At 38.9% G+C, this 70,372-nt stretch overlaps 7 protein-coding genes and 1 long non-coding RNA gene across 12 annotated transcripts; 4 read left to right on the top strand and 4 right to left on the bottom strand.

The window, feature by feature from the left end:
• Window positions 1–6,994: 6,994 nt before the first annotated feature.
• LOC131307678 (plastoglobulin-1, chloroplastic) lies at window positions 6,995–12,033 on the top strand. Its single transcript, XM_058334311.1, has 3 exons — window positions 6,995–7,653; window positions 10,662–10,857; window positions 11,429–12,033. The coding sequence occupies exons 1-3, from the start codon at window positions 7,085–7,087 to the stop codon at window positions 11,738–11,740; spliced, it is 1,077 nt and encodes a 358-aa protein (XP_058190294.1). The 5' UTR covers window positions 6,995–7,084; the 3' UTR covers window positions 11,741–12,033.
• On the bottom strand, window positions 7,036–11,440 carry LOC131307679 (uncharacterized). Its single transcript, XR_009194195.1, has 2 exons — window positions 11,301–11,440; window positions 7,036–11,165 (listed from the first exon to the last, which is right to left on the bottom strand). It is a non-coding gene; the product is annotated as an uncharacterized LOC131307679 (long non-coding RNA).
• Window positions 12,034–15,550: 3,517 nt separating the features above from the next.
• Window positions 15,551–18,717, top strand: LOC131307677 (probable calcium-binding protein CML18). Its single transcript, XM_058334310.1, has 2 exons — window positions 15,551–16,712; window positions 18,331–18,717. The coding sequence occupies exon 1, from the start codon at window positions 16,204–16,206 to the stop codon at window positions 16,690–16,692; it is 489 nt and encodes a 162-aa protein (XP_058190293.1). The 5' UTR covers window positions 15,551–16,203; the 3' UTR covers window positions 16,693–16,712; window positions 18,331–18,717.
• Window positions 18,718–37,027: 18,310 nt separating this feature from the next.
• LOC131306903 (uncharacterized) lies at window positions 37,028–38,803 on the bottom strand. Its single transcript, XM_058333332.1, has 2 exons — window positions 38,249–38,803; window positions 37,028–37,822 (listed from the first exon to the last, which is right to left on the bottom strand). The coding sequence occupies exons 1-2, from the start codon at window positions 38,801–38,803 to the stop codon at window positions 37,028–37,030; spliced, it is 1,350 nt and encodes a 449-aa protein (XP_058189315.1).
• Window positions 38,804–51,668: 12,865 nt separating this feature from the next.
• Window positions 51,669–55,900, top strand: LOC131307657 (F-box protein CPR1-like). 5 transcript variants are annotated; one of them, XR_009194190.1, is made up of 4 exons: window positions 51,710–53,072; window positions 53,476–53,554; window positions 54,465–54,588; window positions 55,311–55,900. XR_009194190.1 is itself a non-coding variant. In XM_058334280.1 (3 exons), the coding sequence occupies exons 1-2, from the start codon at window positions 51,937–51,939 to the stop codon at window positions 53,513–53,515; spliced, it is 1,176 nt and encodes a 391-aa protein (XP_058190263.1). In that variant the 5' UTR covers window positions 51,669–51,936; the 3' UTR covers window positions 53,516–53,554; window positions 54,465–55,900. The 5 variants fall into 5 exon arrangements, 3 of the variants coding, with proteins under 3 accessions (XP_058190263.1, XP_058190264.1, XP_058190266.1); XR_009194191.1 differs by having other exon boundaries at window positions 54,465–54,664; XM_058334280.1 differs by having other exon boundaries at window positions 51,669–53,072; window positions 54,465–55,900.
• A 456-nt stretch (window positions 55,901–56,356) lies between these two features.
• LOC131308334 (uncharacterized) lies at window positions 56,357–61,712 on the bottom strand. Its single transcript, XM_058335249.1, has 2 exons — window positions 61,306–61,712; window positions 56,357–57,152 (listed from the first exon to the last, which is right to left on the bottom strand). The coding sequence occupies exons 1-2, from the start codon at window positions 61,434–61,436 to the stop codon at window positions 56,693–56,695; spliced, it is 591 nt and encodes a 196-aa protein (XP_058191232.1). The 5' UTR covers window positions 61,437–61,712; the 3' UTR covers window positions 56,357–56,692.
• Window positions 61,713–63,479: 1,767 nt separating this feature from the next.
• LOC131308446 (uncharacterized) lies at window positions 63,480–65,127 on the top strand. The gene is made up of 3 exons (XM_058335382.1): window positions 63,480–63,589; window positions 63,691–63,916; window positions 64,005–65,127. The coding sequence occupies exons 1-3, from the start codon at window positions 63,524–63,526 to the stop codon at window positions 64,481–64,483; spliced, it is 771 nt and encodes a 256-aa protein (XP_058191365.1). The 5' UTR covers window positions 63,480–63,523; the 3' UTR covers window positions 64,484–65,127.
• Window positions 65,128–69,391: 4,264 nt separating this feature from the next.
• Window positions 69,392–70,122, bottom strand: LOC131306902 (uncharacterized). Its single transcript, XM_058333331.1, has 2 exons — window positions 69,597–70,122; window positions 69,392–69,517 (listed from the first exon to the last, which is right to left on the bottom strand). Exons 1-2 carry the CDS (start codon window positions 69,921–69,923, stop codon window positions 69,392–69,394), a joined length of 453 nt encoding a protein of 150 aa, XP_058189314.1. The 5' UTR covers window positions 69,924–70,122.
• Window positions 70,123–70,372: the final 250 nt, after the last annotated feature.

The raw sequence follows: 70,372 nt of genomic DNA, 5'->3' as shown, positions 1-70,372 counted from the left end.
CATCCCACATGTATTAGTACAATCGAATATTTTTCTATATATTTGCAATCATGTTATCTTTTAATCATCCCAACAATGCAAGGTAAATATTAAAGGAGAAAGCTATGGTACACAGAGTATATCGTATGTCTAAATTATGACAATTTGTTATTTCATTATGCCGATTTTTCGTTTTCTAATGCATATTTATGATGCTAGTTACGGCTTGTACTTTAAAATTTACCTGTTAAACAGGTCATTCGCAGGTTTTTCATAATTAAAATATATTATTATTATGTAACCATAATTATTTTTACCAGAATTCATAATATTTGTACCCCAACCAAATATATGCGTACAATATCAAAAATTTTATAATGCTACCTACAAATGTTATAACAACACCATAGATTGGCATTATCTTATCACAATGAGTCGTATCAAAAATTCTTTTGACTCGTATGATATTCCGTAACAAAATCAAAATATGTCGTACCAGAATCAACAATTGTTATACCAAAGCCAAAAATATTTGTAAAATACCACAAATTTTATAAAATAACCACAATTGTTATAACAACACCTTGTCATTTTCTTACCACAACGTGTTGTATCAAAAGAAAACATATGTAAATACAACAAATTATATAACAAACCGCAATTATTATGACAATACCATAAATTGACATTTTCTTACCATGACATGTCATACCAAAGAAAATCGATTAAAATATTCGGTAATAAGACCAAAATATGTCGTACCCAAATCAATAATAATTATATCCAAGCAAAATACATGTCTAAAAAAGCACAAATTCAATAACAATACCATACATTATCGTTACCTTAGCCCAATGTGTTTTTTGAAATTTAAACTAAAATTATTTTTAATTTCCGCCACATTATTTTTTAAATTTTTAAAAATTTTGCCATATTATCTTAATTTTAAATTCCATCCATTTTTTTTTTTGAAATTTTAATTTTTCCCTATATAATACCTCAAAATTTTAAAATAAAAATGAAATTCTCGCTCAAAATTTTCATCCAAGAAATTCACCAAAAAATAAGTACTATACCCAAATTTTTTAATACAATTGCAATTTCCTCTCAAAATATTTCTCCAAACCAAATTCTCTCTCTAAAAAAATTAATCCAAAAAATCAAAATCCCTCCAATTTTTCGTGGATAAATGTGTAACAACTCAAAAAATACACTATTTTTATTGGAATGAGATAATTATATTGATATTTTAAGTGAGAAAATAGAGTTAAAATTGAAAACTAGTAGTGCATGTGTGCTGCAACGTGTAGGCTAGAAAGGGTTTGATAAGCAAAATGTGGACCTAGTCATCTTTGGTTGTACACATGGTAGTCTAAAAAGACTAGTTCACTGGACTTTGGTTTAAATAGGGTTATTTGTATGAATAATCCATAATGCATGCTTTGGAGAAATTCGAAAACGTGAGGGGCAGTAGGTTTTGTAGCATGGCAAGTTCTTCATAGTAGCTTTTGTGAGAAATTCCACGGCGAGGTGATATTCAGGCATAATTTGAGGTACCGGGTAGTGTGCAATACATTTCTAGCTAAATCTCTTTGCAAAGAGTATTCTTTGATTCTCTCATATTTGTACTCATTTGATGTCTAAGCTTGTTGATTCAGTTATTGTCACTTCTTGTTTTGTGACACAGAAAATATTTGGCTAAAAGCCATGGAACAAATTGATACATGTTTAAGCCCACCGGGTCATAGAGTTATGAAAGATGTACGATGGACTGCCCCACGGGGAGTCCAGTATGTTTATGGGGCCCATGTGCCCAATACAGAGTTTTGACCTAGGTGGTGCTTGGCATGTTATCGAAATGAGCCGGGTATGAGGCTACAAATGAAAAGCGTTCAGAATGATCCTACTTGATTTGTTATCCTCGTTTATTGAGCATATTCTTATTGCTAGCCATGTTATTGCCCTCGTATTGCATATATTATCCGGACGTTTTATATTTTTCAGGTGCAGAGAAAAGTTAGTGGGGACCTGAGTTGGAGTATTTGAAGGATTAAGCTCTATAGAGACTTTTAGAAAATCTGTATAATTTTTGTAGGTTTTTAGGCCCACCATGTATATTTATATTGAGGACTTGTAATTATTGGAGATGTATTTGTTTTAAGGCAATGTAAAAAAATTCGGGTCATCACAAAATGAGAGTTCACTAAAAAATTAATTATTCAACTGTCTCAAGACAATGATTTGGGTTCGACCTTTCAGGTGAAATGGATTGAGTATGACTATCAAAAGTATGACCAATTTTAACTTAAGTTTTTTAATTTTTTTATTAGGATATATGATCGATCTAAACCGTTAGGATATCAAGTCTTACGATATTCAACATTGTTACTAAAATCAAAGATTATCGGATATTAGCAATTACGTATCAGAAGACATTATTATTTAATAATGTCATGTTGATCAAATTGGACTAAAAAATTGATCATATCGAACAGTCTAACTTTATTGGTTTATTAAATTAGTTTTAAATTATTTTATTATTTTCATAATTTTAAATTTAATAGTTTAGAAAGTAAAAAAAAAAATTCCTAAAAACCCCAATTTCTAGTCCACCCAAATTGATATTGGACCGCATTTGAAAGCCCATTAAAGATAGAAGAGAAATAAACTCAACAATAGAGTAAGTGATGATCGATTAGACAGGTTGCCCTTTTCTAATTAAAAAATTGAACGGTTAAAATTAGATTATCTCAAATCCAAGGGAATATATAGATGATGCGTTTGGTACATACTTATTAAGAGGTGTGTACCATAGGTCTCCCCAATATTAAAAACTCATAAAAGGATTTATTTGAAACTTATCCAATTAGTGATCTAATTATTATGACTATGATTTTTGTTCCTTGCAAAGCCCATTTAATTCCACCGCGTGTATACTTGAATTCGTATTGAATCACATGTGATGTACAAACATTTAATCATGTGTACTTAAATTTGTCTCGTGCTATGCTTTATGCTAGTAAAAGGATTTATTTGAAACTTATCCAATCAGTATTCAAACCAATTTGTTCCAAAAATTCGAGAATCCAAATTTGGTTATCAGGTTGTGCTTAGAGCATCCACAGTGGACTAATCAAAATTGGATAATCAAAAGTTGTCACATCACCTTTTGATTATTCATTTAAAGGGTTGCTAAGGTTAGTAATGTAGATATCCACAGTGGCATAATCGAACATTGAATAATCAAAACTTGCCGCATCACCATTTCAACCTATAAAAATCTAAAATTTGTCACCATATAAAATATTTTTTTTCAAATAGTTTTCAAACTAATAAAATCATGTTATTAGAAATAGAAAATATTTTTTTTGAAAAACACTTTTCCAAAAAAGTTTTTGAAAAAAAGACAGTTTTTCTTTTTAAAATAACAGTTTTTGAAAAATGGATTAACTATTTTTGAAAAAAAAAAACTTCTTTTAAAAATATTTTTCTTAGAAACATTGTTGAGAGATTGTGTGTGTGTGTGTGTGTGTGTGAGAGAGAGAGAGAGAGAGAGAGAGAGAAGGTTTTAGTTATTGGCAAAAAGTTGCAAGTTTTGATTATTCAAAGCTAAAATTTGATGAATTGCTAAGATGTTGTTAAGTTTGGTTATGCTACTGTGAGCACTTTTTTGAGGGAACATTGCTAACTTTAACAACCTTATGATTTTGGTTATTCCACAATGGATGCTCTTAGAGATCACTGTAGAATAAGCAAATGTGAATAATCAAAACATGCCACATCAGATTTTGATTATCCATTTAGAGGTCGCTAAAGTTAATAATATCAATTTCCACATTTGTTAGTTTTTGCCCATATTCAAAACCAACACTTTTTTTCTTCATTTCATGCATACTTTTTGAAAAAAACAGTTTATTAAATAGTTTTTGAAGAAAAACAAAACAATTGTATTAAAAAAAATTCAAAAACAAAATGCAGTTGTTGTGTAAAAAACATTCGAAACAAAAAATAATTTTTCAAAAAACACACTTTGTTCACTTAAAAAACTGTAAATGCAATTTTGAGAAATTTTGAAAGAAATGTAGTTACGCAATCAGTTTTGAAAATTTAAAAAATATAAATACAATTTTTTAAAAAGAATTTTTTGTAAAAAATAGTATTTTAAAAAGAATTTGGTGTAAAAGAGTTTTGAAATTTCAAAAACAGTTTTTTAAAAACACACTTTATTTACTTATACTTTTTAAAAATTTTGAAAAAAAAAAGTTTTTTGTAAAAAAAGTTTCTGAAAAAAACAGAAAAAATATCTGAAAAAGGCAGTTTTTTAAAATTAGTTTTTGAAAACATTGTTGAGAAAGAGAAAAAAGAGAAGAAAGTGAAAGTTTTTGTATAATGACGGTGTACTTGATTGAGAAGGAGAAAATTTGGTTATTGATAAAAGGTGGTTAGTTTTAATTATTCAAAAGCCAAAATTTGATAAATTGCTGAGAGGTTATTAGGTTTGGTTATTGCAATGTGAGTACTCTTTTGAGTAAACATTGCTAAGTGCTAACCTTAATAACATTTTGGTTTTGATTATTTCACTCTGAATGCTCTTATAAGCTATAAATATTAATGAGCAGGAATCATAGAGGTATTTGTGTGAACAAAGAAAGAAACAAAAAAAAGAAAGATAAGAAACGTTTTTGGGGGAATTGCATTTCAGTGGAGAGAGGGGCAAAAAATGCCCAACTCATGGATCACTTTTTTGGAATTGCTCAGTCATGAGAAGGAAAACAATAATTCCCAAGACATGGAATTGAAAACCTAAAATACCCCTCCCTCCTGTCATGAATCAGGAGCAACTTAGGTTCATACACGGGGCAATTTAGATTCATACACGGGGCAACTTAGAGGGCAACTTGGGTTCATACACGGAGCAACTTGGGTTCATACACGGGGCAACTTGGGTAGCAACTTAGGTTCATACATGGGGCAATTTAGATTCATACACGGGGCAACTTAGAGGGCAACTTAGGCTCATACACGGGACAACTTAGAGGGCAATTTAGGCTCATATACAGGGCAACTTAGGCTTATACACGGGGCAACTTAGAGGGCAATTTAGATTCATACATGGGGCAACTTAGAGGGCAACTTAGGTTCATACATGAGGCAATTTAGATTCATACACGAGGCAACTTAGAGGGCAACTTAGGTTCATACACGGGGCAAGTTAGATTCATACATGGGGCAATTTAAATTAACACAGCTTGATAATTTCTTTCTTTATTTAATTACTTTTATTTTAGTTATTTAATTTCTATAAATACACCACATCTATATTAAAAAATATAATTCAAGAATTAAGTGTTTCAATTTTCAATTCAGTTGAACCGGGGCGAAAATCGTATTTTTTTGATCATTTTATTCTAAATGGTCATAATGGATTTTTTTGTTGTAAGACCTTTCAACAAACACCCTAAGACTCATTATTTAGTTTTAAGGCTCTCTTAGGATGTTCATTGAAAGGCATTGGAGCCAAAAAATTTATTACGACCATTTAGAATGAAATGATCAGAAAAATAATATCTTTGCATTGGTTCAAACGGATTGAAAATTGAAACACTTATTTTTTTAACTATATTTTTTAATATGTATATGGGAAAAAAAACAGTCGGATTCATTAGAGACAATACTTACACCCCATGCTTAGAGTGTTGATTCGTGTGCCAAAAATGTTATTTCTGAAGGCTATAAAAAGAGGATTTTGTATTTCAACTATATTTTTTAGCTAAAAATTTGAAATACATAATTTTTAACTGTATTTTTTAATATATAAATAATGTAAAAAAATAAGTGTTTCAAATTTTAATCCGTTTGAACCGGTACAAAGATGTTATTTTTATGATCATTTCATCCTAAATGGTTGTAGTAAATTTTTGGCTCTAAAGTTTCAACGAGTACCCTAAAATTTCTTATTTAGTTTTATAGTTCTCTTAAGATGTACATTGAAAGGCCTTAGAACGAAAAATTTATTACGATAATTTATGATGAAATGATCAAAAAAGTAATATCTTTGCACAGGTTCAAATGGATTGAAAATTGAAACACTTATTTTTGTAACTATATTTTTTAATCTATAAATGACAAAAAAAAAAAGAAAAGAAAACAGTCGGATAGAAAGAGAGAAAATGAAATAAAGAGAAAAAAAAACAAAAAGAAGAAGAAGATTCAAACTGGAAAGAAAGAAAATGAAATAAAGAGAAAAAAAACCCAGGTAAACTAGAAAGAAACGGGTATAAGCCTAAGTTGTCCCATATATGAGCCTAAGTTGTCCTTTAAGTTGTCCCATGTATGAGCCTAAGTTGTCCTCTAAGTTGCCCCGTGTATGAATCTAAATTGCCACATGTATGAATCTAAGTTGCCCTCTAAGTTGCCCCGTGTATGAACCTAAGTTGCCCTCTAAATTGTCCCGTGTATGAATCAAAATTGCCCCGTGTATGAATCTAAGTTGCCCTTGATTCATGACAGGAGGGAAGGGTATTTTTGACTTTCAATTTCATGTCTTGGGAATTATTGTTTTTCTTCCCATAATTGAGCAATTTCAAAAAAATGGTTCATGAGTTGGGCATTTTTTGCCCCTCCCTCCACTGAAATGCAATTCCCCCAAGGTTTTTACTCCATCCTTTGTTTGGATCTTTATCTCAAATCAAAATAAGACCAAAACAATGAAAGACATGAATCTCTCCTTTTCATCTTTTTATCTGAACCACATAAAAAGTACTCCTAAGTATATTTTTTTTAGGATCCGGCTAATCTCTATTTATTAAGTGGAGGATAATAAATATATTGATAAACATATTTGGATATCTACTTTCACGATTATCAATATATTATTTTTTAGCTAAAAAAAAAATAAAGAAAAGTGAAATTGAAATTCACTGATTTTGATTTTAAAGCGTTTGTATCAATTTTCATAGTGTCAATATCATTTTTTTACTTTCTACGCTATCATTCACGTAACGCTCTCTCTCTCTCTCTCTCTATATCTGACTCCTAATTATACTTGTATCACACAATTTCCCCTCACAGCCGGCAGCCCTGAGACCGTCTCCACCTCCAGAGTATGGCTCTGCTCCTCACTTCACCTCCTTCTCTCCCCTTCAAAAACCCTAACCCTAACCCTAACCCTAACCCTAACCCAACTCACTCCTCCCTCCTCCGCACCCCCAACCCCCATTCCCTCTCTTTCTCTCTCCTCCCCAAAACCACCACCACCTGCTCTAACCCCAGATTTCCCTCTTTCCGCTTCTACGCCACCGGAGAATCAACGGGATTTGTAGACGAGTGGGGCGAGAAGTCCGAGCCGGATACCGAGCCCCCAACAAAGTTATCGGACGCTGACCCTCCAAAAGACGAGGATGAGTGGGGAGGGGTCGGAAGTGGTGGTTCCGATGGCTACGTTTTATCCGGTAACGGCAGTGCGCCAGCTTCGGCTGTCGAGGGTGAAGACGATAAGCTGGTGGAGCTGAAGAGGTGTCTGGCGGATACGGTTTACGGGACGGATTTAGGGTTTGGGGCTTCGCCGGAGGTGAGGGCGGAGGTGTCGGAGTTGGTTAATCAGCTGGAGGCGGCGAATCCCACCCCTGCCCCGATGGAGGCCGTGGAGGTTCTTGACGGGAATTGGGTCTTGTTGTAAGTTTGTCGTTACTGTGTTGTTTTATTATATTTGTTGTCTGTGTTGGTTAATGCTTGGTGGTTGTGTTGATGGGAATGCACATGGTACCAGAGTGGGGGCTGTTTTACCCCACTTTTTAACAAATTTACAATCATCCCACGATGACAACATTATGTTAAGTTAAGTGATCACCCATTCTACTCCCAGGCAATATGGGATTATATTTCCTTAACAGGCAACGTAGTTGAAAGATAAGGTAGTGTTTGTTTCGCGAGAATGATTATGGGAAGATAAAAAATGATCATTTCTTGCCCGTTCACCTGAATTGGATGGCTACATTTCTAATGTATGGTTCCCTGCAACGAAACAAAACTCTCTCCGTCCCATTTTGTTTGTCCACTTTTCGACTATTTCACGTCCCAAATTGTATGTCCACTTTAGAAATTCAAAGTGCAAATTTGAAATTTGCATGAGTTTCCTCTTTCGCCCTTCTTTCAAAGAGCTGAACATGTCTAATTTGAATGGAAGGACATTTTTTGCAAAGTTCAAAACTTTGAAGTTAAGTGATTGTGTTCCCTTTTAAGTTGGATGGTCTAAAGCAAACAAATAAAATGGGACGGAGGCAGTATTAGATTTGTCATTCCTTGAAAAGCTCATTCAGCTTAATTCCAGGGAACCTAGAAAAATTGCTTGGTATATTGGGTGAATCTGTTGTGTTCAGTCAAAGGCTACCTTTGAAGAACTTATCACAATTAAGTCATCTAGGTTAGTAGCAGAGATGTTTCGAGCTTATTGGAAATTAGCACCTAAAGACTTTAGATAGTAGACAATTTGGAAACTTCCATTGGCCATTATTGAGGGAGTTTTAGTTGGTGGTAGTTCTATATGAAACAATAAGACTGGTAAAACCTGAGGGCTTGCGAGGTAAGAGGCACACTGATGACATGATTGATTTGACAAAATGTGAAGAAACAGGACATACTTATGGGTCAGTTTACGAAGGTCAGTTTGCATGTTTGTGCATCCTCTGATGTATAAGTGTTGGATTCATTGTCACAAATTGAAGCCAGTGTTGAATGTCTTGGTTCTTAGAATCAATGTTCTCAGAAGCTAAGTTTGAGTCTTGCAACGATGCTCACATCAAGGCTTGGCTTCCAAATAGCGCCTCAAGGCTTTCGATTTTATTCTTTAACCTCCAAAGGCATACACCAGTCTGCGGGATAATTATGCAAGGTGTGTGGTTTGCGCTTTTTTACGCATTTCATGTGAGGCTTATGCTTCTTTGGGACAAATGGCCAATGGATCTTTATACTTTCTCCCTCTCTCAACCTATCAATCTGTACTCGAAATGAGAGGGAGTTCCTATTTGGTTACTTATATAGATTATGCTAGAGAGAGTGAGAGAGAGGGTAACTAAGGCCATCCACGCACATTGATAGAAATATCATTTAACATGTAGTATGGATATGCCTGTTTTTTGTTGGAAAAAAATAGTTTATGAAATAGAGGTTACATAGAGACATAGCTTTTGGGTTGTTAAGAGAAAATGAGCTTTGCTCATATAGTGATATTCTCATGTATACATCTAGGTTTATTAAAGCTTTGATAATTCTAATTAAGGGTTGTTATTATTGTCTCTGTTTTTGTATAGTTTTTAGTTAATTTTACGTTCTTATTGATTTTAAAATTAAGATTTTAAATGCTTACAGTACAACCTCTAGGCCTAGATGCCGTAAAAGTGCATAAATCCAATAACTAAGTAAATCAAGCGGTTACAAGAGACACTGCTACAGACCACCTGTAAATCCACACTCCACAGACTTGAGCTTTTCTCGCCGAAGTAATGTACACCGCAACTTGTGTTCCAGTGTTAATCAGCCTTGGAGATTTTTAATTCATCTCGATGGCCGACAGATCTATGGTAGCTCTTGAAGCATACAAATGATTGTTTCTCTAACTTCTATCTTGCTTGAAGCTTAAGTCCATGGGAGTGACACAAAATAAGCCAAATGAACCTACGTAGACAGTTCTACTTATAGGATATTGAGTACAACTCAAGTGTGTGAAATGACTTTTCCAACTGTGTAGCAGGAATCTATGTCCTAACGTGTTTTCTGATCATGGATGTTAAAGTTGGGAAAGAAGGTTTTTCATGGGCAGAGTCATGAATATGAACCCAGTGTTCTGTGGCGACCTCAAGAAGTTTGAAATGAACTAAACAATACAAGTTTGCAAACTACGTAAATGTTGTACTTTGTAGTGTTAATGCATGAACTTGCCGAAAAATTTATAGTTAGCGTATGAATTTTTACGGATATTGAGCATTGGATGCTGTTTTAAAAAGTTAAGGTAATGGTAACATCTCTATAAAAGGTTGACGAGACACTTATAATCATCTATACATGTGGATGCCAATTTGTAGTTGAATCAGAGAGAAGTTGCAGCAATCAATTGATACCTTTTTCTGTTGCGTGAAGCAAAGTGTAGCTACAAAGATGTTTGGTGGAATAGGACACACTCTAGTAAGCATTGAAACAGATCCCTAGACAGACCAATTCTCAAAATCTGTTTTGATGAAAACACGTGTAGCGGTCTTTTGACTAAACGTCCTTGCTAAGGCTCGTGATAATTAGGATTATCTACTGAAGGATACAGACAATTTTTAGGTGAAATGGCACTACTTGGCTATCATCTCTGCATGTGGAGCTGGGTCAACTGCAGTGCAGACATCAGAAATGAGAAAACTAGAGTAGTGAGCTGTCTAATATGTATTATTAATAAGATGCCTTCTGCCACCGGCATGGACCACAGGGAGTATTTGGTATCAGTCGGGGGATTGAGTTTCATTAAAAAGTCATCATATGTGACATTGTGACGAAGTGATGTTTGTATGATTGGCAAATGTTAATTGATCCTGGATGGTGTGCGATGAATGTGCAGCAGAAACTTGATGATACTATCTTTGAAATATCTCTTATATGTTAATTTAGTTGAGCTTGTCCTTATATTATATTCTGATCATCAGGTACACAGCATCTTCTGAGTTGTTGCCCCTTTTGGCAGTAGGCACCACACCTTTCTTGAAGGTTGAAAGGATTTGCCAAACAATTAACACTAGCATTGGTTCCATAGAGAATGCTGTCACATTTTCCAGCCCTTTTGCCACTTTCTCCTTCAGTGCCTCTGCCAGCTTTGAAGTTCGGACTCCTTCAAGAATACAGGTACTCCTCAATCCTTGTTACAAGAATGATGGTATGTTTTTTCTTCCCTCATGTTTGAATTATCAAAGGCAGCTCCCCAGATGATCTATAAGAAAAGGGAGAAACAATTAGTGTCTAGTTCTTTCCCAAAAAAAAGGGTAAGACTTACCCCCCCCAAAAAAAAAAAAAATAAAATAAAATTACAGACTCTAGTTGGGAAACCTGGAAGATCATTTTGGGGTGCTTATGTTATTGATGAGAAGTGACAAGTTTGGATGAAAAGTAACAATTGGAATTTGACACAAAAAAAAAAAAAAAAACAGATTGCTCTGGAAAATCTTGAACAAAATGGGTGAAGTGGAACGAATATTTAAGTTGTTTCTAGCATGTTGTTATTGTGAATTATTGTGGAATTCTCCAATTCATTTAGAAATAGGATCTCCCTTAAGAGAATAATTTTTAACTGATAAAAAAGCTTTTTATCTTACAAATCATTGGGAACTAGAAATCAATTCATGATTTTTTATTGGATGGCAATGAATGAAGAAATCACATCAAATCAGTAGGTTAAGTTTTCAGCAAAATTTTGCAGGTTGAATTTAAGGAAGGGACACTTCAGCCTCCAGTGATCAAGTCAAGCATCGATCTGCCAGAGAATGTCGATATATTTGGGCAGAGTATCAATTTGTCTCCTCTGCAACAGTCTCTTAGTCCTCTGCAAGATGCTGTGGTAGGTGTCGTTCGTGCTATTTCTGGTCAGCCTCCTTTGAAGGTTCCCATTCCGGGTGAGCGAACAAAATCGTGGCTTCTTACAACATACCTTGACAAGGATCTTCGGATTTCAAGAGGGGATGGTGGCCTTTTTGTGCTTGCTAAAGAAGGGAGTCATCTTATAGAAAAGTAACCCAGGTAGTTACATTGACGTTCTTTTCTAAAGATTAAAATTGATCTGTTGTATAACCTGTTTGTATTATTGTAGTCTCGTATATCCTCTGGTTTTGTACCTTGTTTATTTTTTCGGATCGGAAAGAGAGATTCAACTTTTAGTGTCGTTATTCATGATGTTCTATCTTCAGATACCGAGTTGTCAAAAAAATATTCCTTTTCTGGTTGTGATACAATTGAGTGAAAGTTGAATTAGGGATTGTAATTGTGAAACAATAAATCCAATATATGTCAATTGTGGAATTCCTTTTCTCTCTCCCTTTCCTAGGGCAATATATGGTGCGTAATGCACACTGCATTTTGTCTTTCCTTTTTCCGAATTTTCATTAGAGTTAAAGTTGAAAAATGATGCTCCATTTTTAGTCTTGTAGACACCCCTTTTCATCAATTGTTTCTCTTAAGTTTTCAGCAATTCACTTCTTCGCTTGTCTTTGCTAGTACATTGTAAAAATCCTCATCTGTCTAACCCTTAAAGCCTCCCTACCGCTGGCAGAAGATGGCCTACTCGTTTCTGACCAGCGGTCTCTGTTCTAAATGGCGGCCGCCTAGGCGCTTGGAGGTACCCTGCCGCCACGCCAATACCCCTTGGCGTTTGATTTGGAGCCCAAGGAGGTTTGGCGGTGTTTGGCGGCCGCCTAGGCGGCCATGGTGGTCTCGGCGATTTGGCGCCCAGGGAGGTTTGGCGGCCGCCTTGGCGGCATCATCGACGTCTTTGGAGGCTTTTGGCGGCCTAAAATGTATAGAATTAAACTCATGTAGATCAAGTTTTGGAAGGGTATGGAGGAGAAGAGTTAAAGAAAGGAGATGAACTTTTAACTTGGCATTAGGGATCTCCGATCTCGTTTATTTCTACTTATTGTCTTATTCAACTTATTTGCTAGTTGCTACTACTTAATTTCATTTGGGTTTGTACATTAAACTTTGCATTATGGTTATGTAGAACTTTGAACTTGTATTATGGATACATAGAATATAATTTGATTGGATAATGGTTTGTTAAAAAAAAAAAAAAAACGCCGAATTGCTTGGCGGCGCCTAGGCAGCCGCCTAGGCGGCTTGGCGCTTGGAGGTGGGTCTCCGCCCTACTAGCGCCATTTAGAACATTGCCAGCGGTGCCTGCTTGCGTTGGATTGTGGCACTAATAACCGAAACTAGCATCATTTTTATTTATGCTTTCTGCAGCTCGCCCTTGTCGTCTAGATCTTGCTGAAAATATTTGCTCGCAGCTTGCCTTTTGTTACGCAATCACACTAAGAATTTGAAGCAATCCGGCAGAACTTTTTTACGATACCTTAGCACGCCGCATATGGGGATCTTTCCATTGATGGATGAGGCGGGCCCCCCTGCCCAAACGGAAGAGGTGTAATTTGTAGGTTCTTTTAAACGGAAGACAGGACGTCAAAGCAGACTCCATAGCGGGAAGTGCAGGCAAAGGCCACCTGTATGAATCCCACACAACCCGAAGCAGCCACTCCACATGAGTCTCGGCGAAATCTGAGCCGAGTTACACTAGGTTATTTACTGATGCTGAACAGAGTTGCATGAAGTTCCTAATGATTGGTGTCCATTACCGATGATGTGATACAAAATTTGACTAGAATTCCTTGTTGCGCAAGGAGGACTCGCACGAATGGTGTAACATTGTGGTTGGAAGGACCGCGAAGTGATGCATTTGTAATTACCTGAATTACCCTTTCCTTGAAGTTGACGACGTTACTGGAACAGTGAGGAGGGGCGGCAGGCGGCTCATGGTGGGAATGGCTCGTGGTGAGTATAGAGAAAAGTAGACTCAACTGTCTTGCATACGAGGGTACTTTGTGATTAACTTTAATTTTATATTCCATCAATCTCAAAATGTTTGTCTGATCTGTAAAACGAGGACTTTACAATAATTCAAATTTTTCAAGAAAATTCAACAATGTATTATGTACTAGTTATCAATGAGTTATTTTAATTTATGAAAAAAAAGTGAATTTTATCTTCCAAAAAATGTGTTATTTTGGAGTCTTCGTTTTGTGGATTGGACAAACATTTTGGGGATGAGGGGAGTAACTTATTAGTGTGAAGCTTGTGCTTAGAGAGTGTTTTTTTAGTTGAAATAGAATCACATAAAAGTTCTAGAGTAATAGATACTGAAATATTTAGCCTTGGTCAAAATTTGAAAGTCAAGATTTGTAAGCACAATTATATATAGGCGAGTTTGGTTGAACTTCAAATATACTTGTCAAAGGAAAAAAAAAACTTCAAATACAGTAGGCAATTAATTTTTAAGTAATTAATAGTTCGCCTTCTCAGTAAAAATTCTTCCAATTAATTTGTAGTATTGATTGAAGAAAAAAATTGATTATGCTAGTATAATTACTAATTTAGCTGCTAAAAATTGCAAGAATGGTGATATTTAAGTGATACTTTTAAGTTCTTGCATTATTTTTAATTATTTTATTTCCTTGAGTATATGATATTTTAATTTTCAAAATTAAATTTTCTATTAATTTTTTGGCTTGTAAAAATACGCAAACGGTTCCAACTTTGAACTTTGAAGACAACCTGTTTGTTAAACATACCTTGTACATCCTTATTTTTCATAGATAAAAATAAAAAATAAAAAAAATAAACTATAAGCACATGATATGAACCCCTCTGTCCCAATTTAAATATTGCATATGGGAGACCGTATAATTTTGATCTAAAAAATAAAGTATGTTTGGAATAAATTTTTAATTTTTTTTTGCACCGTTCAAAGGATCTTAGTGAGTACTTTCCAATGATGCAAAAAAGTCTAAAAATATATTACAAAAGATTCAACTTTTTGAGGTCAAAGTTACACGGTCTCACATAGAGTGCATTTAGATTGGAACGGAGTGAATACTATACTCATCCTACGATGAAGTTGCCTCAGTGGTGGACGTGGCAATGCACATTTCGTTTTGTGAAAGTTCAAATCCCAACCGCCACCCCTTTTTCCCAAGAATAATAAAGCATAAGATTTTCTTCAATAAATATAAAAAAATTTATGATAACCCTTATCAACTCTCAAACTTCTTATCCCCGGGGATTGAATTGTCCACCAATCATAAATATATTTCACTTTCGGTCCACAGCCCATATATCCTATGTCTTCGGAAATTGTTAATGCCGGCACGACGACACCGTTCTCCTCAACCTACCTCTAGACTTCTCTGCGAAACCCTCTTTTAACTACTTCCTGCACCCTCCAATCTACAGCCAACCATTCCACACCGTCACTTTTCTCCACGTCAACCGTACCATGACGTGGCAACGAATCATTAATGGAAACAATCCAGTTGTAACACCGTAAATAAGACTCGATCATAGAGGATACTACCCACTTCTCCCAAAATTTAAATGACGGTTGACAAAGTCTTATAGCAGCGGTGATAGACCCACGAGATTGGCGCCACTTTTGACTCGGTATTTTTGCCCTTTCGAAATTTTTCTCAAGAAATATTTGGACTTGAAAAAAAATATTTTAGTGTGTGGGTTCTTAATAGGCCTGTAAACGAATCAAAAATTTGAGCTCGAGCTCGATACGAGTCTTAACGAGCTGAATTTAGTCAATTACTAAACGAGCCTTTTAAATCGAGTCGAGCCTCCATTAACAAGCTGAACTTTTGTCGAACGAGCCGAAAACTCGAACTCAAGCTCGAGTCCTTTATTAAACTAGTCGAGCCGAATTCGCGAGCTGCGTGATTCGTTTACGGTTCTAATTCTAATACTCCTATAAGAAAAATAATTCAGTTTGTATCAACTCATTGTTGTTGATGTAATGGTGTCGGTGTTGACTACGCAAACAAATGCCCAACCGTAGGAGTAGTAGTACTATTAATTTGTCTGAAGCTCCCAACTGAATTGATCAGAGTAGAAAAAGACGCATCAAATTGCTGTGCCCGATCCGAGTAGTTAGTAGATTTGTTCAAATTCCACTCTCAAATCGGATCTGGTGAGGAGAAATAATTACTAAGAGCAATCTCAAAAACACAGAGAGAGAGAGAGAGAGAGAGAGAGAGAGAGAGAGAGAGAGAGAGAGAGAGAGAATTGGAATGAATGTTGGGCGATCAACGGATCCAATTGGGGAAAAGAAAGGAAAATATTACGAATTTCTTGGATCGGCTCCCCGAACGAGAAAGCAGAGCTAAACTTGCATATTTTCCCTCATATTCGTGCAAAAGTCAACATTGTTAGAATTTGTTGTTATAGTCTCGATCTTGCATTGAATAACTCGATATAACTACCATTACATATTTGCTGCCGTAATATTTTTTATAGGCGAAAGCCAGTATTATTAGAATAGCTAGATTTATTGTTGTACTTTGGATTTTGCATTCAAATCGACTTTTAAAACCCGATATAATTAGATTTCATATATACTGAGGGAGGGGTATATAGAGGTAGCTGTTTAGAATGAGCAAGGAACCTGTGAAACTAGACGACGAGCAGCTGGCAGAGTTGCGAGAAATCTTCCGGTCGTTCGACCGGAACAACGATGGTAGCCTAACTCAGCTCGAACTCGGATCCCTACTCAGATCACTGGGTCTGAAACCGAGTCCCGACCAGCTCGAAACCCTGATACAGAAAGCGGACACCAACAGCAACGGCCTGGTGGAGTTCTCGGAGTTCGTGTCGCTGGTGGCGCCAGAGCTCCTCCCGGCCAAGTCCCCCTACACGGAGGAGCAACTGGTGCAGCTGTTTCGGATGTTCGACCGCGACGGGAACGGGTACATCACCGCGGCGGAGCTGGCTCACTCGATGGCGAAGCTGGGGCACGCTTTGAATGCGGAGGAGCTGACGGGGATGATCAGAGAGGCGGATACGGATGGGGATGGTCGGATTAGCTTTCAGGAGTTTTCTCAGGCGATTACTTCTGCTGCTTTTGATAATTCTTGGGCTTGAACTACTATTGGAATCCTCAGGTACCTTTATTAGCTTTCACATGGACCAATTTTCTGTGTTTTCTGGAGTAGTAGTATCTTTTATCAGTCGAGTCGTTCTGAATTGAACTACTCCATATATTAGGAGTAGTTCACAAGACAAGTTCCAATTGTTTTAAAATTATTGAACAGCTCGGATTATTCGTGTGGGACCCAGAGTGGACCTCGCATGCCGGTATGTGCACAATCGGTCCTCATTTTGATCGGTGTTTATAGCTTTTTTGTTGAAAATTTTATGAGATTTAATTAAAATGCTTTAACCTTTGTCTGTTTAGTTAACGAGCCTATATCAAATAAGCTTTTGTATGCATATTGTAGAGCTCTTATTGGTAGGTATAAATTTAGGTACATTATTACATGCATATCATTTCTCTTGGGTCCGGGAGCCAATTGTTATTTGGAATTTTCTTTTATACAGTATTTGTGTTGTGACATACTCTTGGCAAAGGTACTGGGTGTACAATTTGATTGTATCGTTTAGAAGGGTATTGGGGTGGGTACTGGGCGGGTGAAATTGAATATGTTCATACAAAACAAAACCTTTCTAAGAGTGTTTCTTGGTCTCTTTGTCAATATTCTGTGTGTTTCTAGTGTGATCTGTATTCTGTCTGGTTGGTTAACCTGCTTCTAAACTTTTAAGAGTTTTGCAATATTCCTGTTGTTATAGTTTGACAAATTAATTAATAAACCTAATCCGGGGAAAAAGAAAAAAAAAAAAATTGCTTTGCTGCTTCTCTTTTGAATTAAAATACCAACTCCTTTGGGGCCAGTCCATATCAAGCATTTGCTCCGGTTTCAAGTGGTGCTCCTGCTAGGAGACGGTAAGTTTATGGTCCCCATGATTACTCGATGTGCGCGTAAGTTAGCCACCTGTTATCAAAAAGTACCAATGCTAAAAACGTTGAACGGCAATTCTGAGAAAGTTGAAGTTTTCCAGGTGTAATGACTAGTGAATATCCCCTTGAAAAGTTGAATTCTTTCTGATAAATTTGAATAAATGGAGTGCTTATTAGTGCTGATGTCAAGGTTTAAAATATCTCTAATACTATGCGATATAGCAGCAGGCTATACAAACGTGGTATAATGATAAGTTAGTCGTAAAATACTAGATATATCGTCGATATAATCAGTGTATATATGGGGGTTAGGTTAGTTCAAATGTATCAATGAGTACATCAATCGCAAATTTTGTACTAGCACTAAATATCATAGTAGTAGTTTTTTTTAGTACTTCTGTGTCCTCACCAAATTAACCAAACTCCATGGATACAAATTTTACATCGATGAACGACCTACTTGTGAGAGGGGTATGTCCAAACTTGCATTTGCAAGGCGTGGTTCTTTTTGCCCCCTGTATTCCACAGCATTCAGAAGAGTGGAGGTGGAAGAAGGCGTAGTAGGAAAGTATGATAGATTCGCATATTTACGTTGTACAAACTTGCATTTCGGGTCTTTCGATTTCTTTGCACAGCAAGGACATCCTGGCAAATAAACTTCTAATTGATCCTGACATTAATATTGTGATTGTGAATTGAGAATTCCGTAAACGACTCAGTGGTGAAACAAATTCCTGACTTGATGTTTATTTGTTCTTTTACAGGTTAGACCATATCATGGTCCCAAGTCTGTTGGCCGGTATATATATCGTTCAAGCACATAAAAATGCATAAAGTCTTGACATTGTTAGTGCTCATTCTACTCAAAGCCACAAACCCAATTTTGCATCTTAGAAATTGCAAGAGCTAAACGTTCATGGGGATACTGTTCTTGTTCTCCTCGGTGTGAGATTTGAGGGTTTTTTTTTTTTTTTTTTTCCCTTCATGGTAGTTCAATTTTCTTATAAGAGCATCAGTGTACTTGATCTCTTCAGTGATTTGAATGTCTCAGCCACCATTTCATAGAAACACACTGCTGCTCCTTTGGTTGGTTGATGATTTTCTTGACGACAAACCTATTTTGATATTTTGGCAGGGCATATTTGATATTTGGTTTGGTATCCAGTGAAGCCATGTTTACTCGATAACTTAATTTGAGTGGAGTCTCACCTCTACAAGCTGCCATCTGATCTTCGCCAGCTACTGATCTCCTCTTACTGATTTCTTAGGGGGGGAAATTAAAACAAACAAAAAAACTCAGCGTTTTCAAGGCAAGGACTTTGATCTACAATAATGATCAATAAATCTAAGCTAATCCCCCAAAAACAAGGAAGAGATATAAGAGCCCTATGAAGAATGTGATCAGAACTCCAAATGCGGGATCAAGTTGAATGAAAAAAAAAGTTGGAGTTAATGGTATTGTTATGTGATAAAGATGTAAACGGTAGAGCTCAAATTTGTGAGTTAAGTTGTGGCTAGTGTAATCATGTAGTTGTGCTTCATGTTGTAATTAGTGTTGTGTAATCTTGATGTGCAAAGTCATCCAAAAGTGGGATGAAGATTTTGGAATAGATGATGACTCTCTTCCGCTAAGAAAAATAAGTAAAAATGAGTACTTATTCTTTGAATTAAAAGTGATGTATATATTGTGAGAGAATGACATATCTCGTAAAATAGAAAATAAGTACTTAAAATATAAGAACCTTAGCGGAACGGCTCTAGCAAAGCATGAACAATAGAAGTAGAGCAACAGGCGCAGCGTATGTGAAGTCGAAAAACCCACAACAGTGATGATTTAAATTTGCATGCTTTTTTTTTGCCAAAATGGTATGAGTTGTATTATATCAGAAAACCGCCGAATACATCGAAGTTGGGTTTCGTCCCAAGGGGAGTAAATAACCAAACAAGAGGCCTAGCTACCCAAAATCACCCACAAGAGCCTCGCAACGGCTTTGCCAGCTAATCGGCCATGACCGACTTCTAAACAAAGAGAGCAACACAGACCTTCGACTATGACAAAGATAGTCAAAAGAACACCAGAAACCCCACACGGGGGAAGAAAACTCCCATTAGCACACAGTTGACCCAACACCTCTTCTGACAAACATTAGCAAGTTAACTGCACGCTACTGGAAACAGAACAAAATAGGGGAGTTAATTAATTAGCAGGCCTAATTTCTGAACTATGGGCTTGTGTAACTACTGGATATGGGCTCTTTAACTTATGACTCTTGAGTCTTAACCAACCCACAAATCTGCTTGTGAGCATCCCCACGCACTCTTCTTACTTTTACACCAAACATAGTTTTTGTTGACCTATGCTGCAATTTGATTTTTTTTTTTGTAATTGTTTTTAAAGTTGTGACTCAACCCATTCTTCAAACTTTATTAATTTATTAGGTTTTTTTAAAACCTTTTTGCTACGGTACCCTTGAATGGATCAAGCCTAAAAAATGTGAAGTTTAAAATCATGAACCATACACGTACAATCACTTATCTACTAGGAAATTTTCAAACACCGTTATGATTATTTAAGTCTAAAATCATCTACAGAATATGCGTAGCTATATTCAATCACTTATTCATTCAAATCTCGAAAAAAAGTGATTACATTGAAACTACTAAAATATGAAGAAGAGATATATGTTGTTTTCCATCACTTATCGAAGATGGTGGTTGCAACTGCTTCACAAGAAGACCAATATGATAATTGATTAAAAAATAAATTATTAATTATACTTAATGGAGGGACCTACTAATTGATGAGTGTGTTCAATCACCATATTCGAAGCACGACAAAGGCTCATCAAATTTGGTGCTCTCATTTGGTGTGTCTGTGAGGGTTAGAGCATCATATCCTTTCTAAACATTGTTCTTAAAAAAAAAAAACTTGAAAATTATGAACTTAACTTAAATATGAAAATTTTGCCCTTATTTGAATTTTTTTCGCATTTGTTAGTTTTGCATCAAACTTTTGTGAGTTATTTATTCATCTCGACAAAAAGAATTGGAAAAGTATTTTTTTTTTACTTTTACCCAAGTATTTTGAGAAATAACCACGTTTTAAAAGAAAAAAATAAAAAAGTAGTTATTTCTCAAAATACTTGGGTAAAAGTAAAAAAAAAAATTACTTTTTCGATTCCTCTTGTCGAGACGAGTCAATAACTCTTAAAAGTTTGGCGCAAAACTAACAAATGCGATAAAAATTTAAATAAGAACAAAATTTTCAGATTTAAGTTAAGTTCATCCGCATAGTTTAATGATTGAAAACTCTATTGACACAGATAACTTATGCACAGGTTGTGCACAGATTTTTGTGGAGCCCACTTTGACGTCCCACAAAAATAATTCCACTCGTTCATTAATTTACAAATATTTTTTCGAGTGACCCTAAAAAAAATAGGTCAATGGGATAACTTTAAGTGTTTGATCCACTCTTACGACTTTTCATTCATAATATTGGTTCATTTAAAATATCAGTTCCGGTTTTAAATTGGATGTTCCAAAGTGTATGATGGTTGTTTGGTCAAGATTAGAGTTGCGGGAACCCGTTTTCTGTCCGTTAGTTGAAGACGGGACTTTTCTTGTTCAGAGATGGCATGTCTCATGGCTAGGCTATGCACATGCAGATATTTTAGGATACTTATCTGTGACGCCCCTATTTTCGGAAATAAAATCGGAGACAAAATATTAATTTTTGAAAATTAGTTAAATTAAATTCAAAATTCAAAACGGATAATTCATCATAAAGATTCATCTATTACAAACCATAGTAGAAATACTGAAATTAGTCTTTGTAGTAATAAACTAAACAAAATAATCGAGCCGTCTTCTAGGTTTGATACGGATCCCAAGCATATTCTGGCTCGACTCCCACCTCTGGATTCTCCTCTGCATAGAATTGCTCACTTTCGGCATTCTGTGTCTCTTCCTGATTTTCTGCAAAATCTGGCACGGAAGCCAGGCAATCCGTACCTGAGTGAAAGAGTTCACCCCGTAGTATAATCCAACCCAACTACCCCTCTTACTTTATAGTTAGCAAGCAGCAGGATAATAGTAATGCGAAAAAGTAAAACAGAGTTTATTCCACATAAACAGTTTATTACTATCCATTAACTTGACGTGTAATTTAAGATCTCCTCCGCGGGATCTTTCCTCCCCAACCGCTAGCTATGCCCTGTCCCATGAGCTCACTTTCTTTTGCTGTCGCGGATTGCACCTAAGTTATGTACCCAGTGTGTATCCCTCTCATTACAACAAAAGAAAGCTTATCATGCCCGAATAATAATTAGGGTTCGCCTATCTTATTGCATCACATCACAATCATCATATTCATCACTGGGCTTACTTTGCCAGTATCAATTCATCACTGGGCTTACTTTGCCAGTTTCAAACCATCACATCCAACTCATCACATCTCAAAATCCCGCTTGCAGACATTCTAAAGAAAATAAAACTTTCCAATTCATCCATTACCTAGCATCGTCTAAGTGAACTCTATTCGCATACCACCCCATGTCTCTAGGGTCCATTCTAACATTCAAATCAAGTGTCGGTGCAATATACAATTAAATCAAATAATAATTAAAATAATTAACGAGCAATGCAATCACACAACTTTTTATGAATGGGTCGTTACCCTTATTCTTGTATGGTACAATGTCAATAATGAAGTGGAATTTTTATAAAAAAATTAATAAAATATTTTCTAGGCTCACATTAATTATTTCTAAGTAATTAGATTTATTAAAAACTAATTAAATACATTAATTAAATAAAAATATTAGAATAATTAACATGACCTTAATAAGAGTCTTAAAGGTCCTATGCAACCAGTTGCGTGTAAAAAAGTTGGGTTCGGAGAGTCGTGGAATTAATTTAAATGAAAGCGTTAAATAAAGTGACCGAAAGTGAAGTAAATAGATAATAAATAATTTACTATTAAAAATATGCTGAGATTAACAAAGTTTCATCTTCAGGATGTATGGAGTCTAAATAAAATTACTCGGGCGTTAATAATAAGGTTTATAAGGTCGTAAAGTAATTTCGATTGGAAATACTATAAAAATAACAATAAATAATAAATTAAAAAAATTATTAAATTAACAAATTATCATCTTTGAGATGCAGGGAGTCTAGAAAAAAATAGTTTGGGTGTTAATGCCTTGTTTGGAAGGTCGTAACTATTTTTCGTTTGTAAACTTTGAAAGATAACTAATAAATAATTTAATAAATAGATAATTAAATAAAAAAAATATGACCTTAACAAGTTATGATCTTTGAGATATAAAAAGTCTAGAAAAAATAGTTTGGGGGTCAAAAATAGTATTCGGAAGGTCGCAAAATCGATTCGAACCAAAACAACAGTTGCCGCAAGGTCTGACCGAGTCAACCTTGCGGCTAAGCATCTAACCGCAAACTCAGGCCTGGTTCTTGCGGCCCGAAGGTTGCGGCCGCAAGGTCGCGTCCAGATTTCATTTTTTCGTCATGGTTTCGATGCATGGGTCCATTCGGGGCATAGGGTTAAGCATAAAAATACTTAATATACTTAGAGGAGAGGTTGGAATGGATTATAATACCTAGTGTAGGGAGGTATTCCCGAACAGATACATCTAGTTGCCGAACACGTGATATTTGGGATCACGCGGTAAGTATGACAGGACTTATCACCGGGCAGTGTGGTGAACGGCGATATGAACCAATGATATGGAAAGTCATTGATCCATGCAGTCTTTTCAGCTGATAAAGACAGAAGACATGTGAGGTCATTTGTCCAAAACACAACGATAAAAACCAGTTGCATGTGAAGTGACTGGTCTATACAGTCTGTTCGGCGATGAGACAGCCGAACAGGGAAAGAAATCCAATCAGATGTTGGAGAAAAGGAAACACTCTGGAAGGGTCCAGAAACGGTGGTATTCCGTTAAGGAATAAGATCCCGAGAGAGTAGGATTTAGAAAAGATACTCAACGGGAATGGGATGTTCGGCCCGTTATGGAAAAGAGTCCTACAAGGATTAAAGTAATGAACTGGTTAAGGAACGAGAGTCCTTGATATCCAGGGTTTCCTATACGAAATAGGAATCCTAGGGCAACAGGAAAGCTTCGACAGCAAGCATCCATGAATCTATAAATATAAGGTAAACCTAAATGTGAAAGGTACGCAATACGTTACATTATTTGATATTTCCTACTGATAATTAGGGTTTATTGAAAAATACGTGATACTAACTTTGCCATTGAAGGGCCTTTGCCACGAGAGGCAGAGGTGCACTCACCCCCCATCTATTTTGCAGATTAGGGTTCTGACGACGAATTAGGGTTCCGGTGAAAAGGCACGAATAAGCCGTTGCAATCCAAGGTGATCCGAAACATCAATTGTTTTCATCCCCCTACAATTGGCGCCGTCTGTGGGAAACGAACCAATTTTTTTAAAAATAATCATGATGGAAGAAGATTCAGTTACTCCGTTTAGTCCAAAGGACCAGTTGGATGGGGGAAGAGATAAATCCCCACCAAGTGCTCCGAGAAAGCCCACTGGTAGACATGGCAGAGATAACTCCAAAGAAAAAGGAGACAAAACTGCTACTGACTCCACGAGAAGGAGTAAATCTCATCGAAGAGAAGAGTCAGTCACCCATTCAAGAAGTATACACAATGATAATGATGTCCTTGATAAAAAGAGAAGGAAAATCGAGGAGTACGCTCGTTTGATTAGAAAACGAGAGTACGAGATACAGGAATTGCAACGGGTACGAGAGCACCCAGAAGACTCCGGACTTTCTCGAAGGAATTCCCAAAAGGACAGACGGACTTTGGTAGTCCATAAGCAGGCTCATTCACGAGGGAGAAGGAGCAGGAGTCCTATCATTGGGCAATACGAAGCTTCTCCACGAAAAAGGAGAAGCAGAAGTAAAAGCCGAACACCGGAAAGAAGGGCTTCTTCACAAAAAAGGAGGAGCAGAAACCAAAGTTCCACCCCAGAAGAGGAGGAAACAAGGAAGCATCATCGGGACAGGTACGAGAGGCCAAATGCTGATTGGGTCAAGACTACGGTTCACAAGTCAAAGGAGCTCGAGGATGGGACAGTAACTGCACGAGAAGCAGCGCGGAAGGCCCTAAGTAATATTGCAGCCTCCCTCTTTGCAAGGAGGCTACAGGAGGCTAGGTTGCCGAGCAGAGTGAAGCACGGTGCGTTCGTACTTTACGAGACAAATACGGATCCCGTAGCTCACATACAGCACTATCAACAGGCTATGTTCATGCATGAGGGGGATGATGCCATCTTATGCAAGATGTTCCCCTTCAGTCTTGGCAAGGTGGCATTAGCTTGGTTTCATAAACTGGCCCCACGATCCATACGAGGATGGAGGCAATTGGCTGAGGAATTCACTGCTCGGTTCTTGACTAGCAGAAAAGCCCCAAAGACTTTTGAAAGTCTTTCCACCATGAAGCAGGAGGAAAATGAGCAGATCAGGGATTATGCAAAGAAGTACTGGGAAACTTTCAACGAGATTGAAAGCTGCAGTGAGGAGTATGCAATTGCCACCTTCAAGACTGGTTTGCCAGTTCGGGGAGAGCTGCGTCGCTCATTGAATAAACATCCAGTAGCTACGTTGGCTAAACTGATGGAACGCATAGAGCAATACGCCAGAATGGAGGATGACATACTCCGTGAGGATGGCAGGACTGTTGCCGAACAGTCGAAGGCACCTGTCAAAAAATTGGATAAGCCAGAGCCCAAAACTTATAGAGAGAGAAGGGAGTATGGGCAGGCTAAGAAAGAGCCGTACAAGGATAAGCAAGCTCCTGACCCCAAATCTTTCTTTTCTATCACTACGGCTTGGAAGGAACCAATTTATAGGATTCTTTATCGAATAAAGAATCAGCCATATTTTAAATGGCCCCCGAGTTTAGACGGAGACAAGGATGCAAAACGTGCTACGAATCAGCACTGCAGTTACCATAAAGATTGGGGCCATATGACTGAGGATTGTGAGATGTACAAGAGACACCTTGATGATTTGGTCTCTCGGGGCTATCTCAAGGAATTTATCCAGGAGGATCCAAAGGAGAAAAGGAAAGCCATGGAACTGGGTTACGAGCAAAATCCTAAAGGAGTAATCCACATGATACATGGGTTGGCCACACCTTATACGAGAAATGAAGTTAGGCTGTTACAAAGGCAAGTCAAGCACGACCAGCATGTAATGCGACTGGGAAACAAGAGAGGGCGAGAGAATGATGTGTGCAATGATAGCATAGCATTCACAGATGATGACCTGGGAGAAGTCCAAATACCCCACAATGATGCTTTGGTCATAACCCTGCGAGTTGGGGAATATGACATTGAGAGGATTCTAGTGGACTCAGGAAGTTGTACAGAGGTGATGTACTACGATGCGTTCAAAAAGCTGGGGCTGACCCAAACAGACTTAGAGCAATCTACGACACCTTTGATTGGGTTCGGTGCAGGAGCAGTCTGGCCTCTTGGAAAGGTAACACTACCTGTTCGGGCTGGATCAGTGGTATTAAGGACAAATTTTTTAGTTATCGATGTTCCTTCTTCCTATAACGCGATTATAGGGAGGACATGGTTGCACAAGATGAGAGCAGTCTCCTTGACTTATCACCAGATGGTTAAATTTCTAGGATCGAATGGGGTTGAGGTACTTAGAGGCAATCAGAAAGTGGCCCAACAATGTTTAATTTCCATCATTAAAGAGCCCCAAAGGCCCACCACATTCATACATTAGAAATACCAGATCAACCAACTATCGAGGATGTTGGAAGAAGTCCGGCTGAAAAGGTGGTTGAAGGCTTGGAGAAAATTCAGATCAACGAGACTGATCCTGAAAGATATTTCTTAATCAGAGAATCATTACCAGCGGACGAAAAGGCTGAATCAATAAGATTTCTGAAAGAATATGTTGATGTATTTGCATGGGTACCAGAGGAAATGCCCGGAGTAGATGCAGGTGTGATTTGTCATCATTTAAACATTGATCCTCAGCATAAGCCGATCATTCAGAAAAAATGGAGGGCAGCCGTGCAGCATTTGGATGCAGTAATTGAAGAGGTCGATCGTTTACTGGAGGCCAAAGCAATACGTGAAGTCTACTACCTAGAGTGGTTATCCAACATCGTTGTGGTGAAGAAAAAGAATGGGAAGTGGCGTGTCTGCGTAGACTTCACAGACCTAAACAAGGCATGTACAAAAGATAGTTTTCCTCTTCCAAGGATTGACCAGTTGGTTGACTCAACCGCTGGTTATGAGCGAATGAGTTTTCTCAATGCATATCGAGGATATCATCAGATTGCTATGTTTGGGCCTGATCAAGAGAAGACTTCATTTATCACACCACGAGGGTTGTACTGCTATAGTATTATGCCGTTTGGGCTAAAGAATGCTGGGGCAACATACCAAAGACTTGCAACCATTATGTTCAAAAGGCTTCTTGGAAAGACTATGGAAGTTTACATAGATGATATGGTGGTGAAAAGTCAAGATAAACGGGGGCATATAGCTGATTTAAAAGAAGCTTTTGAAATTCTGAGGGAGTACAAACTGAAACTCAACGCCTCGAAATGTGCGTTTGGAGTCGGTTCTGGAAAGTTCCTGGGCCATTTGGTGACCATGAGAGGGATTGAGGCTAACGCTGATCAAATTGCAGCCCTACAAAGGCTACAAAGTCCCAAAGCCACTAAGGAAGTCCAGAGGTTGACTGGAATGGCTGCAACACTTAATAGATTTATCAGCAGGTCAAGTGACAAGTGCATACCCTTCTTTCAATTATTAAAAAAGAGGGAGGGATTCGAATGGGGAGCAGAGTGTGAACATGCCTTCCAGGACCTAAAAAAGTATTTGGCCGAGCCCCCACTTTTGTCAACTCCACAGCCAGGTGAGTCTTTAATTTTGTACTTAGCTGTTTCTGAGCATGCAGTAAGTGCAGTCCTGTTGAGGGATTTGGGAATCGAACAAATCCCTATTTATTATGTTAGCAAGACGCTACTGGATGCAGAGACGAGATATCTGCCCTTAGAAAAACTTGTCCTGGCACTTAGAACAGCCACAAGGAAACTGCCACACTACTTCCAAAGCCACAAGGTTGTGGTTTATACTGAGTTTCCATTGAAATCACTACTACGAAAAGCAGACTTTTCGGGAAGGATCTCGACGTGGTCCGTCGAGTTAAGTCAGTACGATCTCGATTACCAGCCACGCACAGCAATCAAAGGCCAAGTATTGGCAGATTTTGTGGCAGAGTTTTCTCCTACGGTGGCTCCCCTACCTCCTACGAGAAAGGAACAGGCGACTAAGACATCACCCATGAAGATTCAACCCTCAGCCGAACAGGACCCTATGGAATGGAAGTTATTTGTTGATGGATCAGCATATAATACTGGTTCAGGAATTGGGGTTGTCCTTTTTCCTCCTGAAGGAGTACTGATCGAACTATCTGTTCGACTCGATTTTAGTGCATCAAACAATGTGGCGGAGTACGAGGCACTTTTAGCTGGCTTGAGGAGTGCAAAAACCCTAAAAGCAGAACGGGTTAGGGTGTATTGTGATTCACAACTTGTGGTTAATCAGCTGTCCGGGGAATATGAAACCCGAAGTGAAAAGATGGAAGCCTACGTACAGGCAGCCAAAGACCTGCTTGATACCTTCGAAAGGGCATACATTGAACAGATAAGTTCCGGACAAAATGCTCAAGCAGATTCGTTAGCTTGGTTGGCTACAGCTGTACCAACTGAGTTCAAAAGGAAGGTGGCAGTAGAATATTTGAGTGAGTCGAGCATTGGGAGAAGTGTGGACTTGGTCTTGGATGTGAACCAAGGACCAAGTTGGATGGACCCAATCATAGAGTTCTTACGAGACGAGATACTCCCTTCTGACAAAAAGGAGGCTCATAAGATAAAGATCAAATCTGCTAGGTTTTGGCTGTCCCCAGAGGGTAAGTTATACAGAAAATCCTTTACAGGCCCGTATTTGCTATGCGTACATCCTGAGATGGTGCAGAAATTTCTTCATGAAATCCACGAGGGAACATGTGGGAGCCATGCTGGAGGCAGATCCATTGCCCACCAAGCAATTACCCAAGGCTACTGGTGGCCATACATGCAGGAAGATGCAAAGGTGTATGTGAAAATTTGTGAAAAATGTCAAAAATTCTCACCAATGATTCGAACACCAGCCGAGGATCTGGTGCCTTTGACAAGTCCTTGGCCATTTGCTCAATGGGGAATGGACATCGTGGGTCCCCTACACAAAGCAACTGGGAATCAAAAATTCCTGCTAGTTGCAACAGACTATTTCACTAAGTGGATTGAGGCAGAACCATTGGCCAAAATCACTAAACCTATGATAGAAAGGTTCGTGTGGAAGAGCATCATCACTCGCTTTGGGGTCCCTTACTCATTAATTACAGACAATGGATCCCAATTTCAGAAGAAATTTAAGGCTTTTTGTGTCCAGTACGGAATACGAAATTATTATTCAACCCCAACTTGCCCTCAGAGTAATGGGCAGACAGAGGCGTCTAATAAAACTATCCTTGACGGGATCAAGAAGAGGCTGGACAAAGCCAAAGGGAAGTGGCCTGACGAGTTACCATTAGTACTATGGGCTCACCGAACAACGCCTAGAAGGTCTACGGGAGAGACCCCCTATTCATTGGCATATGGAACAGAGGCTGTCATACCTCTGGAAGTTGGTCTTCTGACCAATAGGACCGCATTAGTCGCAAGCGGGGCAATGATAAGGCCCTTGAAATTGAGCTTGACCTCGCCGAGGAGAGGAGGGAAAGTGCCTTGGTCCATCTGGCGTCCTACTAGGAACAGTTGATGAAGAGCTATAATAAGCACGTTCATCCTCGAGAATTTGGTGTTGGAGACCTAGTACTACGAAAGATGCTCGGCAACACCAAGGTGGCCAACGAAGGCAAGTTGGGGGCAAACTGGGAAGGCCCATATCGAGTAACCGAGATTGTAGGCATAGGGGCCTATAAATTGGCAGATTTGGATGGTAATCCAATTCCGAGGCCTTGGAATGTCCATAATCTACGAAAATTCTTTATTTAGAAGCATTAAGTTCTGTTTTAGATCGCACTACGTGCTTATGTGGGAGTTACGAATATAATTCCCTTGTTCTAGTTTTGTTATTTTAGTTGCAAGGGGTACGAATAACGCCCTCTTGAGTTTGGCAGATTATGAATAAAATCACTTTTTAAATATTGCGTTCTTGGTTTTTGTCTAAAAAATACGAACTACGGGCTTGGTTTCCCTCATTCGTATTGGGGAGCAGGGAACAGACAACTCCGTTCAAAAGAAGTACGAGAAACTTAGAAAGATTTTAAGTACGTAAAACTTACAATCAGTTCAAAAGTACGTGACATTCAGAAAGTTTTTAAGTACAAGAAACTTAGAACTTTTTTAAGTACGTGCAACTTAAATTCAGTTCAAACAAACACCTATACATTTAAGTACGTGAAACTTAAATGGTGTACGAATACAAGTATGAAAAACTTGTATGATTTTTAAGTACGTGAAACTTAACGAGTACAAGTATGAAAACTTGTATGATTTTTAAGTACGTGCAACTTAAAAAGTTAAACACATACAAGTATACAACACTTGTATGGTTTTTAAGTACGTGAAACTTGAAAGTACAAGAGACTTAGAAAAGCATTTAAGTACGAGAAACTTAGAAAGAACAAAAAGTGGAATGATGTTCACAATATTTGCTAAATACTGAATGCTTATATGCAAGCAAACATGTGATTACACGGATCCAAGTACGAAATACTTAGATAAAACTATTTGCATCCGAACAGATGCAAAAACGAGGGGAACCGAGCAAATGATATAGTTATGCCACAAGGGGCCGAATACCTGTGTCATGCAAAGTATCAAATAGTATTGATGCCACGCAGGGCTCGAATATCATGGTCACGTAGGACCAGCCAACATTGTTTAAAGTTCTTTATGCAGACTTACCAAGTCAATCTAAATTTTGGATTTCTGAACGAGTTACATTTGGAACCTCTCCACTGGCTCCCGCAGTTGTATCACCTTCAGTTGCATTCTCCTCCAAATTAATGGGTTCAAGGGTTGATTCCCGAGCAGGTGATTGTATGGGATGAATGTCAGTTGGCGTATCCTCCCTCGCATTAACAAAATCTTCAATCTCCTGCTCAACATCAACCTCTGGGGACTCCTTTTATTCCTGAGAAGCTGCTGCAGAATGTCTACTCGGCAGATCATTTTCCACCCAGAGAGGAGAGTCTTCAGCGATACCAACTTTTGTCAGACAAGCCTTCCAGCTGGCAACCCAGATCTGGTCCTGTATGGCTGGCATCTGTTCGACATAACTTGCTGTTATGGCGTCGAAGCCCTTCTGGTATCCATCTTCATAGGCCGCCTTTTTGGTACTATCAATTTCGGACAGTGCTTGGCTGAGACTCTCCTCAGCAGTTTCAAGCTTTTCCTTAGTACCTGCTGCTTCCAGTTTTGCCTTGTCTCTCTCTCTCTCCAGTCTTGTCATTGTTTGAAGCTGCCTTGTGTTATCTTTCAAAAGCCTATTGCGCTCTTGCTCGATCTCTTAAAGTTTTTGTCCCAATACGACCATTTTTTGAATGAACAATGGAATACCAAAAGAGTTAATGATCAAGTATAACACAAGGGTTGAAACTTGTTTAAGGAAAAGTTTTTGTTATTACCTTAATACCACTGACGAGACCAGTGGCTACAAGGCGATCAGGTGGGGATCCGAATTCTTTCTGCATATCAACTGGGAGTAACAACCCTTGAGCCAGGGCAAGTGCTGTTTCTGACGAACTAGCACTGTCTCCAACGTGAACGGGACGGTCTCCCCTACTGAATGGAGGAGTCCATGTCTGGGGAAGTAATTGAGTAGTTGGCGACGTGGGGTGATGGGTTTCTATATCTGCTTGAGAAGCAGTACTAGCTGGGTCTTCGGATCTAGGCCTTTTATCTCGATGAGCGTCACCAGCATCGAGAGCAGAATCCGCTCCTTGGGTAGATGAAGGGGAGCAGGTAGAACCTCCTCTGTTGCGACGGGGTACGGGAGGAGCGTTCCCAGTAGAAGCTACCCGACCAGATCCACGTCCCCGAGAAGAGACGGTGAGAAAGGAGCTGAGGTTTAAGGGCTGACGTGTCATAGTGCTTGAGTGTGGAGGAGATGGAGAATAACCTGAAGAGGAGGATTGGCTGGTCACGCGGCTGGGAGCTGACTGTTCGGGCTGTGGTTGATAGGCAGCCTGTCTCAGCAAGGGTCTTCGAACTCTTACCCGAGGTAGCGGAACGCCTTCTGAAATAGGGACTTCACCCAACTGCCCGGCGATTGTCACTCCACCACTAGATCTTAGACTCCTCGGCTGTGGAATGGTCGAAGTTGAGGCAGCACTGGTACTTGGGTTTGCAAGTCTTATATCGATAACACCTCTGTAATAGGGATCGTATCCCAAAAGCACGTCAGCGTTCCGACCCCGACCAGCTGTTGAGGTGCTGGGTTCACCTGAATACTTCAAAACCCTGTTAATCTCAGCTGTTCGGATGTAGCTTGGTTCACGTCTTGGACGCCTATTAGCATTCTCCGCTGTAGGTCAAGGCATAAACAGAGGTTAAAATAAGCAGAAGTACAATAACAAGGGAAAATGCAAAATGCATAAATGAAAAATGAGAAGCATACGTGGGTATCCCCATATGTGGGGGCAATAGAGGCCCATCACCTGACCATCCTCTCCTAGTGGCTCAAAGCCTCCAGTGACGTAGAGGAAATCGATTTCATGATCCCGAGCAGAGTCTGGCAGGTTTAGCACGAGACGTTTTTCTGCCCTTCTAACTTTGAAGTAGTAAGTATTGTATTCAGGGTTTAGTACAATGCTGTACCACCACTGAATGTCCCAAATTCCTAGCTGGGTCCCCAGAATCCTATTCAAAGCTACTACTCCCATTATCAGCCTAAAAACGTTTGTTGATACTTGCATGGGGGTGAGACGGTACCAGTTTAGGATCTGGCGGAGTAATGGGTGAAGAGGAAATCGGACTCCACCTTCAACAATGGCCACAATAGGGATACACATTCTATCCCATAAGCCACCATCCCTATCTGCTCCTAGAGGGGCAAGTTCGAGCCCCACATTATCAAGAATGCTATACTCAGTCCTAAATGCCGCCATGGCAGTTGGGGTTTCACAGAGTTTCCTAAACTTACTGGGTTTTGGAAGATTTTCATCCGCCATGGATACGAAAGAAATGAGCAGGATAGAATCGGAAACTAGGTGCAATCGAAACCCTAAAAAACCAAAAATTTGGATCGAATCTCAGAATAAGACACAAGAAGGAGCAAGAATAAGAAGTCTTACGAAACTATTGCAGTGGTTCCCTGGAACGCAATCGAATTTGCAGACGACGGCGATGGCGGATGTGAGGCGGGATATATTCGCCTGGTTTTAGAGAGAGAAAGAGAAGGCTCAAGCTTTGGAGAAAAATCCAAAAAACATCCTCTTTGGGATTTAAGTGAAAGAGACGGAGACGAAACCATCTCGTTTCACGCCGTTACAAGTAAAAGTAACGGAAAGCAAATGTCGTTCTGACGCCGTTCGAAAGAACGTCAGTTCGAAATTAATGTTAGGCATACAAAACGTGCCACGTGGAGTCATTACCCCGAAATGGTATAATGACAGAGGCGCCAAAAGCATCAATGAAGTATTAAATACAATGACTGCACGGGATCAGAAGACTTTGGTCTAAACATTCGTTTCTAAGCTTCATATATTGCCCCCGAACAGTGGCAGATAAATGAAGCTAGGGAGCAATTGTAGGGAGGTATTCCCGAACAGATACATCTAGTTGCCGAACACGTGATATTTGGGATCACACGGTAAGTATGACAGGACTTATCACCGGGCAATGTGGTGAACGGCGATATGAACCAATGATATGGGAAGTCATTGATCCATGCAGTCTATTCGGCTGATAAAGACAGAAGACATGTGAGGTCATTTGTCCAAAACACAACGATAAAAACCAGTTGCATGTGAAGTGACTGGTCTATACAGTCTGTTTGGCGATGAGACAGCCGAACAGGGAAAGAAATCCAATCAGATGTTGGAGTAAAGGAAACACTCTGGAAGGGTCCAGAAACGGTGGTATTCCGTTAAGGAATAAGATCCCGAGAGAGTAGGATCTAGAAAAGATACCCAACGGGAATGGGATGTTCGGCCCGTTATGGAAAAGAGTCCTACAAGGATTAAAGTAATGAACTAGTTAAGGAACGAGAGTCCTTGATATCCAGGGTTTCCTATACGAAATAGGAATCCTAGGGCAACAGGAAAAATTGGGCAGCAAGCATCCATGAATCTATAAATATAAGGTAAACCTAAAGGTGAAAGGTACGCAATACGTTGCATTATTTGATATTTCCTACTGATAATTAGGGTTTATTGACAAGTACGTGATACTAACTTTGCCATTGGAAGGCCTTTGCCACAAGAGGCAGAGGTGCATTCACCCCCCGTCTATTTTGCAGATTAGGGTTCCGACGACGAATTAGGGTTCCGATGAAAAGGCACGAATAAGCCGTTGCAATCCAAGGTGATCCGAAGCATCAATTGTTTTCATCCCCCTACACCTAGAATTGGATCAGATTGAATTAAAAACGAATCTTGAATTTTGGGGAAGAAGACTTCGGGTTCTTTGATCGGGGGACCTTAGGATTGAATTGGACGATGCTTGGTGATGCTACGGGTTGTAGGAAGAGATTGGAACGGTCGAATCGAGTTTCGGTTGGGTCTTGGTACAGAATCCACTTTTCTCTCTCTCACTTTCTCTCTCAAAACTCCATGGATTGGAGTTTCATTCTCTCCGATTTTTCTCTCCTTTCTGGACTAGTGGGGCGTGGGGAATATTGTGGTATGAACTAGGGTCGGATTAATGAGGTATATATAGGAGAATTTTAAAGAAGTTGTGGCGGTAGTGCTAGGCGGTACGCCACTTCTCCAATTTTCTCGAGGATCTCAAAAGGGCCAATGTATCGTGGTGACAGTTTTCATTTCTTTCTGAATCGGATAACTCCTTTTTGTGGTCTGATCTTCAAGAGCACATGTTCTCCAACCTGAAAGGTCAATGGTCTGGTCCTCTTGTCAGCGTAGCTCTTTTGTCGACTTTGCGCGGTTAGGAGCCGTTGGCAAATGGTTTGGATCTTTTCTGTCGTCTCTCGGACTAACTCTGGTCCTAGTAAGCTTGCTTCTCCCAATTCAGCCCAACAAACTGGCGAGCGACAAGGTCGCCCATACAGAGCTTCGTATGGTGCCATGTCTATGCTGGATTGATAGCTGTTGTTATAGGCGAACTCAACTAGGGGTAGGTGTCGTTCCCAACTTCCTTTAAAGTCCAAAACACAAGCGCGGAGCATGTCTTCTAAGATTTGGATTGTTCTTTCGGATTGTCCGTCCGTCTGTGGGTGAAATGCGGTGCTGAGACGAAGGTCGGTTCCTAAAGCTTTCTGCAGGCTACCCCAAAAGGTCGACGTGAATCGTGAATCTCGATCACTCACGATGGATACGAGTACACCGTGTAATCGCATGATTTCTCGTATGTAGAGCGTGCTGAGGGAATCCATCGAATCCGTCATCTTCATGGGTAAAAAGTGGGCGGATTTGGTTAAACGGTCAATTATCACCCAAATGGCGGTGTTTGATTGTGGAGACCTTGGCAATCCTGCCACAAAATCCATGGCAATATGTTCCCACTTCCATCCAGGTATAGGTAATGGTTGTAGGGTCCCACCGGGTTTCTGATGTTCCGCTTTTACTTGCTAGCAAGTGAGGCATTATGAGACGTATTTGGCCACATCCCTCTTGATTCCAACTCACCAGTACTGTCGGTGGAGGTCTTGGTACATCTTGGTGCTCCCTAGGTGGACGGCGAAGTTGGAATGGTGGAATTCCTTAAGTACTGCTTCCCGGAGGGTACCGATGTCTGGTACAAAGATTCTTCCCCGGAAGCGGAGGCTCTTATCAGCGTGGATCTCCCACCCGGCTGCTGATGTTCCAATTGAGAGTTGATGCCGGATGAAGTCGCATTCTTGTTCAAAGGTTTGAGCTAAAAGAAGTTCTCGGTGCAAGGCTGGAGTTGTGACTATGGCGAAGAGACACGCGTCAGTGCCTTCTGCGGTTGGTTGCAGTTTGAAGCTGTTAAGGTCCTCCATCATTTTCCACTCTCTTATGGCTAAACTAGCCACTTGTCCTCGGTTCTTGCGACTCAGCACATCAACGACTACGTTTGCCTTTCCAGGATGATAAGATATTGTGAAGTTGAAATCCTCCAAGTATTCCACCCATCTCATTTGTCTCATGTTTAGCTCTTTCTGGGTAAATAAGTATTTCAAAGTTTTGTGGTCCGTAAATACCTCGAACTGCTCTCCGTATAGATAGTGTCGCCAAGACTTTAGGGCGAATACTGCTGCTGCCAGTTCCATATCGTGAGTTGGATAGTTCTTTTCATGCGGCCTCAACTGTCGGGATCCGTAAGCAACTATTTTTCCATTTTGCATGAGTACAGCTCCCAATCCATCTCTAGATGCATCGCAGCACACGGTATACCCTGCGCCTCGTTCAGGTATGATCAATATAGGAGCGCTAGTCAGCCTCTTCTTAAGTTCTTGGAAGGATCTCTCACATGCTTTGTTCCATTCAAACTTAACCCCTTTTTGGGTCAATCGCGTCAATGGTTTTCCCAAGATGGAGAAATCCTGTATGAATCTTCTGTAGTAGCCGGCTAATCCCAAGAAACTTCTAATCTCGAACACCGTAGAAGGTCTTTTCCAGTCCATGACTGCTTCTACTTTGTTGTCGTCGACTAAGATTCCTTTCTCTGACACCACGTGTCCTAGGAATTTGACTTCTTTCATCCAGAATTCGCACTTGCTGGCCTTCGCATACAAATGGTTATCTCGAAGTACTTGGAGGACAATTCTCAAGTGGTTTTCGTGTTCTTTCTCCGTTGGAGAGTATACAAGGATGTCATCGATGAACACTACCACAAATTTGTCCAAGTACAGCGTGAAAATTTGGTTCATCAGGCACATGAAAATAGCAGGAGCATTGGTTAGACCGAACGGCATGACTATGAACTCGTAGTGTCCGTAACGCATGCGGAATGCCATCTTAAGTATGTCACAATCCCGAATTCGCAATTGGTGATATCCAGATCTTAGATCAATCTTCGAGAAACAAGTTGACCCTTTCAGTTGGTCGAACAAGTTGTCTATTCTCGGTAGAGGATATCTGTTCTTGATGGTGACCTTGTTGAGTTGGCGGTAGTCGATACAAAGTCAGAGTGTTCCTTCTTTTTTTTTGACAAATAGCGCTGGAGCTCCCCATGGTGAGGTACTAGGTCAGATAAAACCCTTTTCTAGGAGTTCCTGTAGCTGTGTCTTCAACTCTCGTAGCTCTGCTAGAGCCATTCGATACGAGGCCATCGATATTGGAGCCGTGCTGGGTTGCAACTCGATGGTGAAATCCAATTCCCTTGGTGGCGGTAATCCTGGTAATTCCTCTGGAAATACGTCCTCGTACTCGCAGACGACGTGAGGGAGGCCCAACTCCATTTGGTCTGTTTCCTCCAATTTGAGACTCGCTAACCATCCAACGAGCTTCCTATGCCACTTTGTTTCGTGCGCATGGGGTGCAGATGGGTCTTGTCTATCCCCCTTAAACTTGAAACACGTTCCATCTGGCGAATAGGCTGTCACCATCTTTCGATGGCAGTCTATGACAGCTCGGTGTGCAGTCAACCAGTCCATCCCGAGTATGACGTCAAAGTCCGTCATTTCGATTACTCGTAAGTCGCATGTTAACCGCAAGTTCGATACTTCTAGTTCGCACCCTTTACAGATTAGTACTACCGGAATCTTACCCCCTAGTGGTGAGGTCACATGCATAGTTGTCTTTAGAGGTTCAGTTTCTAATCCAAGTATAGATACACATGTGGCAGATATGAATGAGTGCGAAGCTCCAGAATCAAATAGTGCTTGAACGCATGTAGTAAAAAGAGTAAGGGTACCTTGGATTACTGCATGGTCCATCTCCTCTTCCGTCCCTTGCAGCGCAAACACCCTTCCAGCATTGGGCTGGATTGGCCCGTTCGATCCTCTGTTCTGAGTTGGCGGTTGGTTCCACCCACCGCGAGGCTAGTTCTGTTCTCCGGGTTGGTTACTATTCCAAGTTGGTCTAGCTTGATTCTGATTCCCAATTCCTGCAGCCCTGACTTGATTTTGTGACGGCTGTCCCCCCTGGCTTCCAACTCCGATCAACTTGGGACAGTTGATCTGGATTTGTCCTTCTTCATGGCAGAAATAACAGCGACGGACTGGGTATTGGTTCTGGGGAAAGAGGTTGCGGTTTGGTCCAGGATTAGGGTTTGGACCTCGGTTTATTACTTGGATCTAGTTTGGATTAGGGTTAGGGTTTCGATTGAACCCTGGGTTGGGGTTCCTCCAAGCTGGGTTGGATTGTGATGGTTGCGGGCGAGGGTAGTTTTGGTGGTAGGGTTGGGAGGTTGGGGCACTCCTTTTGTTAGGGTTGGTGCGGATAGGTCCTCCAACTGCAGGTATTGCCTTCTTTTGCTCACGCCTTGTCTTGAAATCCACGTTTTCTCTCTCTATCTTAAGTGCGCATTGCACCACTTGTGAGTAGGTGGGAAGTGTCTGCGCCATCACTGCTCGGCGTGTCTCATTGAGTCCCCACTCAAATTTTCTTGCCTTGTCGTCATCAGTAGGTATGATTGTTGTGCCATAACGGGACAGTTCTTCAAATCGTGATGCGTACTGGGTCACGGTCATTGTGCCATGCTCGAGGTTCATGAATTCCAAGGCCAGTGCTTGTTTGACGGGTGTTGGAAAGTACTTGTCAAGGAAGATTTTCTCGAACCTCTCCCAAGTCATTGTTCCCACATCATTGGTGTTCTTCATCAGGTTCCACCAATGCTGAGCTTCACCTTGCATCTGATAGGTGGCTAGAGCAATTCGATTGCTGGCTTCTTGAATATCTAGGGTTTCAAGAATTTTCTTGATTTCTTCCAACCAAGCTTCCGCAGCTGTGGGGTTAGGTTCTCCTTGAAAGTAGGGAGGGCAACGCTTGCAGAATTCATTTAGTGCCTGACTTCTGGTCATTGGTCCTCGAGGTGTGTGCGGGGCTCCACGCTGATTCTGGTTATTTGCAGTCCCAGCGGTAATGAATGCTTGCATGAGTTGGACTAGTTCGGTAGTCCCAATTTGGTTGTTGAGTTGAGGGGCTCCATTTTGTCAATTGTTTTGCTCGTTATTCAGGTTGTCTCTCGTTTCCTCCATCTAGATATCGTTATGTTATAATTTAGTAAGGGGGGGTTTATTATGAGAACATATATATTTGTATAAATTTATTAAATACATGAAAACAGAACATCATCAGAAACTTTTCTTTTATTAACAAAACGAATCAAACACATCAATCATGTTAAAATATACTACTCAGATGTGTAGCTACTAAAAGTCAAGATAATTCCCACTACCACAATTGTTCTCTTAGGAAGAAACAAAACATAAAATAAAATAAATAAATAAAAATGCTGCGCATAAATAACTAGTAGGTGCTAAAGAAATCGATCAATCGAAAAGCATTAGAAAATGCTCTCTTAGAAGACTCTGCTTTTCGATGGTGTCCTCTGTGAGCCCGTAGCAACGCCATGTTACTCGCCATAGTGGTTCCTGCTGGTTGGGGTTTGGGTAGTTATAAGGTTCTAGGCGGATGGGTATCTCTGCATAGGTGATGTGATCGGTGAAGTCGGCATTCTCTAAAATGATACGATGTTCCTGCTCGGGACGGGACCTTGCGACTCGTGAATAATGGATGTTGTCGGTGTAGTGTTCCCGAAATCCTTGAGGTACAGCGATGAGATAGTATCCATTATAACATGGGGCTTGGATCTTTACTAGCCCTAGGTAAGCTGATTGTGCCCTGATCTTAAATGGGCAAGGGTATAGCGGTTCTAGCTGTATATAGACCCAAGTGTTTGGACCATAGTCAGAATGGTGTCCTACCCATGGAATTCCTGCGGGTCAAGCCATCTTAGGACGAGGTGGAGGGTCGGCATCTATGACTTCACACTCACTGTCTGATTCTTCCATTGGTACGGGAACTGGAGAAGGTAGAGGTTCCTGCATTTCGAGCCGTTGGCTAGTCAGCCACCACTGCAGCTCGGCATCCATATCTCTTGGTGCATCTATGGGTAAGAGCCAGCCATAATCATCCATCTCCGGTTCTGCCAAAAATCCATCTTCACTGTCAGTGCTGTTTTCTGCATCTTCTTCTAATTCTGGCTCATCATTGCCCATCTCTTCATCCTGGTTTTGCCCTTCCTCTGGTGCTATTGGCTCCTCCTGCTCTGGCTGCCAGGGGCCCAAATGGTAGTCGTGGTCTAATCCTGGAAATGGAGGCTCTTCTGGGTCTTCTTCCTCCTCGGGGGGTTCTTCGGGATCCTCTTCTTGCTCAGGGGGTTCCTCAGGATCTCCCTCTTCCTCAGGGGGTTCTTCGGGATTCCCTCGCGGTCCCACTTGTACTCCGAGGATGTAGGTTAGTATGCCTCGTATCTCATGGTCTTCAACGGTGGAGCGGGTGACGGCGTCGGCGAGAGCTGAAATCCTTCGGTGAGCCTGTCTCATCCGATATAGGGTAGGGAACATTCCTGCCAAATAATCATCTCCCATTGAAAAATCTGGGGTGGCTGTCATGAATGCCTTTAGGTTTTCTACTTCCGCAGTTAGCTGGGCCATCTCATCCTCCTCCTAAATATTGGGAGGGTTATGGTTCCGGTCTGGGGTGGGAATCGGAGGCTGGTTATTCATATCCCTATAATATGAGTAATAGGGTTCGCTCTTGATATCAAAGCCTGGTATGCTTTCTAGAATATCATGGATTTCCTTCTCGAGGTTAGCCCTTCTCCATGGGCTTGGATGCTGAGCCGTGTATACTTCCCTCTGGTTTGGCGGATTCGCCATCAGCTGCTGATATTGAGCATACATAATTGGGAACTCAGTATGTACGTAAAGTCTCGAAAAGAGAAGTCGGATCCTACGGTGTTTTCCAAGAAGTCCTGCAATCTGCTCTATTCATCGGCTAGTTGGTCTGCAAACATGGGGTCCATCTATAAAAGCAAGAAAAATATATTTATCGTTAGGTTTCGGTATATTTCAAACAGTGTCATTTTAAACTTGTAGTGAAATACTTAATCTAATGTGATCTACCCAAACTACCCAAGGCCGATGGTTTGAACCTAAGGCTTTGATACCAAGTTGTGACGCCCCAATTTTTGGGAATAAAATCGAAGACAAAATATTAATTTTTGAAAATTAGTTAAATTAAATTCAAAATCCAAAACGGATAATTCATCCTAAAGATTCATCTATTACAAACCATAGTAGAAATACTGAAATTAGTCTTTGTAGTAATAAACTAAACAAAATAATCGAGTCGTCTTCTAGGTTTGATATGGATCCCAAGCATATTCTGGCTCGACTCCCATCTCTGGATTCTCCTCTGCATAGAATTGCTCACTTTCGGAATTCTGTGTCTCTTCCTGATTTTCTACAAAATCTGGCACGGAAGCCAGGCAATCCGTACCTGAGTGAAAGAGTTCACCCCGTAGTATAATCCAACCCAGCTACCCCTCTTACTTTATAGTTAGCAAGCAGCAGGATAATAGTAGTGCGAAAAAGTAAAACAGAGTTTGTTCCACATAAACAGTTTATTACTATCCATTAACTTGACGTGTAATCTAAGATCTCCTCCACGGGATCTTTCCTCCCCAACCGCTAGCTATGCCCTATCCCATGAGCTCACTTTCTTTTGCTGTCGCGGATTGCACCTAAGTTATGTACCCAGTGTGTATCCCTCTCATTACAACAAAAGAAAGCTTATCATGCCCGAATAATAATTAGGGTTCGCCTATCTTATTGCACCACATCACAATCATCATATTCATCACTGGGCTTACTTTGCCAGTATCAATTCATCACTGGGCTTACTTTGCCAGTTTCAAACCATCACATCCAACTCATCACATCTCAAAATCCCGCTTGCAGGCATTCTAAAGAAAATAAAACTTTCCAATTCATCCATTACCTAGCATCGTCTAAGTGAACTCTATTCACATACCACCCCATGTTTCTAGGGTCCATTCTAACATTCAAATCAAGTGTCGGTGCAATATACAATTAAATCAAATAATAATTAAAATAATTAACGAGCAATGCAATCACACAACTTTTTATGAATGGGTCATTGCCCTTATTCTTGTATGGTACAATGTCAATAATGAAGTGGAATTTTTATAAAAAATTAATAAAATATTTTCTAGGCTCTCATTAATTATTTATAAGTAATTAGATTTATTAAAAACTAATTAAATACATTAATTAGATAAAAATATTAGAATAATTAACATGACCTTAATAAGAGTCCTAAAGGTCCTATGCAACCAGTTGCGTGTAAAAAAGTTGGGCTCGGAGGGTCGTGGAATTAATTTAAATGAAAGCGTTAAATAAAGTGACCGAAAGTGAAGTAAATAGATACTCCCTCCGTCCCAAAATGTTTGTCCGGTCCGCAAAACGGGGTGTTAAAAATAATACAATTTTTGCAAGAAAAAATCAAAAGTTTTTTAACAACTTACTAGATATCAATGAGTATTTTTAATTTGTGTAAAAAGTTTGAATTTTTTCTTGAAAAAATTGCATTATTTTTATCACTCCGTTTTGCGGGCCGGACAATCATTTTGGGCGGAGGGAGTAATAAATAATTTACTATTAAAAATATGCTGAGATTAACAAAGTTTCATCTTCAGGATGTATGGAGTCTAAATAAAATTATTCGGGCGTTAATAATAAGGTTTATAAGGTCGTAAAGTAATTTCGATTGGAAATACTATAAAAATAACAATAAATAATAAATTAAAAAAATTATTAAATTAACAAGTTATCATCTTTGAGATGCAAGGAGTCTAGAAAAAAATAGTTTGGGTGTTAATACGTTGTTTGGAAGGTCGTAACTATTTTTCGTTTGTAAACTTTGAAAGATAACTAATAAATAATTTAATAAATAGATAATTAAATAAAAAAATGACCTTAACAAGTTATGATCTTTGAGGTATAAAAAGTCTAGGAAAAATAGTTCGGGGGTCAAAAACGGTATTCGGGAGGTTGCAAAATTGATTCGAACCAAAACAACAGCTGCCGCAAGGTCTGACCGAGTCAACCTTGCGGCTAAGCATCTAACCGCAAACTCAGGCCTGGTTCTTGCGGCCCGAAGGTTGCGGCCGCAAGGTCGCGTCCAGATTTCGTTTTTTCATCTTTTCGTCATGGTTTCGATGCATGGGTCCATTCGGGACATAGGGTTAAACATAAAAACACTTAATATATTTAGAGGAGAGGTTGGAATGGATTATAATACCTCGAATTGGATCGGGATTGAATTAAAAATGAATCTTGAATTTTGGGGAAGAAGACTTCGGGTTCCTTGATCGGGGGACCTTGGGATTGAATTGGACGATGCTTGATGATGCTAAGGGTTGTAGGAAGAGATTGGAACGGTCGAATCGAGTTTCGGTTGGGTCTTGGTACAAAATCCACTTTTCTCTCTCTCACTTTCTCTCTCTAAAACTCCATGGATTGGAGTTTCATTCTCTCCGATTTTTCTCTCCTTTCTGGACTGGTGGGGCGTGGGGAATATTGTGGTATGACCTAGGGTCGGATTAATGAGGTATATATAGGAGAATTTTAAAGAAGTTGATAAAATTGAGTTTAATAAGGACTCTAACTCTTGGGCTTTGAGATGGACGAAAATAAGGGTGAAGGTATGATCAGGGAGAGAAAGTAAAGACTGAGTAGGAGATGGAGAGATGGAAAGAGGTTGCATGCATGCATGCAATTTTTTTTAAAAATATATATAAAAGTAAGATAATTAGGATAGGATAATTATATTAGTATATATCTAATAAGGATATTAATTTTATTATTATGAATATTACTTTTTAAATGATATTATAAATGATAAAATTACGGGTCGTTACATTATCAAATCAAATGGGTTTGACTCCGTGAGAAACGCTGGTCCATTCGGCATCGTTTTATGCTTACTCGGAGATGCGCACTTCTCTTTGGTACTACTTGTAGATACTAAAATTTTGGCATAGCTTAATTGCCGTCCGATTAATTAAAAAGAACAATTAATTTTAATTAATTAAAGTCAAATGTTGGTCAAAGTCTGCAAATAAATATTGGGCTCACCAAAGTATGGGCTCAATCATTTGAAAGAAGTGGGCCAGACTAAAAATAAGATGAGCTGACTTAATTGGCCAAATGGACCATGAAATTGGGTCAACCCAAAGACATGGGCCCAGTCAAATTTTTCTTGGGTCAAGTGCTTCGTCCGTCAATATATCAATATATATGATCGCTCCAAGCGTAAGGCTAATACGTCATTTGAAACATAATAATCTGGAAGTCCGGGTATCGTACCCAAGGGAATATCATCACGGCTCGATTGGATTTGTAAAAGTAAGATTCACGGCCTTGAGACGGCCAACTTTAAGAGTAGTTTGAAACGGAGAAAATGTGCGATAAAGAACAAGTTTTAAAAACTATTTAAACTAAGCGGCTAGCTCTATGAGATTTCAAGACTCATAACTCGAATCAACCAGTTTTTCTCTTGAATTACTCGGTTTAAAATACGCATCAACAATCTTCCAAACTGGAAGATTTATCATTATGCCCATTTTATTAGAAAATGAGTCAAAACACCAAACAAGTTCTAGTATTCATCTAGCAAACACAATGGATGACATAACTCTAAGTATCATGCGTGGCAAGTAGACTCTCTCTTTGCTACGCAAAATCAAAGAGGTTAACACTGTCAAGTTTTGATAGACAAACACGAACTAGATTTCAACTAAACATGAAGATTTATTGAAAAAAACATGATCAATTCAAGTCATGGTAACCACCCCATGACCAAGTCTAATTAACTATTCACTCATGCTAGGAATTGAATCAATAAAGCTAATTATGAAAATCATAACCGAATTCAAATTAAATTAGAGATTTTTATAAATCAATAGTGCAGCTACAACTTTAATGAAGAGTTCAATAACAAACGACAACTAAGGGGGTGTTTCCGGTAGTGAAAAATTTGTAAATTTTTATTTGTGGTTTAGAAGTTATTAGGTGTTTCCGGTAGTTAATAAGTTGTTGAAAAATGTCAAATTATTTCCGATAGTGAATAAGTTGTTGATGGTTTGTGAGTAGAGTTACAATAGCAAAAACAGTTTTTGTTAACAAATTTTTTGTTACTGGAAACGAAATGTGAAAATGTTGAAAGTTTTTTGTTAGTGGAAACGAAATTAAAAAATGTGTTAAGTTCTTTGTGATTTTTGTTAGTGAAAACACCTCCTAACTAACATGGAAAAGTGCGAATTAACTAAGAACAAATGAAGAACAATAAAAGAGTAAGCAACAAGAAAAGAAATCTAATCTAGATTTAGAAAATGTAGCCTATCTATCCTCCCCATTGATATTTGTGAGATAAAGAGATATTTATACAAGCCCATTTCTCTCTCATAAAATATTTCAAAACGTCCTAAAAACTGCCACGAAACACCTCAGTATCGATACAAGGGTTTCTTGTATCGATACCAAACAGTTTTGAACAGTTTCTCTTGGCCGTCGTAACTTCTCAGTATCAATACACCAAAACGCTGTATCGCTACCCAATGGCTTCGAGCTCACTAGAATCTGCTTACAAACGGGTATCGATACAGAGGTTTCTTGTATCGATACCGAACAACTATCTCTGATTCTTCAGCTTCACAACTCCCAGCAGCTTCCACAACACCCACCAGCTTTCACAACATCTTATTTTCATTTCCTAAACTTAAGTAAAGATTACATTTTAAACATTTCTTTTATCTTTTTTTTATTTTAATTTATTTAATGAAAATAAAAAAGTATCCCCCATTTGGAAACAATGGCATTACCAGAAATTTGAGATTTATATCTAATCAAAATGTTGACCCCCAGCTTTTAGTGTAAAACAGAAAATAACACGTTTTTCTATAGAAGAAATGACTCAAAACATGACATTGCTTTTCGAATAAAACCTTGCAATTTTAAAGTTGCTCTTAGAAAAATTCAAGGATCAATTACCGCAATTTTTTATCTCGAAAATCGGTACTTTTTCGAAAAATCATTTTTCCATACTTAGATAAATTTTAAGGGCCCGACAGGGTCCTCTTTGGTTCCTCGGATACTTAAACGCACTCGGGCCATCCATGGTGTTAAAACATGCCTTATTCACGCGATTTACCTAAAAATACTAAAAGCATACCTTACGTGCAATATCAAAGAAAATACTAATTTTATAAACTTAAATATGATAAAACTAAATATTTAAGCACTAAGAATATGCATTATTGAGTGTTTATTATCACAATACACACACACACACACACACACACCAATTTTTCTATCACGTATCCCTAATTTTAAATAAAATCCGCTCCTCCCTTTGCCGATCGAATTGTGACTATCCGAGCCGTTCAATGTGTTCAGAACATGATTTTAAGGGTATTCGCGAGAAATCAACAAAAAAATGATCGGGAAGGGCTTGATTTGAGCAGTTTTTTTACTGAACCGTTTAATAAAAACTGTTTGAATAAAGTCTTTTCCGGTCATTTTTTTTCTGATTTCTCGCAAGCACCCTTAAAATCACGTTCTAATCACATTGAGCGGTTTGGATCGTCGAAATTCGATCAGAAAAAGGGAGGTGCAAATTTTAGAGGGTATGGATAGGAAAATGATATATATATACACACACACACATGACGGTTTTGGGGACACCAAAGAAACATCTCATAGTTTTCAATTAAATTTTGATGATTCGAGCCGCTCAACATGATCAGAATGTGATTTTAAGGATAACCATGAGAAATCAGCAAAAAAATGATCGAAAATGGCTTGATCTGAGTAATTTTTAGCTTAGATTTGACGAACAGTTCAATTAAAAACTGCTAAAAAAAGCACTTTCTGAAAATATTTTTTGCTAATTTTATGCTTGCACCCTTAAAATTACATTCTGCATACATTGAATGGTTCGGATCATAAAAATTTGACCGAAAACTATGAGATTGAGATTTAGAATGATTTTATTGGTGTATATATACAGAAATTTTCACATGCGGACCAATGCGGACCTCCCTTCCCCGATTAAATTTCGATAATTTGAGCCGCTCAATGTATTCTGAACGTGATTTTAAAGTATTAAAAAAATTGAAAAAAAAGACGACCAAAAAGGACTTGATTTAAAACGCAGAGGCTTGTTAAGTTGTTAGTATGTTCTTTTCTTCCGGGGGGTGCAACCAACTTGCTGTGTGCGCCATTGTTGCTTTCACTTTTAGGAAAGTAGAGGTTGCAGGGGGGAGGAAACAACTTTTTTTTATTTTCCTTTTCTTTTTGGTAATTTGATGTTCGGATTAATTTACATACATTTTGTCTACTTCTGGGGTTGTAAAAGTAATGACCGGATATAACTCTCAATGCCTCCATGATTGGAAATGTTTGGCTTCCGTAAAAATCTGTGAACTCATAAAAAAACACTTATTACTTTCTCAGAACCATTTAGCCAAACCCTTTTCGGTTGAGTAACTACTTTCTTGACATGTACGACCTTTTTAAAGCTTATTTTCGACGAAATAGGCTAACTTTTTTGACACGGTAAGTAGTCCCCACACGTCATCTGGTTAATTAGTCCCCACACGTCATCTGGTTAATGGTGCTGATGGCTTCGAGACAAGGAAAAGAAAAACACGGTGGAATACTAGGAGTCCGAATCCCTTGTTCGACCTGCCTGCTCCACCCATTTTGGTCGTTGATCTTGCAAATCAAAGGGTTGAGAAAGGCCGAATATTTTTTTTTCAAAACAACATCATTTTAGAACAAAACATGCTTGGTTCATCGCAGCCGTTGATTTACAAAATTAACGGCCGAGAGAAGTGGATAGACGGATCGAACGGGAAGAGTCGGACAGGGGATCTCAAGGCCAATACTAGTACCCATACATACTTATCTCATGTGGTTCCCCTCCACTTTTGTATTTGTCCAGTGACTCCGGTCCCGTTCCCGTTCCCGTTCACTTTGAATCCTTTTTAGTAGTAGTTCTTTTCTTTTTCATTTTTTTTTCCCGGTTATGCGTCAACTTATATGCACCTAGAGTAATTGTGAATCCTAAAATTAACGATGGAACAAATCTTTTATAACCCAAAAATTTGAAATATTTAACTTTCATGAAATTTGAACTTGTCAAACCCCTTGGGATCCAATTTTAGCTCACTTATGTCTCATAAAGGTGACTGAATCTCTGATAATAAAAAAAAGGGCAAATTTCACTGACCTCCCCTGAGGTTTCTGACACGAACAGAAACCTCCCCTGAGGTTTCTGAAATAACACTGCCCTCCTCTTTTACCTGAAAATACCAAGGGACCCCCCTCTCCGTTAATTGGACGTTAAAAACGGATGGAAAAGGTTATTTCTCTCTCCACCCACTACTAAAACTAAACTAAACTCCCAACCAAACAAAACCGATGTTATTGTACTATATTTTTTACAATACCTATACTACCCTCACCAAACTCTTTACCCCTCTTATTTATAAAATATAAAATACAAAAATCACTACACTTTGTACCGGTTTCATTTTGAGATTTTGTCCTTATTTAAAAGGATTCACATTTGTTAATCTTCTATCAAATTTTTGTGAATTATTAGTTCGTCTTGATAAGAGGAATTGAAAAAGTAAAAAATTAAGATTTTTTCCAAATATTTTGAGAAATTCAATATTTTGGGTAAAAATAATAATTTTGTACTATTTTAATTCCTCTTGTTGAGATAAGCCAATAATAATCCACAAAAATTTAACGCAAAACTTGCAAATACGAAAAAATTCAAATATGAACAAAAATCAAAAAGCCTAAAAATCCTACAAACAAACCCCGTAAAAATCAAAAAGCCTAAAAATCCCACTAACAAGCCCGTACCCTCCATTGCCAATAGTTTGTTTTTTGGTTTTTAAGGGATTTGTTTGTGAAATTTTTAGGCTTTTTAGTTTTTGTTCATATTCGAATTTTTTTCATGCGGACCTGTTTGTGGGATTTTTAGGCTTTTTTATTTTTGTCCATATTTGAATTTTTTTTGTATTTACTAGTTTTGTGTTAATTTTTGTGGATCATTGGTTTGTCTCAACGAGAGGAATCAAAAGAATATAAAATTGTTACTTTTATCCAAAATATTGAATTTCTCAAAATATTTGGTAAAAGTCTTAATTTTTTTACTTTTTCAATTCCTCTTATCGAGACGAACGAATAATTCAAAAAAGTTTGATAGAAAATTAGCAAATGTGAAACCTTTTAAATAAGGACAAAATCTCAAAGTGAAACGGGTACAAAGTGTAGTGATTTTTGTATTTTATATTTTATAAATAAGAGGGGTAAAGAGTTTGGTGAGGGTAGTATAGGTATTGTAAAAAATATAGTACAATGACATCGGTTTTGTTTGGTTGGGAGTTTAGTTTAGTTTTAGTAGTGGGTGGACAGAGAAATAATCTTTTCCATCCGTTTTTAACGTTCAATTAACGGAGAGGGGGTCCTTTGGTATTTTCAGGTAAAGGATGGGAGGGCAGTGTTATTTTAGAAACCTCAGGAGAGGTTTCTGTTCGTGTCAGAAACCTCAGGGGAGGTCAGTGAAATTTGCCCTAAAAAAAAGGTAACTGATGCTGAGGGATAGTCATGCCCCTCTCAAAAGGTCAGTACCGTGTTGTCCAGTCAAATGGGGCCCAATTCGGTCTCAATTGATCGAAAATATTTACTTTGTAAAGTTCATCACGGAGAATATGTATGCAAAAAATCAGCTCAATCGAGTATTATTACGTATTTGATCGGAACACATATAACTTGCAAATAATGGGTTACAGTGGTTTGATCTAGTACTTCAGATCTATTCTTTTCAAAATAAAAGTGTTATGATCAAGCACTTTATGATATCTGATCAAACTGATTTTTTGCATATTTATTATATGAGACAAGTTTTATGAAGTGAACATTTATCAATCAGAGTGAGACTCAAGCAAATCCCACTCGGTGGGGCAGCGGCACCATCCCTATGTCCACAGGGGACTAAGAATCAATCATATCAGCTTTCTCTAAACTACTTCAGTAAAATTCAGCTTTCTCTAAACTACTTCAGTAAAATTCAGCTTTCTCTAAACGATTTCAGCAAAATTTAGCTTTCTCCATCGATGAATCATATTTTTACAAAACACAATAAAAATGAAAGCATAAATATGATTTGAAACTTCATATGCCATTTTTCATACAAAAATGCTAGGGTGTTTGTGACATTGTGTTAACTTATTTCTTTTTGTTTTCATTTTGAATTTCAGTTTGTTTGGAGTCGATATGTTTTGGACAGGCCCAGCCCGTGGGCGGCAATACTTGAGAGGCCTACCTGGGGCCTCAAATTTTGGCCCAAAAGAGAACACGAAGAAACACCCAAACCACTAAATCAAAGTATGTTTTTTATTAAGGCTCCATTTGTTTGGGCGTAAAATATTTTTCGGTAAGATATTTTATCTATTTTTCGGTATTTGGTTATGTAAAAATGAGAAAAATATTTTACATGTAAAATATTTTTCATTAATTGGGTGAAAATGAGTTACCCTTAAATCTTTCATAAGTTATTTTTCGAAATGAATCCTCTGCTTTCTACTGCAATTCTCACTACTCAATTTCCTTGATCGTCAATCCTGACCAATGTTCAATTCCAATATTTTCAGATCTCTCCATTCTTTAAGCCTCCCCCTCTCTCTCTACACTAATTTGTTGATTTCTGAAAATATTTTTCAAGTGTCAACCAAATATTGAAAAATAAAAGTCTAAAATTTGTTTTATGAAAAAAATATTTTACATTGTAAAACATTTTACATCGAAACAAACGGAGTCTAAATTTGGTCTAATTTTTTTTATAATGAAATAATCTCTTATTATTATGTAATTGTGACAAAAATTTAAGGTGCCATTGAATGAGTTGCCTCGGGCCCCCAAATTCCTTGGGTCGGTCCTGGTTTTGGACTATTTATTCCTGTCAATTAACGAGAAAAATAAGAAAGGTAAAAAAAAAACTCAAACTTGAAAAAAGTTTTAGAAAAACTGTTCAAAAAATATGTTTGTTTTGAATTGGTATTATCTCCAGTAAATTTTTTAAAACTTTTAGTCATATTTTTTTCTTTTTTGTTCCTTGAGTCAAGAGAAATAAATAATTCAAAAATAACACCAAATAAAGAATTCTAAGAAAATAAGCTAAAACCCTCTTTTATAGGGTCATTTAACTATATCATTTTTTAATCGAGTTGATGTTTTATGTACAAGATTTTATAGCGGAATCCATAAACTACGTTTGAATAAAACTAATTGTTATAATTGTCAATGTCAATCTATTTTGTTATTTTTCTACAACTTTAGTCAGATTCTCATCTAATACTCTTACGTCTTGTTCTCCTTAGCATTTTTCTAAATCAATATCTAATACATACTTTTTCAATAGTCTCTTTTAAAAATATATTCCAACAAATTTCAGGAAATTATCAAGTATGACTATGACGATTGTCTTTTATTTAAAACTCAATTTTCTTCCCGACTCGGTTCCCATACAATTTGGGCTCCATCCAATCTGCTCCAATTTGGATCTGTTGTTGGCCAATTTCAGGTCTATGATAATGATCGAAACCGTTTTAGCTTTTTAAAGCTCATCGAGCATACAGACCCCGTCAAAAATCAAGTTAGACTAGGAAAAAAACTCACAAACGGCCTAAACTGAACTTCATCGACATACAGAGAAACAGTAAAAAACTGCCTGACGGTACTGGACAGTTTTTATAAACTGGGGGAAAGCCGAAAGCGGCTCGAAACTTCTCACACAAACACATAATAATAATACGTAATATATATAGAGCTCACTCTCCCTCAAGCCCTCTTCTTCCCCATTGGACACTTCCCATTTCTCAACCAAATCCATACCCTAGCCACACAACTGAATACAACCGAAGACTGAACTCAATACCGAACCCTAAACATCTCACACTTACCCAAAACAAAAACATCTCACACGTATACAAATCCAGTCAATTCCTCTTCAGTTTTTTTAAAAAAAAAAACAGTTCTAAGTCTAACCCATGTCCCAGCTGCCTGAGGAGGTGCTCACGGACATACTCTCCCGTTTGCCGGTGACCACCCTTCTCCAATTCAGGTGCGTTTCCGTGTCCTGGCGTGACCTGATCGACAGCTCTGATTTCTTTCACTTGCATCTCAACCGGTCAATCCAAACCAGAACCAATCGCAGCCTCATACTGAGGCAGGACAACCGCCTCTCCTCCCTGGAATTCGACTCCCTTTACGGCTCCGCGGTGATCGACGCCGTGCAGATAACCCACCACCCCTTGTGGTGTCAGGACTACGGGACCCACGTGTGGGGCTCCTGCGATGGGTTGCTGTGCATGTCCAACACGATGGATACCCTGGTCTTGTGGAACCCGTCGACGCGCAGGTCGAGGAGGTTGCCCTACGCATCGATCGAGTTCCAGAACTTGTCTAGGTACTACGAGAGTCGGGTTTATGGATTCGGGTACGATAGGGTTAGCCTTGATTACAAGGTGGTGAGGATTGTGGTGCTCAAAGGGATTGATGATGGTTGTTTCGATTTCGAGGTTAAGGTTTATAGTGTGAGATCGAATTCGTGGCATAGGGCTAAGAAGTTCCCTCAATACCCAAATTTGCAGAGGGCGGGTGGGGTGCTAGCTGGTGGTGTTTTGCACTGGGTTGTGACAACTGAACCGGAGGCCTTTAATCCTGGTTTGATTATCGGGTTTGATCTAGGTCGTGAGGAATTTAAATTAGTGCCACAGCCAGTGTATTCCGATGGGAATTTCTTTATGGATTTGCAGAGCTTGGGGGGATGTCTTTCGTTGATTTGCAATTACTACTTGGATAGGGTTGATATATGGGTGATGAAAGAGTACGGAGTGAATGAATCGTGGAGTAAGTTGATTTCGATTGTGCAACCGGGTGTGATTGGGCCTTTCCAGTATGTGATGCCCATTGCTTACTCACAGAGTGGTGAGGAAATATTATTGGAACAAGACACTAGGAGATTTCTTTGGTACACCTTAGAACGGGAGGCAATCAAGAATGTTACGATGCGTAGTTTACGAGGATTCTCGCAGGTAGAGATGTGGGTGGGAAGCCTTGTCCCTCTCACTGATGGAAGTGAAATTGATCCGAAGAAGCAGCAAGAACAAGAGGAGAAGAATATGTAAGCTAATTGACATGTTGTCTTGGTATTTTTTTTAAATTACTTTTAATCTATCTTGCTTTTGCTGCTTCAGTTGGAAATAATTTGGCTACTCTTAGTGGCACGGTGAATACGTGGTGCAAGCCATATGATATGGAAATACGGGCTTGATGAAATGTCTTCATTTGCTTCTTGGTGGGCTTTTTAGCTATGTGCACGTATTTATTTTTCTGTGTTATCAACAAGATTCGTGCATAATGGCTTGCAAGGAGTCTTTGTATGATCTGTTAATTTGCATTGCAATTGCTTTGAGTTCTCATCGTGGATTGATGGTGTATATATGGTTAGAGTTAAATATTTTAAGGCCTCTTTCTGGGTGACCCTCGTGTAGCTTTGTACCTCATATTTTGAATTTTGATCTCAGGGGTAATTTCTTGTCAAAGGGCTTCAAGCTGGTGCTATAAGCTTTCTGGAAGAGATAGCAGTGGAGCTTTGTTGGATAGGTAGGTTAATGAATGGCTTTCGTTGGGATCTCCATTTTATACGTCTTGGTTTGGTCTTATTTGGTCATAAAGCTCTTGTTTTACACTGTTCTGGTTAGAAGAATAGAGATTGGGTTATCTCATCCTATTTGATTGGAATGGCATTTGGTAGTTCTTTGAGCATGTGAAGAAGATCGTCCTGCAGCCCCTTCTCCCACCCGTTCCTTCCATTGTTCAGCATTAGTCCATTGACCAATTTAATTATTTTCACTCAGAAGTTTTCCACATAAGACGTCTTGTTTTTCTTAGGTCAATGCTGGAATGAGGCGACAGCGTTGCGTAGGAAGTTTTAGGGTGCGAGTAAAGAAATTGGATGAGATGTGCTTTTTGTTATACTTCCATTTCTTTTTTTCTTTTTTCTTTTTTGTGAAAAAGTAAATTACAACGAAGGTTAAGGGTCGGGGGTTTATGGTTTTTGGATTGTAATTGGGTAGATAAGGATTGAAAGCACAGCTGAAACCTGATATTTCATTACAAAGTATTCTGACCATTATTTAGATTTTCCAATTGCCAACACCTTGCGCTCAACAAGGAACGGTGCTTTCAAGAGAGATTATTTTAACAAGAGATAATGTGTATAATGTAACAGATTGGGATCTCCTGTTGATCAATGGAGGGAGATGGAAAACAGGTCTGGTGTAAACATTAGGGCATTGACTGATTCATGGATATTCAGACTAATGGGCTTCCACGTTCTTTTCATGTTATACCCGTAGAGTATCAAAGTAAAGATGACGTAGCTAATTTACGCGTCCCACAAACTAAGCAATAAGATCTGAGATTCAACTTGTTTCAAGTGACCTTCAACCTGAAATCTTTTCAGACTTAGTCTGGCTCATAAAATGTTGATCAGGTTATTCTCTTCTTGCAGGTACTTTCAATTTGGGTATGGGAAACTTGCTATGACAGGCCAGGAATCGTCACTAATTAGCAAACAATCAGCATTGGTCCAGGGCATGCTATAAGCTGCTTGTATTGGTAACAAACTTGTTGAGGTTACAATCTCCTACAAATCCTATGCGTTTCTCTTTTGCTCTTAGAGACAACTGCAGAACTTCTAGGACCTGTTTGGTATTTTTTTCCCATTACCCTTTTCACTTCTTTTCTTTCTGAAACTTTCAAAAACATACCTATGAAACTATACATACAGAACTTTCAAAAATAAAATTGATGAAAGCACGAGATTATGTTTTCTGTTTGTTTCATTTTCTTTTGAATTTGTAATCACTTATCAGGAACTCTCATTGTAGTATGCTGAAAATTGTGCTGTTTTTAGGAGATGTTCCAAAATACTACTTTGGCAACAGTTTCACGAAAACTTTTTGAGTTGCTTTTGTTTTATACGTTTCAAACCAAACCAAATCAAACAATGCCTAGCTCCCAATCAATTGGGGCCAGCTACATAAATCTGTTTTTTTTTTTCTCTCTCTCTCTCTATTGAGCTTTATCAAGAGCATCGAGTTCCATAATATTCAAAAAATCCTAGATCCTTTCAAATTACCACCTCCAATGTCAATTTTGGTCTTCTCTTCCCTTTAGTGTTACCCTCAATCGTACTGATATCGCTCTTTCTAACTACAGAATCAGTCGATCTACTACAAACACATCCAAACCACCTTAATCTATTTTCTTCGTCTATCTTCAATTGGTTCTACCCCTACCATTCCGCGAATGTTCTCGTTTCAAATTCTATCTCACAATTTTATCGGTTTTCAAGGACAATATTTTCCTGAAGCAATACCGAACAGGGACCACCGGAAGCACTGATAAAAAAAAAGAACTGGGACCGGAAGCTCTTTCCTTAACAGTTCTGCTTCAGATGGCTTCTGGGTGTACATTGGCAGAGGTGGTGCAGCTGTGACTCAGTTGACAAGTAGCTTTCTGCTAATACTGTTGATGATCCATGAGGTATTCCTTACAGCACGTACATGACTTTTCTGGAAGAGTCAGGATTTGCATCTTAAGACGGACTTCATGTACGAATGTTCTTTTTCTGGCCTCATCCCAATGTCCCAATACATGGGACCCATGGTTGTTTACATGTTATACTTGGTTTATGAACTTGTAGTAGCTGAAAAGCAGAACTGAGAATACAGACTCAATGTTGTATACTTGGTTTATGAGTATGTAGTAACTGAAAAGCAGAACCTGAGCTTAAGACTTGGCTCTCGGGGTTGTGCATTGTCTTTCCCTTTGTAATGATTTCTTGTTTAACCAGTAGGTAGGAAGAAACATTATGCTGATATTTACTTCAGCCGATATTACTTTGCAATTCTTCTTAGTTCATTACAAGTGGATTGAACTTCACTTCCAAGTTCCAACTATTTCGAGTAGAAATATGGGTTTTTTTTATTTGTTGTGCGATAAATGTGCATGATCTGCGAGTTAAGTTGCTACTGTTGTAGTAGTGCTTGAAATTGTTTCTGTTTGTTTGTTCTTGGAATTCGGCTTCGTTGCAATTAATGATGTTGGAAGGATTTATAGAGGGGAAGGTAAAAACGAAGAGGATGATGAAGTGAACAACGTTAATATTCTTCCAGTTGCCCTGTCGACGTTTTTCCCTCTACATATTTCTCACGGCCTTCAGTATAGAAACATGGAATTCATTTGTATTGACTTGCCATTCTATGTATTGACTTGCCATTCTATGGAGATATGTGTCTAGTTATCAGAAATGCATTAAGACATCTGCTTCCATACGTGCGTGATTATGGTTGATAAAAAGATTTCAGGATTTCCTAATCTGAATTTCTTTGCGACTCATTTGTGAATCTGTGATACATCTTCAATTGCTACGCTTATTCTTGCTACATGTAAAACCATCCCATGTCTAGAAAATACAACCGACTAAACAAACAGTAAAACCATCTCCTATCCAGAAACTACATGACCCAGAAAATATAAGGTTATGTCTCACTTGAGCACATAATTAACCACAAAGAAAACAAGGTTAAGCCAGCAGTTTTCTAGAGACCGTTCGCATCTTCTTTGAAATACCATCTCTTTGAAATACAGCCTTAACATGGCATAGTCTGGATATTGAGCCCAGCACTGGACAAATCCCACAGCGAAGGCAAATGGCAAATCTATCCATCTGCCTTAGTGCTGCAACATCCACTCCATTATGTCTTTCCGGATCACTCCCTCGAATCGCCCTCTTCCTTGGCGAAATCTTGAAGCTTCAGTGCCATAGAAACTCAAATACCTGTGTGTGGTGTTGGTTCCAACAGGCTTAGCTGGCCTCATCATCATTCCAATGGTGGGAAAAGGTCTCGACCATGTATTTCTTGATGAGGTAAACAGATGCCTATCAGAGTTTTTGAAGCCACTAGAAGTCTTCTGGTTGGGAGATGAATTGGATATCTGTTTTGTCATGTTTGTGCTAGAGTTACCACTTGACGGGGGTTTTGCACAAGTGGTACCACGGATCTGAGCTGATGGCTTCATCTTATCAAGACAACGGAGGATCCAGTTTCCAAGATTCCGACCCACTTCAATATCTCTTTGTTGTATGTTCTGGTGGACCTTTAGTGCCACATCAAACGCAGCACGTGTTCTTCTGCATTACACAAAGAAGAAGGGCATTGATACATGACGTTTCTAAAAGGGATGCACAAAATGTGTTAGAATTATAGCAGAACCAAACAATAGAGCAAAATATGACATGGGTGCTATCGCGGGGAATGACAGAAATAAAAGTGGCTAGTTCTAATTTGTCTGAGCATTTACGTATGGATGTGTGACAGTTGGGAGAGAAATAGAAAAGCATCAATTATATGTTAAAAAGAAATCCAGTACGGTTTTTTAGTGGTACCAACTAAAGAAAAGGAACAATATACAAGCCCTAATTTGATATGGAGCAAAAAGATTGGCAACATTTGTATCATTGGAAACCTGCGAAACAGGAAGATGCTCCATTTGAGATCCACAGAGATCCCAATGCATTTGAAGGTTTAAACGTTACAATTTTCCCAGAAATGGAAAATAGCAGACAAAAGGAACTCCTAATGAGATGAAGTGTAACTGGCAATCAAGTCAAGAAGGTGTTGGAGTGAAAGTAGTTCAAGCATTAGTTCTGCGGAGCTCCAATCCATATACAGTCAGAACCTATTCTAGAAATCTGAAGAAAAAATTAAATTCTGTGTGTAAAGAAAAGAGCCTTCCATAATTTTCTAATTTCTTCCTTTGAGCTGAGTTGCTAATATCCTGCTCCAGTATATAGGTCAGGTAACTTCATTAAATATGATCGGACACTTCAATTGATGTTAGTATAACCAATCTTCCCAATTACCAGAAAACCAACCTAATCCACCAAATATAAGATGCGACCCTTTACCAAGTTCAATGTCTGTTTGAACAACAAAGGATATGCAGCAGTAAGATAAGATAATTAAGCATAAGCAAGCAATTCTCTTATTTCAGCTGAAGTTGTAGTATATGCATTCCAATAGCAAACACTTCCCACTCATAAGCCATGAGCCTTGATGTATTTTGATTGTACAATTATAACATGCACTGACGCACATTACAAAAATTAGATGAAGAGACAGACAAACCACAGAAAACCTATCCCAATCCTATACATTTATCAACCAGAAACAAGCGACGGAAAACCCTAGTAAGGTCATCTACACTGATGCCTTCCTATCCATCACAATCTGAAGAAAAGTTTATCACTTGATTCCTTGAATAATAACCTCTATCAGTCTACCTATCTTCTCCACAATATAAATGACACTAATAGTGACCTTTTGTAAAGACCCACCCTTCACAGGCCCAATAAAGTGTTAGAGCCTAACCAAGTGGCCCAAAATGCTTCGGCCCAAGTTCTTTGGAAGTAGTGTGTGATGAGAGTACTCGTGCTTCCTGTAACCCAGCCATGAGACACAAACATGGGGTATTACACCCTCCCTCCACGTTCTACCCTAAAATCAATAATTACTGTTGAAGTCATCCTACCCCTCTGAATCATCTATGAAGACAGAGACACACATCGTAGTCGAATCCCTTGTGAATTACCAGACACTGCTCATTTCCAAGTTCTGACACTGATCAAACTCACAAGAAAAAGGCACTTTCTGAACAACAGGTAACTACAGATTTCGACATCGGTCAAACTCCCAAGCAAAACAACAAAGCGACTTTCTGAACCACACCTAATCTAAAAAAAATTCCAAATCCAAACCCTTCCTCCAAAAGGAAGACCATATCCGAATCCACCACAAGCTACTTGAATTTCTTCACCATCCCTCCCCATGGTAGTTCTCTTGCGTCTATTTTCATCTCTTTTTTCAATCGAACATGAGATGCAAAAATGCAGCAAACAAAAAATTCAACAAACCTCAAAAAATCTCCATCAAAATAGCATCCCTGGAATAGATCGTTTATCACCCACCAGTCTACCTTAGAATAAGAACCTCAATTAAAATTTTCCATTCACCTTGAAATGTAAAAGCACCTAGAAATACATGCACATTAAATTCTGTCATAACCTTAAGTCCTAATATTATTGTTAGGGCCTATCAATGCAAACTTGTTCACAATCAAACCACATGTCTTATCTTTACATTGGAGCACTATGTATCTACACTTAGTTCTTCCAATGTAATCTACATTGGTCTTTCTCTAGGAAGATAGGAAGCCGTTACAAAATCTTCCTTCCAGTGCAATATAATGTTGAGAACAAGTTTCAACTTAAACCAACGCTTGCTTTTTCTTCCTTTTTATCTTCATTACTAGACAAATGTTATCAGCCTTGAGGGTCAGATTAACCCATTATAGCATAATGTTTTCCCCGACTTCACCCTTATTTCAGATCCCTACAATTATTCTAAAGTTTCTGAATTAGTATCGGATTTTCTTTTAAGTAGAAAGAGTGAGCCAATGTATAAAGAACTCGGTACCATGATTACCACTTTGATAAGGAATACATTTGGAAATTTGGGAAGAAAGCACAATAGCTAAGGGTTGTATTCCGAGAAGGAACATGGATGTTGGCATTTAATATACTCTTGCTTTACCATAAACGTAAGTGAGGTACCCAACATTAATCTAAAGTTGCAAAGGAGGAGAATTTTAGAGAGGTACCAATGCACTTCCTGTTACGATTTGATAGAATGGAGAGCATTTTCAAAGCATATTAGGCAGCCTATCTTATATCTGATTCCGCGAACCCAAACATCCAGAGTTCCAGAACAATTCCCATTCCTATCATGATGGCCTGAAATATCAGTATTACGTAAGACTACCGGCCATCACATAATGTTATCAGTGGATGGCCAAATCCCGAAACAACCCATATGCCGGTGTCATGCAACTAAATATGTTGTTACGTAACAGTGGTAACGGGCCATTACAGCCATTACGGACAAAAACAAAAAAACAAAAAAAAACCTTGAATTCATTTATTTTCACAGAAAAGTTTGCAAAAGGACAGCAATTTACCCAAGAAGTGGATTCTCTACTTAAAATCAGTCCCCATCAACGGTCAACCTAAGAATCTCCTTACAATGTCTTTGAAATTATAATTGACACAATTGAGCATAAAACCAGTTGTCCCTTTCCTTATTTGTAATCTACAAGTTTATAGCAGTAAATAACCTTGAACTAATGCACAAGAAATTTAGGACTCATAATTTCATTAAAAAACTATTTCCAGAACGGCTTGTTAATAATAAAAAAATACAATGGTTGGAAGGAATAGAAAACAAGGAAAAGCCGCCAAGCACCATTCTAAAGCCCAATTTTTGCAATTCTGAAACAAAAAACATGGTTATCGGTTATCATTTCTATATTGGGTAAAAAGTAAGAAAAATCATGTCCACAATTATCACTAACAGTTATGCTATACACCCTGAAATTGCATCATCGTAACCACTACTGTTTTTTAAAACCAAATATGCGATCATCATACACCGATTAATGCATTTTGAGTATGTTTGAAATTTCCTTGCACTTGTGTCATAGGATATAAATCTATTACATCTCTCATTTGCCACGACATATTTTTGCTAAGACGAGAGAATAAAAGCTTTTGTGTCAACATTCATCATTGGGTTCACTGGAATGAAGCTGCAATGGAAAGGTCCTTCCCTCAGAATGCTCATTCGAACCTTTGTTTTCTCAAAATCACCATGCAACTATTTAGATAATGGCCATTCCATTTGGGCACCGATGATGAATGATCGTTCCATTTCTTTCTCAAAACCCTCCAACGCCCCACACTGCCTAAGTTCCACAATATCTTATACCTCATTACGTATCTATTCGCCTAGCCCAAATTTAGAACTCCTCAGAGCGGAGCCCTAAAACAACCAACCATTCTGGTCTAGATGAGCCTAAACTTTCTTGACTACGGGAAATCATCATAGATCTCAGGTCTTCATACACGAAAACTGATCGGTAGCAATCCTAAATTCCACTTACACAAGCATCAATTTCGAATTGAGAAAAACAAAAACCCAAAAAATGTCAATAGACTTTACCCACAAACAAAGCCCCCTTCAAGGCCGCATCATTAAAACGTGACCATTTTCATTCCGTACAGGCGTATACTATTCAGGTGCGTTTGTATCAATCACCAATAGAAAATGCAATTCCTAAACACGGCAATTCAAACGTGATCACAGTCGCTCGAAACCCATCGAAAAACAATACGAGAAATAAAAAATGAAACAACAAAAGCGAGAGATTGGCGATACGGAGGGGCATACCTCTGAAGAAATTGACGGATCTTAGGGTACTTAGGGAAAATAAGGCGACGTTGAATCTTGAGGGCAAGCCTGTAAGTCCGTTTCAAGCCCAAAAAATAAGCCGTTCCCAGTGTGATCTCCCATAGCACCATTTTCTTCCCACTCCCTCCAAAAAACTCTCTCTCTCTCTCTTCTGTATATATGTTACAGTGTTACTCTATCGTAGTACATTATAGTATGTATATTCTTCAGATATCTCTCCTCCTCTCTATTGTTTCCTCAAGTTGAGGTCTCCCTTCTTGATTCGATTTCGTTTCTGTTTACGACGTTTTCGTTTTAGCATCTCTCTCAAGTCACCAACCCATTTTCCGGGCACCCAGAATATTCCAACCTGTTCTCGATTAAATCCAGGGCAAATTTTATCGACGCCTCAAAGGTTTTCAGGCCTTGCTTGGATGAAGGAAAAAGAGGAGGGGAAATATTAGAAGGGGTATATGGAGAGGGCCCCACGCCTTTTCTTTCGTTTGGCATGCCAATTACCAGATCTTTTTATTTTCCACCCCCTCTTCGTTTTCGCGAGTTCTAGGGTTTCTCCGGTCTTACTTTTGGGCTCCTCCTGAGGTCCCCAAATTTAATCCGGCTGTGGAGGGGGTTTTGTGAACGAAGATACCCCTCGTTATCCCTTTTTCCCACCCCCAGGCCTCGTCGCTTTACCATTTGTGGTGCTGCCCTTTTCTGGTCTGTGGAGGAGAGGATTTGGTGGCGATTTGGTCGATTTCTCCTTTTGCGAACTCAGGTATGGCATAAAATTCGTTCTGTAATGTTTCTCACGCCCTCATCTTCGTCACACGATCTATGTATCGATTCTCAGATCTGTTTTTGTGTGTGTGATTGTGTGTACGAGATTTGGTTGTCAAGCCCTCATCTTCATCACGCCATTATCTCTGTTTGTGTTTGTGTGTATATTTCGTACGGGATATACGGTTTATGGTGATTTTTGTGATTAGGATTTTTGGAACAGATTTTTTTGATTACGGATTTGCAAACAGATTTTTTTGATTACGAACTGATTATTCAGATTAGGGTTGTGCAAACTGATTTTTGTGACCAGCGTTTGTCAAACAGATTTTTCTGATAAGGGTTTTGTGAACAGATTTTTTTGATTAGGGTTTTGCGAACTTGTTATTCTGATTAGGGTTTTACGAACAGATTATTCTGATTAGGGTTTTGCGAGGTGATCATTCTGATTAGGGTTTTGCGAACAGATTTGTTCTGATTAAGGTTTTGTGAACTGATATTTCTGATTAGGATTTGAGAAATGTGTTAAATTTGCAAACTGATTAGGGTTTATTGAATCATTATTTGTGCAGATTATTTGTGCATATTGTTGTAAAAGAGTAGTAAAAGTTTATTTGTGTAGATTAATTTTCTGAACCATTGTAATTAGGGTTTCTTTTTCGCGTAGTGTAAGCCCTCTTTTTGTTGTTGGCAGGTTGTGTAAGCCCACTTATATTTGTGCAAGTTGTAGATTAGGATTACTTTTTCTAGGTTCGTTGTTTTTCTTTGTCAGGTTTTTTGCGTTGTGGTAGTGCGTAACAAGTTTTGTTGCAATTATAAAACCAGTTGGCATTTCAAAACAAAGAAGCAGTGACTTTTCGATACTTGACATTTGGAGTAAATTTGAAAGCATAAAGTTCATAAATAAAGCCATTACATAACATTACAAGTTATACTTTTGGTGTATTCTAAATTGCATGAAGGCCTTTTTGAGGTTTTTTTTACGATGGCAAGATTAAACAGAACAGAAATAAGGAGAAGAGAAGAGGAAGAGGCATTTATTGCGTTAAATATGTACATTCGTGCTGCAATGGGTGTGTTTCGGATGTATTGCTTCATTGTGTCAACGGCACATTATCTCCGTCCTGAGTTGTCTCCTAATCCAAACTACTACCAGACCCAAGTAGATGCCGTCAATAGGCTTGTCAATGGTAATGAAGTAGATTGCCACGAGCAGTTAAGGGTAAATAGACATACATTTTTTAGGTTGTGCTGTCTACTTCGAGGTGTTGGGTTAGGAGACTCGCGAAATGTTTATCTTGAGGAGAGGGTAGCTATTTTTTTGTTCATCCTCGGTCACCATACAAAACAGAGGCGTACAAATTTGCACTTTTGGAGATCGACTGAAACTATAAGCAGACATTTCAATGTCATACTCCAAGGTGTGTTGCGCCTTTTCGACATGCTCCTAGTCAGGCCCGAGCCCGTACCTCCTAACTACGATGACAGTAGATGGAGTTGGTTTCAGGTAAAGTTCATTTGAATTGTTTGTAAGTCTCCTATTTGGTTTTCTCTACTCTTACCATATGGACGTAGTATTGATTTTGTCATATTAAAATGTTGTCGTAGAATTGTCTCGGGGCATTGGACGGGACGTACGTGCCAGTTAATCCCCTGGCAGTTGACAGGCCACGCTATAGGTCAAGGAAGGGTGAGATTGCCACAAATGTTTTAGGTGTTTGTAGTCGAGACCTAAAGTTTGTCTTTGTCTTGTCTGGTTGGGAAGGGTTGGCCACTGACTCTAGGATCTTGGCGAACGCCATTTCAAGACCCGATGGTTTGAGAGTCCCCCGTGGTATGTGTCAATTCCTAAGTTCACCTTCCTTTCCCTCTATTCCTAGTATGAACCATTCCTTTAATGCCATAACTTCCATTTGGAACAGGACAATACTACCTTGTGGATGCCGGATACCAAAATGCTGAGGGTTTCCTAGCACCGTACCGCGGCCAGCGATATCACATTAACATTTGGAGGCAAGGTCACATGCTTACTACGAAAGAGGAGTACTTCAACATGAAGCACTCCGCTGCTAGGAATGTGATTGAGAGAAGCTTTGGTGTGTTGAAGATGCGATTTGCAATATTGAGGTCTCACTCCTATTACCCCATTAGGACTCAAACACTTATCCTGACAGCATGTTGTCTTCTCCACAACCTCATCAAAAGAGAGATGCCCAACGATCCCATTGAGAACGAATACACGACATGGGAACGTGATCACATACACGATGTCGAGGCAGATGATCACATCACTACCATAGAAACTTCCAATCAATGGACCGGGGAGAGGGATGCGTTGGCTACAGCCATGTACAACCATTGGCTAGGAAATGGTGGGGGACAAGAGGTTTTCCCACCATGACGAAGTTTCTTTAGTGTATTTGTGTTCAAGTATTTGAAGAACTTTTTATGATGTAAACATTCTAATTGCGGTTCGAAGAACTTTTATGATGTAAACATTATAATTCAAAAACATTGTAGTAAGTTCATTGTAATTCAATTTTCGGTTTGTAGTTCATAATAGACTTGTGATATAATCATTCGTTGTCGACCTTAAAATCTATTTTCAGCAATGGATACCCAAGAAGGTGATATGCCTACAAGAAAGGCTTCAAAGACGCGTAGGGTGTGGAGGAAATCCGAAGAGGATGCCCTCATGAAATGCATGGTCACAAAAATCGGTGACAAATGGAGGGCGGAGAATGGGTTCAAACCTGGGTTCTTCACCCTACTTGAGAAAGAGATGGACAAGGTCATGCCGGAGAGCAAACTGAAGGCCTCCCCCCACATTGACTCGAAAGTGAAGTATTGGAGACAAACTTATGCCAAAATAATGGACATTCTAAAACTTAGTGGGTTTGGGTGGGACCATGTTAACAAAAGGATTGAAGTGGATGATGACGTTTGGAAAATTTACGAAGAGGTAACTTCCAATGCTTTAATTCATATGTTATGGCATGGGATGATGTACTAAGATTGTAATCTTCGTGTAGGCGTACCCTAGGAAGGCCAAAGAGGTTGGTGGGAAACGTTTCCCTTATTTTAAGGATTGGGAATTCCTATTTGGAAAGGATAGGGCCAAAGAAGAAGGGGCGGAGGTTCATTCGAAAATGGCGCGATCGCAAACAAATGAAAATGCAGCCCATAATGAAGACATTGAGGAGGATGAGGATTGCTACTATCCATACTTCGGTGAAGAATTTCATGGCACCCCCACAAGTGGACTCACGGGGATGACCAATGAAATTCCTTTGGGCTCGACACCTCCGGCCTCCACACCTCCGGTCTCTACGTCTACACACTCCACACGTCGTACGTCACTCCCGACGTCCACTCCTCGGACCTCCACACCTCCGGCTAATGCTGGAACTCAAAGGGGGAAAAAGAGGACACGAATGGGTGATGTGGGATCCCTTGCTGCTAGCATAGAGGTATGGCTCGAGAAGAGTGATAGTCATATGGAGAAAATCACCAATGCAATGGGGTATTCGAAAGACGTATCTGCTCGCCGCACGCAAGTGCCGCAGGAGCTTGAAAAGCTTGACTTGACAGATACCCAAAGATTTAAGTTAAGTGCCATCATTTGTGCAGCTGAAGACAGGTTGGACCAATTCTATGGCATTCGTGATCACTTGAAACAAGCTTGGGCTGAGGCCGTCCTAGATGGTATAGTCTTTGGTCCCGTTTAGGCATGAGGGGGAAGAAGTAGACTTGAAGTTTTTGAATTGGCCGATCTATAACTCCTAACCATATATGGCCCATTTTTTGACGTGGCCGGAAAATCACTCATATGCATGTGGTCCCTTATTTTGTAATAGTTAGAGGCTTTTGTTCATAAGCTCTTCTTCCTAATATGGTTTGTACTTATGAAACGATGGTGTACTTATATTAAACTGAACATAAACAATCGTGTATTTGAGGATGTAGTTTGATTTGTTAATGGGATGTCCAATGCAGGTATCTGGGTTATCTATGCATTCTACTTATGTTTATGGGCAATGATGAAAATAATTCGAACATTAATTAAGGTAGATACCTTGGCGGGGTAACATTAGTTGCAGCCATGAGTACCCTTATGATTGATATGTATTGTCTGAGCCCAATCCAGGCATTAGTACCCTTTCAACTGCAGGTTACCTGTGTATGTTTTGGCCTATGTTTATCAGGTTTTGGCCATTGTTGGAGCAGGTTTTGGCTTCTGTTTTTCAGTACAGAGTGTTACTTTTTGTTCTTTTTATTTGTTGCAGGTGATGTGTGTGTGTTTTATCAGGTTTTGGGTTATGGTTGTGGTTTTGGCCTCCGTTTATATGCTGCAAGTTTTGGCCTCTGTTTGTTAGTACCCTTTCAAATAGTTGGCTATGTTTTTGGCTATCATTTGGTTCTGTTCTGTGGATGAAACTGCAGGGTTTGCTTATGTTTTGTTGCTGCATTTTTGGGCTGTTTCCTGCATACAGATTCTGGTTCTTTAAAATTAGGGATTGGTTATGTTTGGTGCTTGCATTTCTGAGTTAAAACTGGGGGTTATCGTTCAGATATTTTGGTGGCTATGATGAAAGTTTTATGAGCCACGAATTGAATCAAAACTTGCATGTGTATTCTGAACGAAAATGTATCCATAAACTGAGCCAAAACCTGTAGTTTTAACCCACAAACAGAGGCCAAAACCTATAGTCCACTACCAAGTTGGTTTCTGCAGTTTTCTGTTCTGCTATATGTGTGTGTGTGTGTGTGTGCAAACTGCAGGGCATGATGTTTTCTGACCTATTTTTGAGGTAGTGTTGTGAATAGATGACTGCAAAAAATAGCATGATGTTTTCCTAGTTGGTTGGTTTCTGTTATGGAAATTTGGGAAATGCTCCAAGTGGGTTTCTGCAGTTTTCTATTAGCTTGGTTTGTTAGTGCTGTTGTTTATGCACTTAGCTTGGTTTCTGCAGGTTTTTGGCCTACGTGTATGTGTCAAAACTACAGGTTTATGGCCTCTGTTAATGTGTTAAAACTGCAGGGATTTGGTCCTGTTTTTGTGCCTCCATATGTGAGTTTATCAAGTTTTGGGTTATGCTTATGGTTCTGGCCTCTATTTATATGCTGCAAGTTGTGGCATCTTTATCAGTACATATTTTTGTTTTTTGACCTCTGTTTATCAGTTCCTTGTGCCTCTATTTGAGGGTTAAAGTTGCAGGTTTAAAAGTATAGCAGGGTGTGTGTGTGTGGCAATGGCAGCAGGTTTTGGTTAAAGTTTTGTGCCTTTATTTACGGGTTAAAGCTGCAAGTTTTGGCCACTGTAGGTGGGTTAAAACTGCTAGTTTTGGCCACTATTGGTTCATGCATGACCAATGACAGAGGGATTTCGGTGAGTACTGGTTTGTGTGTGTGTGTGTCTGTTTGGTTCAGTTTTGGCTGTGCTTGTCTGTTTGGTTCAGTTTTGGTTCAGTGTTGGCTCTGCTCATCTGTCTGCTACAGTTTTGGTTAAGTTTAGGCTGTGCTTATCTGCTTTGGTACAGTTTTGGTTAAGTTTTGGCTCTGCTCATGTGTCTGCTACAGTTTTTGTTCAATTTGAGCGGTGCTTATCTGTTTTGGTTCTGTTTTGGCTCTGCTCATCTGTCTGCTACAGTTTTGGTTAAGTTTTGGCTGTGCTTATCTGTTTTGGTACTGTTTTGGTTAAGTTTTGGCTCTGCTCATGTGTCTGCTACAGTTTTTGTTCAATTTAAGCGGTGCTGATCTGTTTTGGTTCAGTTTTGGCTCTGCTCATCTGTCTGCTACAGTTTTGGTTATCCTTATCTGTTTTGGTTCAGTTTTTGTTGAGTTTTGGTTGTGCTTATCTGTTTTGGTTCTGTTTTGGTTGGCCTTGTCTGTCTGGTACAGTTTTGGTTCAGTTTTGGCTCTCGTCATCTGTCTGCTACACTTTTGGTTCAATTTTGGTTCTGCTTGTCTGTTTGGTTTAGTTTTCGTTTAGTTTCTTCTCTTGATTATCTATTTGGTTCAGTTTTGTGGCCTATGGTTATGTTTTGCTCAACTTTCTGCCATGGTTTTGGTTCAGTTTTCTGCACACAGATTGTGGTTCAGTAAAACCTGCAGGTTTTGGTTTAGTATTGTGGTTCTATTTGTGCTTGAAAACTGCATTGGTTGGTTCTGTTATGTGCCTTTGGTTCAGTTTTGGTGAGGAGGTGTGGATTTTTATATTGTCACTCAGTTTATGGGTATATACCTGCAGGTTTGTGGCCTTCTGTGTATGTGTGAAAACTGTGGGGCTTTGGTTAAGTTTTGTGCCTACATTCCTGAGTTAAAACTGAGAGTTTTTGCTCAGATTTTTGTGTGGTTATGATGAAAGTTTTCTGAGCCACGAACTGAACTGAAACCTGCATGTATATACTCAATGAACATGCAGCCACAAACTGAGCCAAAAACCTGCAGCTTTAACCCATAAACAGAGGCCAAAACCTTTGTGTGTGTATATCTATGTATGTGGCTGTGATGAAAATTTAACAAGACACGTTGGGGACTTAGGCGGGGCAATGTTTGAGAGGGTCATTTGGCAACTCATGTTGCAGCCTAGTCCTTGCAAAAGATGTCTACATATCTGAGCTACATGTTTGCAACTATTTGACTACAAAAGTCCTCTTATATATGGTACCATTGTTACTTGTGTCGTAGTCTGTGTCCTAAATGTGTCAATTGGCGATGATGAAATTTGAGCCAAATGCGGGTTTTTTTTTCCAACTATTTATTAGTGATTAAGAGGCATTTTGGTTCATGCATTTGTGGTGACTTATAATGTTGTTTTCGAATAGATTATTCAATGACAGGTGAAGAAAAAGACTATTATTGGGTGGTTTTCGTTGGGCGTAAGCCGGGCATCTATACAACTTGGGGAGAAGCTCAACTCCAAGTTAATGGATACTCAGGAAGCATGGCGAAAAGATACAAGACATTCGATGGAGCCGAAGAAGCATTGCTCAAGTTTCACGAGAAGAGATACGAGCTCACAAAGTTGGAAGCCAAAAGTTCCACATTTGCAAGTGCGGTGGGACTTCAACATGAAATCAATGGATGCTGGTCGTTTGTTCTATGTTTTTTTTAGGTTTCGTAGGTTGTATTTTGTTGGCACTTGTTCTCCATTCCGAATGAAGTTGGACGTTCCAATATTATGTAAAATTCACATGTTATGAACGGAGACAAGTTGTAATTTATTTTAAATGAAGACGTTTTAACATTATATTCGAACATCATGAACAGAGATAACAAATGACATAACATCCATAAATAATGCTATTTATTTTTCCGCCATCTTGACATACTCCTCGTCCTCGGGCTCTTCGGGAGGAGGAATGAAGCAAACACGCCAATCTTCAAACAGTGGAAATTGAACATCTCTTGCCTCCCTAGCTTGTTTGTTAAGCTAAGTCAAAATGAAAAAATTAAGAACAAAAAATATCTTGACATTTCACAAAAATTTATAACACTTTATTAAGTCTTACTTGGACGAATGCATTCCAAACATCGTCTTCAGCCACCACCATGTTTTGACTTGCATCCCATTCAAACCCGGGACGCTCAAGTAGGTTGACAATGATGAAGCAAGTACGGCGCCACTTCTTTATCTTCGCTTCAATATGCCATTCCTCAATGCTAGCATCGGGAAAATCATTGTCCATGAAACGTTTCAAGTAGCTCGTGTAACTTGGACGAAAGTGTCCACTCCTGGTGGTCCACAATCGGGATACCACCATTGATTTCAGTACCGAAATCAACAACATCTCCTCAGCCTGGACCCAATTGTGACGAGGAGGCGGACGACCAGCCATACAACAAAAAAGAAATATGACACAAGTTTTTGTAATTGATATTATTGAATGAGTTTGAACCAAGTTTGCTTGCTATTTATAACCAAAAATTCAACAACTATTCAACTACATATCCACCATTCAATAATATATCCACCATTCACCATTCAACCAACTTTTACTTTCCATTCAATCTAAAATCATACATTCCATTCAAATCTATCCTAATTTGTCTTTTCATTAAAACAAACAAAAACAATTTCCAAAAAAAAAAAATCATACATAAATACGAACAATTTATATTAAAAACGTTTTTTAATATAAATTTTATAGAATATACCTTTTTTAATAAATTCATTTTCTAATACTTCCAATTGTGCAAAATTGCTTAAATATATTGATTTTTAAATTTATATACTGGTTTTAATACATAATCAAATATAACTCTGCACATGGGCAAAATAGTAATT

This window comes from Rhododendron vialii, chromosome 11a (assembly GCF_030253575.1).
Source record: "Rhododendron vialii isolate Sample 1 chromosome 11a, ASM3025357v1".
Taxonomy (NCBI): domain Eukaryota; kingdom Viridiplantae; phylum Streptophyta; class Magnoliopsida; order Ericales; family Ericaceae; genus Rhododendron; species Rhododendron vialii.
The sequence above is the reverse complement of the archived record's forward strand: the minus strand, read 5'-3'. Positions and strand labels throughout refer to the sequence as shown.

Bases quoted from the DNA above. Each gene is read 5' to 3' on its own strand.
- LOC131307678 (XM_058334311.1), top strand. From the start codon at position 7,085: ATGGCTCTGCTCCTCACTTCACCTCCTTCTCTCCCCTTCAAAAACCCT. The intron at 7,654-10,661 runs GTAAGTTTGTCG...TCTGATCATCAG, and splicing joins GACGGGAATTGGGTCTTGTT to GTACACAGCATCTTCTGAGT. The intron at 10,858-11,428 runs GTACTCCTCAAT...AAAATTTTGCAG, and splicing joins GGACTCCTTCAAGAATACAG to GTTGAATTTAAGGAAGGGAC.
- LOC131307677 (XM_058334310.1), top strand. From the start codon at position 16,204: ATGAGCAAGGAACCTGTGAAACTAGACGACGAGCAGCTGGCAGAGTTG.
- LOC131306903 (XM_058333332.1), bottom strand. From the start codon at position 38,803: ATGACCAGAAGTCAGGCACTAAATGAATTCTGCAAGCGTTGCCCTCCC. The intron at 37,823-38,248 runs GCAATACCTGCA...GAACAGAACTAG, and splicing joins CAAGGCGTGAGCAAAAGAAG to CCTCGCGGTGGGTGGAACCA.
- LOC131307657 (XM_058334280.1), top strand. From the start codon at position 51,937: ATGTCCCAGCTGCCTGAGGAGGTGCTCACGGACATACTCTCCCGTTTG. The intron at 53,073-53,475 runs GTAAGCTAATTG...TTTTGATCTCAG, and splicing joins GAACAAGAGGAGAAGAATAT to GGGTAATTTCTTGTCAAAGG.
- LOC131308334 (XM_058335249.1), bottom strand. From the start codon at position 61,436: ATGGTGCTATGGGAGATCACACTGGGAACGGCTTATTTTTTGGGCTTG. The intron at 57,153-61,305 runs GTATGCCCCTCC...TGTGTAATGCAG, and splicing joins ATCCGTCAATTTCTTCAGAG to AAGAACACGTGCTGCGTTTG.
- LOC131308446 (XM_058335382.1), top strand. From the start codon at position 63,524: ATGCTCCTAGTCAGGCCCGAGCCCGTACCTCCTAACTACGATGACAGT. The intron at 63,590-63,690 runs GTAAAGTTCATT...ATGTTGTCGTAG, and splicing joins GTAGATGGAGTTGGTTTCAG to AATTGTCTCGGGGCATTGGA. The intron at 63,917-64,004 runs GTATGTGTCAAT...CATTTGGAACAG, and splicing joins TGGTTTGAGAGTCCCCCGTG to GACAATACTACCTTGTGGAT.
- LOC131306902 (XM_058333331.1), bottom strand. From the start codon at position 69,923: ATGGCTGGTCGTCCGCCTCCTCGTCACAATTGGGTCCAGGCTGAGGAG. The intron at 69,518-69,596 runs GTAAGACTTAAT...ATTTTGACTTAG, and splicing joins TTTGGAATGCATTCGTCCAA to CTTAACAAACAAGCTAGGGA.